Below are 72,089 nucleotides of genomic sequence, written 5' to 3'. Positions count from 1 at the left end.
CCATCTTGTCCAAAAATTCAAACAAAAAAATCGCAAAACAAATAAAAAAACACTTGACCGAAGATGTTGAGATCTATTTCTGAGTTCTCAACTCCATTCCATTGTTCAATGTGTCTCTCTTTATGCCAGTACCATGCTGTTTTTGCAATTCCAGCTATGTAATAAGTTTTAGAGTCTGGAAGGGAGAGTCCTCCAAATTTGTTCTTTTTAAAATATCATTTGTTTTTTTGGGGCCTCTTACCCTTCCAAATAAATTTGATAATTTGTTTTTCCTTTTCTGGAAAAAAGGCTCTGACTATTTTATATTTATTGTTTTGAATATGTAAATCAGTTTAGGCAGACTTGACATCTTAATGATATTCAGTCTTCCAATTGATTAACAGTGAAATTCCTTCCACTTATTTAATTCTTCTTCATTTTCTTTCAACAGTATTTTGTAGATTCCTGAATAAAGTTCCTTTATGTCTCTTGTTTAGTTTATTCCTAAATATTTGATTGATTTAGTTGCTATTAAAATAGAAGTATTTTTTTCTGATTTCCTTCTCAGATTGCACATTTTTAACATATAGAAAATCTCATGATTTTTGCATATTAATCTTCTATCTCACCAATTTTCTGAAGTGGCCTACTATATCTAAGACCTTTGTCGTGGATTTTTCAGGATATTCTCAATATATGATTATGTCATCAACAAATTATAAAGGTTTTACTTCTTCCTTTCCTATTTGGTTGTCTTTTATTTCTTCATCTGGCTCAATTGCCCTAGCTAGAAACGCTAGCACAATTATGAATTGCAATGGTGATATTGGGTATCCTTGTCTTCTTTCTGATCTCAGCAGGAAAGCTTTCAGTCTTTTACCATTGTGTTCAGTGCTGTTTTTATTATATATACACTTCACCATATTGAGAAAGCTTCCTTCTTTCCCTGTCTTTTGGAGCATTTTTATCAAGAAATGGTGCTGTATTTAATCAAATACCTTTTTGGCGTCAGTAGAAAGGATCATGTGATTTTTCTCCCTCAATTTATCAAAGCAGTATATTACACTGCATATCTGGGATAAAAAACACTTGATCATAGTGTATAAAATTTTAACGTGTTATTGGATTTAATTTTCAAGATTTTGTTGAGGATTTTCACATCTATATTCAATAGAGATATGGGTCTCTAGTTTTTTTTCTCACAGTATCTTTTTTCTTTTTGGAATCCTATCTTTTACTTATACTTTATTTTTTTATTTTTATTGTTATTAAATTGTCTTCTTTAAAGATACATAAAAGTTATATTGAAAATATGAGGTTCCCACATAGCCCCCAACTCCCTCACCCCACTCCTTCCACATCAACGACCTCTTTCATTATTGTGGCACATTCATTGAATTTGGGGAATACATTTTGGAGCACCGCTGAATCACATGCATAATAGTTTACACTGTAGTTTACACTCTCCCCCAGTACATTCAGTGGGTTATGGCAGTATATATAATGTCCAGCATCTGTCCCTGCAATATCATTTAGGACAATGCTGCTATGAACATTGGTTTGCATATATTGGTCCATGTCCTAGTTTTCAGTTCTTCTGGATATATAACCAGCAGTGGAATTTCTGCTTCAGATGGCAAATCTATAGCTAGTCTGGTTGGCTTAGACCCCAAAGAATTGCAGTTTGGATTCTCCTTTCATTGTGGTCGTGATGTGGGCAATGGGTGGGAAGTTCTTTGTCTCTTCAGAGGTAACCTTAACCTAAACTGTCTGTCCTAACTTGTAGGTGTGGAATGGTAAGAGGCTGCAGTCCTGCCCTTGGTGACCATGGCAATGACTCCAGTCCAATGACTCCAGTCCCAGGGAACAGTTTAACAATGCAAAGTCTATAAACTTTAAATATTCAGGGAAAATGCAAACCAAATGGGCTAAAAGCTTATCTAGAATGTATGAAGTCCATGCTAAAAGCTTACCTGGGATGTGGAAGATATATGCTAATTCAAGCCTATTGAGAACTGAAACAAAAGGACTATTTGGCCTTTCCTCTCTGTATAAAATGGATTCAAAAATCTTGTTCGGGGCTCGGGATTGAAACAGAAAACTCCCGAGTCTGGCCGGCCATCAATAAACCATCTTTCCTTCTCAAAATCATTCCCGAGTCCTGGCCTTTCTATACGCAAATAATTGAACCTCTCTCAAATTCTACAACAGTAGCCATACTCAATACTCTTTGGTGATTAAGTGCTGTTACTAGGCTTCTGCAATCCTGAGATCTGATCATCCCCATAGTAATTATGTATTCTAGTTCCATGACAGCAATTCCTACGGTAATATATGGACTACAGAGAAGAGCAACCACATTGCTCTTCAGGGAAGATGGTGTTAGTCTTATAAATATATTCCTCACAATCTTGGTTAAATGTATGTCCTTTGGATATTCTTGAGGTAGGTGGGAAGGTCTTAAGTGGTGAGTCCATTCTAGTATTCCAATTTTCTAAACCTTTGGATCCTGTCCTCTACAGTACATGAGGGTAAATCATGGATCCTAACCTCAGATATTCATTTGGTCTGTAGTTCAACCAGACACACAAACCATTAGAGCACTTTCTAACATGTTGAGTTGTGCTGGATTCTGTACTGAATCCAGAATATCTGCTTTGTGGACCCATGTGGCAGTTTGATATTGTTTGTGAATTCCAAAATTAGATACTGGGTTATGTTTGCAAACTAGTGTGTCCCTCGGCATATTAGATTATATTGGATACAGAGGTTTCATTTTTACTTGATTAAATAGTGATTAAGGCTTTGTTTACACCAAGTCAGTAGGATGTTGCATCCCCACCCCTTGGTGGGAGGGGACTCACAGAGAAAATGTCAAGGCACAAGAGTTAATTGGAGTTTAAATGCTGGAACTTGGGAAGAAAAACACAGAGGAGCAAAGAGAAGGCTCAATTAGACATGGCAGAGCCCCTGGGGAGAGACACAGAGAAGTTCACCTGATATTCTGCAGGTGGTCTTGTGCAAAAAGCAAAGCAGCTGGACCCAAAGAGTAATGAACCCCAGGAATAGAGTTACCCAGGAAATATGAACCCTGGCAGATGTCAGCAGCCATCTTCCTTCAACATGTAGCTATAGACTTTGGTAAGGACAGTCCTTATGGCCTAGTAACTGTAAGATGCTACCCCAAATAAATAACTTTTATAAAAACCAACTGATTTCTGGTATTTTACATCAGCACCCCTTTGGCTGGCTAATACAGTTCATATCAATAAATTCAGTGTTATCCAATTTTATATTCCTTCCAACATTATTCAATGCACTTAATATACATTCCCAAACATATTATCTAGATTTTTATCAACATAAATTGGAAAAGTCATGAAGTTCTTTTAGAGTATAGCATAATTCCTCATAGGTCACACTTTGCACTTCACCTTTGGCGACTTGTGATTTTAGTGAAGACTGGGGAGGTGGTGGGGGTTGGTAATAAGAAGGATTCAAAATGTTTTGCAAGCTAATCACTTCATGGCAATCTTTTGCATTTTCATCTAGAGAGACTGGATTAATCTCTTCAGACTGTGGTTGGATAGCAGACTCCTCAGGGCAAGGTGGAAGTTAAGCAGAATAGCCTGGAGTTTGGCTGCTACATACCTCAGGGTAAGGAGGAGATGCAGATTCCTTAGCACAGACTGGAAGCTTATTGATATAAACTTGCCATATGGTCTCCATAGGTCACATCATTAGAGGTTAAAATGGTAAAGTCTTAGCAGAATTCAGGGTTTCAACTGCAAACCCTTATGCCTCCATCCAAATTCTCATGGTTGCATAACTTTCCAATTGATTCCTTCACTTTTACAGTAAGAAACTGGCAAGGTTGAGATTTTAGATTCCATTGTAACTCTCATACTCATACAATGAGTCTCTGCATCTGTTTCCTGAGACCTCAATTCTGCGGATGATAAAAAAAGCCTTTTTTCAGAGCACACATAGTAACTTTAATATCATTCATGCAGCATTAAGGTTGTAAATTTCAATCCTTTAGCTCATATCTTTCTTTTGTAACTATTTCCAAAGAGTTTAAGAACAGCCAACCAATATCTTTGCATATTTTAACTCCACAAAACTCTGTTAGGAGTTAAAAACTCTCTCACCCAGATCCTTGCCTCTTATGAACATAAAAATTGCCATATTCAGTCGTGATATTTTGTTTATTTCTATTGCCAACTCATGCCATGGACTGTCAGAGGTCTCTTAATTATTGGAAAGAAAGTCAGTGCACTTGAATCTAAACAGATTTTGAGAGCTAATTGCAAAAATCAAAGAACAAATTGAAAAATCTCATTTTTAAGATTCTGTTTCCCATGAACTGATGGATGTAGGATGACTGAATACTCGAAAATAAGTTGTTTCTCTCGTTACTAGGATAGTAAGGAGAAAATTATGCATAAATTAACAGATAATGAGTTTCACCCCATTCTTGGTGCAATATTCCAGTTCTTGTGGTTAAGAATATCCTGTTGAAGCATTGAAGTATGAAAATCAGCTGCAATCAGTTGTCCAGACCTGCAGAGAAGAAGCCATTTGCTGTCCTAACTTCAACTTGCTTAATTAACACAGTAAAATTACCACCCAAGGGTGGAGTTATTTGCCCTTTTTTTGATCATGCAATGTATGTGCAAGTGTAATATCCTGGACATTCTAATGATAGAATTATATAAGTAGTTATGTATGTTCATCCATATGCATAAAAGCTAATTCATAATCAAAGCAACTGCTAAATGATAACTTATTTATTTAAGCAAGAGTAAAATTGCAGGATGGGGATTTGGGTCTAAGTCACTTTAGACTGATCTTGGTTCCTGTCTGCAGGCATAATAAATGTAGGTACTGCTCAATTCTCATGTTAAAGGTTTTTCTCTGTTTATCCTCAAAGGTGAAATTTGGGGCCTAACAAATTTGTGCCTCTTGCAGGACCAAGATAAATAAATAAAAATGGTAACTAGAGAACACTTCCAAGGTGAGCTGTGGAAGGGATTGTCTGCATCTGGGCATCCCTGACTCCAGCAGCTGCTCAGGATTTCCAGAGGACTTGGGAGTTACCAGGGGTGGGGTCCATTTACAGCCACTGATATAATTGACCCGTGAAGTTAGGAAAGAGAACCCATTTCTCTCCTTCTTGTGGGTGAGCTCATTTCTTTTCTTTTTTTAATACTAAATATTTTATTAACCAAATAGAAGCCAAGATAGAAGTATCAGAATTATAAAAATTAATGACAACAACTATAGAAATGATCCATGTAGGACGGGCTCCTGGGGAATATCTAAATGCTCATTCTGCCAGAGTGGGTGACACCATGGGGTAGAAACCCAAGTAGTGAGAGTGGGGGTGGACCCACATCCTGGGGAGGACTAATGCCATCAAATAGAGGGAACTGTATCCCTCGAAAGAAAGGGTGGCTCCCAGGGCATTGGGGCACTTGAGCAAGTTAGACCCTGAACACTATTCCATCTATATCTGGAAGTGGCTCCTCAGGAAACGGAGGCTGGCTGTCACTGTGGGCACCAAGGTGGAAGGGAAAATGGACGTTAAATGTGTGTAACCAAGGTAAATGGGGGGTAAGAGAGGAGTTTCGTGAGAGTACACAAGGATGGATATAAAACATGTAATATGACACCATAACATATAGGAGATGACAGACTGATAATGTAAACCATAATGTAAAACATAGGATAACTAAGAATGTAAAAAACTGTGTATCCTAAAGTATGCACCACAATGTAAGCACAAATGTCACCTTGTTTGAAAGCTATTGTCTCAGACTCTGTACATTACGTTAAGTAAATATGATGTGAATAGGGTGTAAGAGTATCGCTGTGGAAGGGAAAGGTTTTGTGGTGGATGTATGGGAGTGCTGTATACTATATATATGCATTGCTGTGGTCTAGGGCTCCTGTGAAGAGAAGTTCAATAATTGGGGGGGGGGGCGGGAAAATAGGATGTAGAATTTTTTCCAAGTCAACACGTATTCTTTATATAACCTTTAAACCCATCGCTATATGCCATTTCCTAGTAAGGGACCCTGACATTATATTGGGCTTCAAATTTCAGGGAGTTCTGGATCACAGAGTGGTTCAACAAAGGCAATGGAGGAATACTGGTATGGGATACCATTGACAGGGGATATATGGCTGACAGGGAGCTGTACAGAACATATGTCCAGGGTGCATGGCAATGTTTGGATATACTCATAGTGGCAACAATTAAAAACCACAGCAGGGGGTGTACTGGGTTCCTGGCCAGTGGTGCTCTGTTGTGGTCCCTAGGGGAGCAGCGACAGTCTCCCAGGTGCAGCGGTGGGGACCGGGAGGGAGTGAGGGTTCAACAGTGAGCCCATGACGCTAATGACTATGCTTGTGAGCTGATAAGCCTAAAATAAGAACAAGGCCTAGAGCAACATTGTGCCTGGGAATTTCCTCCTGTCAGCCTTCATGTTACTCAAATGTGGCCAGTCTCAAAGCCAAACTCAGCATGTAAATGCAATGCCTTCCCCCGAGCGTGGGACATGACACCCGGGGATGAGCCTCCCTGGCACCGAGGGACCACTATCAACTACCAACTGATGATGCAACTGGAAAATGACCTCATACGGAAGGTTCAACGCGGATCAGCAGAATATCCCTGTCTACATAAAAAAACATGACTTTAAAATGCTGTTTGACCTAATGTAAGGGGGAAATAGAAAGGAGAAATGAGTTTATATGGCTACGAGTCTCTAAAAAAGAGTCTGGAGGCGGTCAGAAGGATTGCCCTTATGCACAACTGAGCAGACTCTGAGAGACAGATAAAGCAGATACAACCCCCAGATATCGGTTCCTTTGAGGGCTAAAGAGACCCATGGGAGTTATGGTCATGGCCGATGGGGTTAACTACCAGGTCAGATGGCCCCTCTTTGGAACTGGTGTTTATGTGTGATGAATCTGGACTCAGATGGGATCTCTCTTCATAAGACTTTCATGCTAATGTCCTGGAGGTACAGTTAGTGTCAGGGTTTAAGATATATTTAGGGGATTTGAATCTCTGGACTGACAATGTGATAGCCAGGTCCTGAGCCTCAACAGACTCCAGCACCTACAATCTGACTTATTGGGCTCACCACACTCAGCTAAGATGGAGTTGAAGAAGGACAACCACCACACCATGGAGCCTAGAGTGATTACAACTGAAAGTGGGAGGATTGCATCCAGCATCCATGTGGAATCTGAGCCTCCTCTTGACATAGAGGTGCAATGGACACAACCAATCCAATGTCCACATTGAAAAGGTGGCATTGGACTGAGAAAAGTGGACATGATGGCTGATGGGTATGGGGAAAGGCAGGAAGAGATGAGAGGTGGAGGCGTCTTTGGGACATGGAGCTGCCCTGGATGGTGCTTCAGGGGCAATCACCGGACATTGTAAATCCTCACAGGGCCCACTGGATGGAATGGGGGAGAGTGTGGGCCATGGTGTGGACCGTTGACCATGGGGTGCGGGGGTGCCCAGAGATGTACTTGCCAAATGTAATGGATGTGTCATGATGATGGAAGGGAGTGTTGCTGGGGGGGGAGAGGTGGGGTTGGGGTGGTAGGGTTCAATGGGACCTCATATATATATATTTTTAATGTAATATTATTACAAAGTCAATTAAAAAAATTAATGACATAAATTGAAAATAGCACAATAATAATTATTATAAATGTAAATCCACATCACTTCAGATAAAGGTAGAGTAATTGGATCAATTAAAAATGAAGAGTCAGTTATATGCCTTGAAGAAACAAATGAAAATTAAAAGGATTTACAAATATATACCTTGTGAATATAAACATAGAACAATTTTAAACTATGGTGATAAGGTTGCACTATTAGTAAACTAAACTGTTATATTACAGAAATAAAAATGGAAGTATAAAAAAGAACTAGTCTATTTATAAGAAAAATATCAAAATCCTAAGAGCATTAAATAATGTATATCAAAATCTTACCAAATTAAATGCAGCTGTAGAAGGTTAAATGAATAATGACATTCAACAATTTACAGGAATAAAGTGCCAGTAATGTTGAAATCCAAAACAAAGATGCTAGGATTTCTTTCTATTTCTCACTCTTGATTTTCTCCCAAAAGTTTGTTACTGTTAGAGTTGATATTAATATATTGGAAGCTAAGCAATAAAAATTCAGATAATATGATTAGTCAAAAATTACTTTTAGATATTATTCTGCCCTCAAAAAGAATGACTTTTATTTATACTATTTATACTATTCAAAATTTCACTCAACGATTGTTAAAAAAAAATGATACCAATGCTGGGTAAAAACTACAATAAAAACAACAACAAACATTTCTTTTTTTATTACTTCTGTCTGCTTTTTTCTTCTGGTTTACCATGAGTTAGCATTTGGTTTAAGTTTTGTCATTTCTCTTTGGCTTTCGCTAACTGCAAGTGTTACTATTTGGTTTGCAAAGGTTGCTACTAAATTAGCAAAGGTTGTTGATAGTGGGAGAGGTTTCCAGGGTTTGAGTCCCACTTTATTGGAGTGAGCACTGCCTTTTTGCAATTGCTTTGGCTGTTCTCTCTCTATCTTTGTTTCTGCTGCCATGGGGATTGAGTGCTCATGAGTAGGATGCATCCTGAAAAATTGGTCTAAATTTGGTGAATCTGAGTTACAGAAGCATAAATTAATTTTAGTAATGAAATTTAATCTAGGTAAAAATTAAATCAAAAAAAAATTTGACCAAAAATTGGGTCTTTGAATTTTAACACTATTTTTCAATTAAACGTGCTTTGTTAACAGCAAGAAAAATGAAAAAGTCCCATGTGTTCAAATCTTATTTGAGTTGTGCAAAGATAAAGAAACTAAAAATGTGTGAGTCAACGCTGTGTGAGTCCCCTTTTGCCCCAGTCAAAAATCTTAAAAGTGATAAAATTTAAAAATGTGGAATGATGGAAAGCCTAGAAACAACCATACCTAAAGAGTAAGATGTATAAATCAAATTAGTAAAATTTCAATTTCTGTTGTGGTAGCTTAACTATTTTGTGACTGCTTGTTGAGTGCATATGTTCAAAGTTCTGGATGGTAATATTAACTTAAAAAATAGAAATCCTTAAGAGAGGTCTATTCCAATGGCAAAAAAATAAATAAACAAGCACTGATGTTAATTTACACAGCAGAAAATCTGTTTTATCAAAATGGCTTTTTGCAATTCATTCACCCCCCCCCCCCACCTTGTTGGCTTATTGCTTGTGGTCTGCTTTCTGTGTTCATTCACTGAATGTTCTTCTGTGTCTGTATTTTTTATTTGTATTCATCTATTTCCCTCCCTTATGGCTTGCTTGCTGTCTGCTCTCTGTGTCCATTTACTGCACATTCTTCTGTGTTTTTGCTTGTCTCCCTTTTGTTGTTGTTCTTGTGCCACCTTGCTGAGTAGGCTCTCCAAGGCCCTTGTGGGCTGGTGGAACTCCGTGGTGCTTGCAGGCTGGTGGCACTCCAAAGCATGTGTGTGGGCCTGCCTATACAAGGAGGCCCCAAAACACAAACCCAGGACATCCTATATGGCATATGGGAACCCAACTGATTGAGCCACAGCCACTTCCCTCCCTGTAATTCATTTTTTATTAGTTTTTATTGTCTTTTTAAAAAAGATAAATAGATCACATAAAATGTTACATTAAAAAACATAAGAGGTTCCCATATACCACACTCCACACCCCACTTATGCACTTCCCACATCAAAATCTCTTTTCATCAGTAAGGCACATTCATTTCATTTGGTGAATACACCCTGGAGCACTGCCATACTGCATGGGCCATAGTTTACATTGTACTTCATACTCTCCTCCAGTCCATCCAGTGGGTTATGGCAGGATACACAATGCCCTGCATCTGTCCCTGCAATATCATTCAGGGCAATGCCACATCCCAAAAATTCCCCATATCACACCTCTTCCTCCATCTCCCTGCCCACAGCAACTCCCATAGCCATGATATCTACATACAATTGTATGTATCCACATACAATTTCTTCTATTGCTAGAGTCACAACATTTCTATAGCAGAATACCAGCAAGCCCACTCCAAGCTCCAATCCATATTATATTACTCCATCCTGTGGACCCTGTGATGGCAATATCCACTCTACCTCTAAATTGAGACAGGGTTTAGAACTCACATGGATGATGGATGTGATTCTCCTGCCTGCAGTTGTAGACACTATCAGTTCCCTGATGTGGTGACTGACCATTCTTACCTCCCAGTCAAGTGACCTGGGTAAGTCCAATGAACCACAGAGAATGTGTTGCATCTCTGCTGAGGCTCAGGGCCCAGCTGGCACAGGGAAATTCCAGAGATTCAAGTCTTCTGAGCATACACTAACCCCAGTGCCAATCACAGTTTCAGCAAAATGACAGAAGAGGCATGTATAGAGAGGTGATATCTGAGTCCAACTCCATCATAATCAGGAGCACAAATTCCAAACTAGGGCCCACTGGCAAGTCATTGCCTTGTAATTCAGTTTTATCATGTCCTTAAACTCTAAAATAATTAATGGCCTTTTTGGGGTTGGGAAAATGGAAAATCTTCATCCCTCATTTAGGTCAAATATGTATGTGTTAGAAAAGGTTGTACATGGGAATGGAGGACCCCTAACTGACCATGTGAATTGGATGTAGCCTGCACAAATATTAACTTTGGGTGGGGTTTTTGGCAAAAGTAACATTCTAAGTAAATATTAATACCTCTTGGGCTTTAGTCTCAATTGTGGAATGGGGCCAAATTATGAAGTACCTCCTTGAAAAAGCAACCGTGTACAATATACCATGTCCCATTGCAAGTAGAGGGCTTAAACCAATAGTATCCAGTCACGCTGAAAGCTACCATCCTTATCCAGGGGTGAATTGTAAATACTAGAAACAAGACAGAAACAATGGACTGTCCTCCTCTTTGGAGGACAGATCTGTGGAAAGATACCTGAGACACCTGCCAGCAATGACAGGTAACTGTCTACCACATCCCCATCCACTCCTCTAACATCCTTCTCAGTTCAGGAATATTGAGGCAGATATCCTCACAAAGGTCTGAAACCATGCCTTTGAAACCTGAGAAGCAGCAGACCAGCTCTTCAGGAAAAATCAGACATGGCTACCAGGAACTGTGACAGAGTTTCCAGCTACCTGTTACTCACCAGAGCTCATGGACATCACCTAAGAATGTCCATCATGCTTACTCCAATGACTTCAACAATTACCTCACCAGATGGAACATATTGGCCAAGCACTGATTCTAGTAGCATGATGGCAGGTAGATTATATTGGTTCCCTTCTACTCTCAGAAGGACCAAGGTATGGTTTTGCTACCACAGACACTGCCACAGAACTCTTGCATCCAGCAAGCTATTTTAAAAGAAATTCCATTTACTGGTCACCCCACACAGTCTTAGACTATGAATCAGAATATTGTTTAAACTTTCCATCTGCCTATAATCCCTCTGATGCAGGTCTTATAGAAAAGATGAATAGCCTTTGAAAGGAGTAAATAGAAAGTAATAAGGTTTGCTCATTTCATACCAGACAAGTCATGTAGTATTTGTCCTTCAATGTCTGGCTTGCTTCACTCAACATAAGGTCTCAAGATTCATCCATGTTATCCCATGTGTTTGTACTTTATTTCTTCTTAAAGCTGAATAGTATTCCATTGTATGTATATACCACATTTTGTTTATCCATTCATCTGTTGATGGGCTTTTGGGTTGATTCCAGCTTTTGACATAACCCACTGAATGTACTGGGAGAGAGTGTAAACTACAATAAAAACTATAATCCATGTGGTGCAGCAGTGCTCCAAAATGTAGTCAACAAATGAAATGAATATGCCACAATGATGAAAGAGTTTATTGATGTGGGAGGAGTGGGATGGAATGTGGGGTATATGGGAAACACTTATATATTTTTATTTTAATATTTTTTGTGATGGTGATGTCTGCTTCACCACTATATCAAGAGGAGACTTAGATCCCACATGGATGATGGATGCAATTCTCTGCTTGTATTTTTAATGTAACATTTTATGTGATCTATGCATCTTTTTAAAAAAAGACAATAAAAATTGCTAAACAAATGGAAATAAACCCTTAACCTAGCTCTCCTTCAAGTCAGGGTGGCCCCTAGAAGAGGATTTGTATTAAGCCCTTTCTTTTTTTTTTTTAATTGATTTTGTAAAAATATTACATTAAAAAAACAATATGAGGTCCCATTCAACTCCACCACCCCCACCCCACCACTCCTCCCACACCCCCCCCCCCCCCAGAAAACTCAATCCCATCATCATGATACATCCATTGCATTTGGTAAGTACATCTCTGGGCATCTCTGCATCTCATGGTCAATGGTCCACATCATTGCCCATACTCTCCCACATTCCATCCAGTGGGCCCTGGGAGGATTTACAATGTCCAGTGATTGACCCTGCAGCACCATCCAGGGCAACTCTAAGTTCCAAAGGCGCCTCCACATCTCATCTCTTCCTGCTATTCCCCATACCCATATCAGCCTCCATGTCCACTTTTCCCACTCTACTCCAATGCCACCTTTTCTCTGTGGACCTTGGATTGGTTATGTCCGTGGCATCTCTATGTCAAGAGGAGGCTCAGATCCCACATGGATACTGGATGCAATCCTCCTGCTTTCTGTTGTAGGCACTCTAGGCTCCATGGTGTGGTGGTTGTCTTTCTTCAACTCCATCTTAGCTGAATGAGGTGAGTCCAATAAATCAGATTGTAGGAGCTGAAGTCTGTTGAGGCTCAGGGCCTGGCCATCATATTGTCAGTCCAGAGATTCAAATCCCCTAAATATATCTTAAACCCCAACACCAACTACAATTCCAGTAAGGTAGCATGAAAGTCTAATGGAAAGAGATTCCATCTGAATCCAGTTTCATCATGCAGAAACACCAGCTCCAAAGAAGGGCCATCTGACATGGCAGTGAACCCCATCTGCCATGACCATATAGCCCATGGGTCTCTTTAGCCCTCAAAGGAACCAATACCTGGGGTTGTATCTACTTTATCTGTCTCTTAGATTCTGCTCAGTTGTGCATAAGGGCAATCCTTCTGACAGCCTCCAGACTCTTTTTTAGAGACTCATAGCCATATAAACTCATTTCTCCTTTCCATTTCCCCCTTACATTAGGTCAAACAGCATTTTAGAATCATGTTATTATATGTAGACAGGGATATTCTGCTAGATCCGCATTGAACCTTCAATTCAAGGTCATTTTCCAGTTGCATCATCATTTGGCACTTGATAGCAATCCCTTGGTGCCAAGGAGGCTCATCCCCGGGTGTCATGTCCCACGCTGGGGGGAAGACATTGCATTTAGATGCTGAGTTAGGCTTCGAGACTGGCCACATTTGAGTAACATAAAGGCTGTCAGGAGGAAATTCCCAGGCACAGTGCTGCTCTAGGCCTTGTTCTTATTTCAGGCATATAGGCTCACAAGCATAGTCATTAGTATCATGCTCTCACTGTTGGACCCTCATTCCTTCCTGGTCCTTACCGTTGCACCTGGGGGACTGCCGCTGCTCCCCTAGGGACCACGACTGAGCACCCCCGGCCAGGGACCCAGTACCCCCCCCCCCCGCTGTAGTTTTTAATTGTTGCCACTATGAGTATATCCAAACATTACCATGCACCCTGGACATATGCCCTTTATAGCTCCCTGTCAGCCATATATCACCTGTCAATAGTATCCTATACCAGTATTCCTCCACTGCCATTGTTGAACCACTCTGTGATCCAAAACTTCCTGAAAATTGAAGCCCAATATAATGTAAGGTTCCCTTACTAGTAAGATGGCATATAGCAATGGGTTTAAAGGTTAGATATAGAATACGTGTTGACTTGGAAAAATTCTACATCCTATCTTTTTCTTTTTTCTTTTCCCTAATTATTGAACTTTTCTTCACAAGAGCCATAGACCACAGTAATTCATATATACAATATGCAGTACTCTCACACATCCACCATAAAACCTTTTCCCTTCCACAGTGATATTCTTATACCTTATTCATATCATATTTACTTACAGTGATGTAGAGACTCTGTGACAATAGCTTTCAAACAAGATGACATCTGTGCTTATATTGTGGTCCATACTTTAGGATATACAGTTTTCTAAATTTTTAGTTGTCCTATGTTTTACATTATGGTTTACATTATTAGTCTGTCATCCCCTATATGTTTATGGTGTAATAGTACATGTTTTATATCCATCCTTGTGTACGCTCGTGAAATTCCTCTCTTATCCCACATTTACTTTGGTTCCACACATTTAACATCCATTTTCCCATCCCCTTGGTGCCCACAGTGACATCCATCCTCCGTTTCCTGAGGACCCACGTCCAGAGATACTTGCAACAGTGTTCAGGGCTTAACTTGCTCAGCTGCCCCAATGCCCTGGGAGACACCCTTTCTCTCGAGAGATACAGTTCCCTCTATTTCATGGCATTAGTCCTCCCTAGGATGTGGGTCCACCCCTACTCTCACTACTTGGGTCTCTATCCAATGGTACCACCCACTCTGGCAAAATGAGCATTCAGACATTCCCCAGGAGCCCGTCCCACATCAGACCATCCCCTCCAAGCATCCTAAACAGGTAACCCTCTTAATTATATTTTGATATTATTATCTCAGCATTTTACTCTCAACCAACACCTGACACTCTCCTATGTTCGTATGCTACCCCTCCCTCCCCCTACTTTCTGGGCAAGATTACCCATCTGCCCGTCCCCATCCCCCCTCAAACCCGCAAAGCCCCCACCAAAGGCAACCCCTTGCCCCCATTTTATCTCTCCTTTATGCCCATACTTACCGCCAGCTCATCATAAATTCCACCCCTGCAGACGTCGGCACACGTCCTTCCTCCACCCCCCGATTACCTGTAAGCCTATCATTCAGTCTCAAGCTCTCTGAGGCAGCATTCTTATGTCATATCATTGAGGTCATGTAGTATTTGTCCTTTAATGCCTGGGTTGCTTCACTCACCATAAGGTTCTCAAGATTCATCCATGTTATCACGTGTGTTTGTAGTGTATTTGTTCTTACAGCCGAGTAGTATTCCATTGTGTGTATATACCACATTTTGTTGATCCACTCATCTGTTGATGGGCATTTGGGTTGATTCCAACTTTTGGTGATAGTGAACAATGCTGCTATGAACATTGGTGTACATATTTCGGTTTGTGTCCTTGTTTTCAGGTCTGCTGGGTATATACCCAGCAGTGGTATTGCTGGGTCATATGGAAAATCTGTTTAGTTTTTTGAGAAACCGCCAAACTGTCCTCCAGAATGGTTGGATCCTACTGCATTCCCACCAGCACTGGATGAGTGTTCCCCTTTCTTCACATCTTCTCCAGCATTTGTATTCTTCTGTTTTTTTTTTCATAGCTGCCAATCTTATGGGAGTAAGATGGTATGTCATTGCAGTTCTGATTTGCATTTCCCTGATAGCTAGAGATTTGGAGCATTTTCTCATGTGCTTTTTAGCCATTTGTATTTCTTCTTTGGAGAAGTGTCTGTTTAAATCTTTTTCCCATTTTTTAAATGGGTTGTTTATCTTTTTATTTTCAAGATATAGGAGTTCTTTATATATGCAAGTTATAAGTTTCTTATCAGATATATGGTTGCCAAATATTTTCTCCCACTGTGTGGGCTCCCTTTTTACTTTCTTGACAAACTCCTTTGAGGTGCAGAAGGCTTTAATTTTGAGGAAATCCCATTTATCTATCAGTTCTTCTGCTGCTCGTGCTTTTGGTGTGATATTCGTGAACCCATTTCCTATTACAAGGTCCTGTAGATGTTTCCCTACACTACTTTCCAAAGTTTTTATGGTCTTGGCTCTTATATTTAGGTCTTTGATCCATCTTGAGTTGATCTTTGTATAATGTGTGAGATGGTAATCCTCTTTCATTCTTCTACATATGACTATGCAGTTCTCCAGACACCATTTGTTGAATAGGCCACTCTCTCCCAGTTGAGAGGGTTTGGTGGCTTTATCGAATATTATATGGCTATATATGTGAGGTTCTATATCAGAGCTTTCAATTTGATTCCATTGGTCTGTGTGTCTCTCCTTATGCCAATACCATGCTGTTTTCACTACTGTGGCTTTGTAGTATGTTTTGAAGTCAGGTAGTGTGATTCCTCTGATTTCGTTTTTCTTTTTCAATATGTCTTTGGCTATTCGGGGCCTCTTTCCTTTCCAAGTAAATTTCATAGTAAGTTTTTCTAGTTCCTTAAAGAAGGCTGTGTTGATTTTTATTGGGATTGCATTGAATGAGTAGATCAGTTTTGGTAGGATAGACATCTTAATAATATTCAGTGTTCCTATCCATGAACAAGGAATATTCTTCCATTTATTTAGGTCTTCTTTGATTTCCGTGAACAGTCTTGTATAGTTCTCAGTGTATAAGTTTTTTACCTCTTTAGTTAAATTTATTCCTAAGTATTTGATTTTTTTCTTACTATTGTGAATGGTATTTGTTTCTTGATTTCCTCCTGGTCTTGCTCATTATTGGTGTACAGAAATGCTACTAATTTTTGCACATTGATCTTATAACCTGCGACTTTACTGAACTCATTTATGAGTTCTAGAAGCTTTGTTGTAGATCTCTCAGGGTTTTCTATGTATAGGATCATGTCATCTGCAAGTAATGAAATTTTGACTTCTTCCTTTCCAATTTGAATGCCTTTTATATCTGGTTCTTGCCTCAGTGCTCGAGCAAGTACTTCTAAGACAATGTGAAATAGGAGCGGAGACAATGGGCATCCTTGTCTTGTTCCTGAGTTTAGAGGGAAGGATTTTAGGATTTCTCCATTGTAAACAATGTTGGCTGTAGGTTTTTCATATATATTCTTTATCATGTTCAAAAAATTTCCTTGTATTCCGATCTTTTGGAGTGTTTTTATCAAGAAAGTGTGCTGTATTTTGTCAAATGCTTTTTCTGCATCTATGGATATAATCATGTGATTTTTTCCCCTTCAGTCTGTTTATATCGTGTATTACATTGATTGATTTTCTTATGTTGAACCATCCTTGCATACCTGGAATAAGTCCCCCTTGGTCGTGATGTATAATTCGTTTAATGTGTTGTTGAATATGATTAGCAAGTATTTTGTTAAGTATTTTTGCATCTAGGTTCATTAGAGAATTTGGTTCATTAGAGAATTTTCCTTTCTTGTGGTGTCTTTGTTTGGCCTTCAAACTTATGTACAGAAGACCCTTTCTAAACAACCTGAAGGAGAAACCCAATTCCCCAATAGCATCAGAGGGAGACCTCCATAGGTGACCATTTAAGTTAAGAGAGCTCCTCACCGCCATGCACTCATGTGCAAATATGCACCTAAAATACCTGACTGACAACCCTCAAAACTCTTTCTCAGTCAGGGAACAGGTTCTTTTAAAAGTTTGGAGAAACAAACACCCTGAAAGTCAACTTAAATCTAAATGAGAGGGAAGTTACACAGTTCTATTAAATTCTCATTCTTTTCCGAAGTTATAGGGAATCAAGTCCTAGGGCATTCCAGAGTAAAACCTTACTACTTATCAGATCTGGCAAATAAAAGAATTCCTAAACCAGAGACCATACTTGAAGTGAAATATGAAATGTAGCCAACTGGGAACATATGTTTCCTATTCAGAAAGGAAAAAAAAAAAATCTACCAAATACCAATTCTGTCCTTTCATTTAAAGAACCTACCAATAACTATCCCTGTGGGAATATACTAATCATATCTCACACCTGTTTTGCAAATCATTTAAAACCTCTACAATAGAACCAAGCACTGGTACTGGCGACCCAGCAGTGGCAATTCCTGAAGGCTTTGCTGCACTGGGGAGTTCCCAAGGCCTGAGAAGGCTGTTTTGGGGACTTGCAGGGCAGGAGGTGTCTGGAAGTCAAATTGGTGAGACAGTGATGGAGATTATTGCGAGAGGTGGAATTTTGTGTTTCTGTCACGGGGTCAGAAGTTCTGGGTGGAGCCCCTCCCCCTAGGGCTGGTAACTGGGCAGCAGCGATCCCTGGGATCTTTGTTGTGTGGGGTGTCCCCAAACCTTGAGAGGGTGTTTCGGGTGCTTGCAGGGCAGTAAGTGTCTGGATGTCAATTTGGTGAGAGAGTGACAGAAGAGATATTTGTGAGAGGTGGAATTTTGGGTTTCTGAATGGAGGTCAGATGTTTCAGCCAGGATCCCTCCCTCTAGGGCTGGCACCTATCTGTGAAGATCCCTGAAGGCTGTGTTGTGCTGCAGTGCTTCCAGGCCCCCTGTTAACTGGATGTGTGGTTCCCAAGTCTGTGTCCCATAAACCCTGGTGGCCCATGCTCCAGAGACACACACACCTTGAGTCTGCAATGTCACAGACTCCCCATCCCTGAATCCACCGTGCCCTGAGGTTCATCTGAGGTTCTTGATTACACTAGCCCTTGGTGTTAGTGTTTTTTGTTGTTGCTGTTGTTTTGTTTTTTGTCTTGGTTGCTAATATTACATTGTCTCCTGGTGTTTTCTCCCATTTATCACCCAAGATCCTTTTTCATTTATTTAGCTTTTTTCCCCTTTTTTCTTTTTCTTGCATGTTGCCCCCCTTTTCTTTGCCCACCCACTCTTTCTATTCTATTTTTTTTCCTTTTCTCTCCTTTTCTTCTTATTTTATTTTATTTTCTTTATATAATAGGTGCTACAGGGAGCCCTTCACACTTGCTGTTTCCTCATTCTCCATTTCCTCTGTTCTGTGTGAATTGATTTTGGCCATCTTTGCCCCACATCTTTCCATCCTCCATCATCTACTGTTACTCTTACATTCCACCTCCCTTTCTTTGGCCCCCAAATTGTCTGACATTTAATTTCTAATACATTTGTTCTGTATTCTGTCTTTTATCCACTCTTGATATTATTGTCTTTCTTTTCCCTTTCCCTCTCTCAGGAAAACACTGCCTTTCTAATTCATACTATATTCCTCCCCATATTTAGTTGACTTTCTCATTATAGGTATCATACTTACTGCTATAACTCTATGCAAATTACATGAGTCTAATATCCATGCTCCCAGATCTCACATTTTTGCTCTGTTAACATTTATTACCAATACTACTTTATACATTATCTTCTCTTACTCATTTTGCTTTCCCTGGCCCTAATATTTTCCTTCAAAGTGAATTTAGCCAGCAACAAGAAATTAGAGTAAGAAGAACAAAGTGACAAAGAGAAGACATACCACTTACATACGAACAACTAATTAATCCCCAAGACTAGACAAAAAAGCTAAGGAACTGATTAAACACGTCAAGATAAAATGATGACCAGACAGCAACAAAAAACTACAAACCAAACCAATAATCAGGAAAACATGGCTGAATCCTGTGAACAAACTAAAAACCAGGAAGGGGAGCAGAACATCAGACAAGTAATTAAAGATCTCAAACATATATTAGAGACCAACTTAGTGAAGTAAAGGAAGAGATTAACAATATGAAGAAAACACTTCGAAAGGAAATTGCAGACATATGTAAAAAGATAACAGAAATGATAGGAATGAACACCACAGTTCAAGAAATCAAAAATACACTCTCAGCAAATAGCAGCAGATTAGAAGAAGCAGAGTAGAGAATTAGCGATGTGGAAGACAGTACATCTGAAATCAAACAGATAGTAGAACTGATTGATAAAAAGATTTAAAAAAAATCCAGCTAGGACTTAGGGAACTGAATGACAATGCAAAACCCACAAACATATGTTTTATAGGCATCCCAGAAGGAGAAGAGAAGGGAAAGGGGACAGAAGGGGTTTTAGAGGAAATAATGGCTGAAAACTTTCCAAATCTACTGAGAGAGAGAGAGATGTACATGTCCAAGAAGCACAATGCACCCCAAACATCATAAATCCCAATAGGCCCACCCCAAGACATATACTGGCCAAATTTTCCAATGCTCAAGACAAAGAGAAAATTCTAAAAGCAACAAGAGAAAAGAAAACCATCATCTACAAGGGAGGTCCATAAGATTAAATTTCTAATGGACTTATTCTGTTCCAAAAGGCTTCATTAGCTCCAACTCTCCTTCCTCTTATGGGCATTCTTGCCTTCAAGAAACACATGAAAAGATGCTTAACATCAAGCCTCATCAGAGGATAGAAATTAGAATAGCAGAGGGAAATTACGTATACATCTGCTATATAATACAGCCATTCTATCCCTATGATTTTATACAATTATAAAAGAGCATGTGTCCATTCAAAGACTTATACAGGGAGGATGGGCAAGATGGCATCAGAATAAGTGCACCCACATCATCTCTCCTACAAAAAAATGCCTGAGTGTGGGCAAATTCCTGCCTGAGTAAGGTGTTTTGGAGGCCACAAGGCAGGAGGTTTCAAGGAATCGATCTGGAGAGAATGAAACAAAAATAATGATTGCTCAAGGTAAAATTGTGAGCTTCCCACAGGTGAGAGCCATGGGATGGTGAAACCCCTCCCACAGGGAAGGAAGCTGCAGAAATCCCTGACACTTGTGGGTCATCCAGCTGGAGATGACTAATTCCACCATTGGGATGGTTCTGGTGAATGGTGGAGAAGGGTCCCACAAGAGCAAGTTCAATGGTCTGGCCCCCTTTTTTGAACTTTGAGGAGCATACCCACTGGCTTGAGGAGAAAACAGGAAGAGGGAAGAGATGAACATGCTGAGGCAGACTTATTTATCTAACCTCTATGGGATAGGGAAAATTGGTCAGGAAGAAAGTGGAGTCAGGCAATTAACTAGTCCTGTGCAACTCAATAAGGAAGGAGGACAGTAGGAAGTGTTTAGTAAACTTCCAAGAGCATATTTATATTTCCTGGCAAGGTATCCGAGGTCTCCCTAAAAGAAGCTGAAAGTCATTTTTTTTTTCTGTAGTCAGTTAAGTCCTGAGCGTCCTATTTGATTTTTCAAAAGGGAACTCTTAGACAGGCTATTACTTCCTGCTGTGCTGGGAGAGAAAGCAGTTAGAAAAAAAGGGGGGAATCAGCAGCTTATCCAATGGCAAAGAGTCAATCCCGCCCTAGGGAAAGAGACTTTTTCTGAAGAGCTAATCAACACAAGAAAGTTCAGCTCAGTGGAGGAGTTCTAGCCTTTAACGTATAAGGTCTCTAGTTTGATTCTAGGCGCTTCTTAGGGTAGTGACCCACTTGGATATTAAACATCCGATACTTTAGGACTGGGAAAACATAAACAGTATCCTTGTTCCATTGGGTCTCTTACTTTTCCTAAAAAATTGTTTCTTTTGTTATATAATTTAACTTACTCACTAAAACCCACTTAAAAATCTGCAGTGAGAAAGTTGCAGAGTAATTGATAAAACACCAGGAGCATGACAAACTCTACAGGGACTTAAGAGGAGAATTTGTTTTTTCTTTGTGTTTTGTTGAATCCTTGCTTGCGGGTTTGTCTGTTTTTTTTTTGTTTTTGTTTTTGTTTTCTTCTCTTCCTCTTTATATCCTCCTTTTTTTTCCATTTTTTGAAAATTAGGTGCTGCTAATATGTCTCTTATTTGCTGAGTTTCTACTTCCCTAATTTCTTATTTTATATTTGTACTCATTTTGGCTACCATTGCTATCTCTTTTCCTTCCTACATCTTTCTATCTTCTGCCTTCTGTTATTTTGCCTCTCTTTATTTAGCCCACAATATTTCTGGCTTTTCACTTCTAACTTGTCTATTCTGTTTTCAATCTTTATTGTATCTTTCTGTTTTTGTCCATTTTTTTTCTCTTTCCCTTTACCGTCATCAAACTGGCCTTTTAAATTAATACCACACTCTTCTCCATATTCAATTTCCCATTTCATAGTAGGTACACCACTTTTATATTCCTATAACTCTACGCTGATTACATGAGATTACTATTCATTCTCCTAGGTCTTATACAGTTCTTCTGCTAAATTTTGCTCTCAATATTACTATTATATATTATAATTTAATTATTTTATTATTTTTAAAAATACATAGATGAAGAAAATGTTACGTTTAAAAAATATAAGGGAAGGCAGGGCAAGATGGCATCTGAGTGAGTGCACCTCATAATCTCTCCTGCAAAGAAACAGCTGGGTGGGAATGGAGTCCTGCCAAAGCAGGTTGTTTTGGGGTCTTGCAGGGAAGAAAGTGTCTGGACATCAATTTGGAGAGACAGTGACAGAAGTGGTGCTTGCTAGAGGTAGAATTTTGGGGTTTCTGACACTGAGGTGAGAAGTTGTAGATGGGACCCTTCCCCTTAGGGCTGGCGGCCACACTTTCCCCGAAAACTATTGGCAATATAGTGGCATTTCCAAGCCCCGTGTTTCCCAGATGTGTGGTTCCAGGGTCCATGTCCCCTAAGACCCCATAGCCCCCATTCCACAGATGCACATTCTGTGAGTCTGCAATATCACAATCTTCCCTTTCCCAAATCCAGTGCTACCGGAGGACCAAGATTACACTAGCCTTCTTGTATTGGACTGACTCTATGAGTGGGAGGGATTTGGTGGGAGGTGCAGAGGTGCCAAAGGGGTGCAGGTTCAATTTTCTGGTTCCCTCCAACTTTTTTTTCCTTTCCTTTCCTTTCCTTTCCTTTCCTTTCCTTTCCTTTCCTTTCCTTTCCTTTCCTTTCCTTTTCCTTTCCTTTCCTTTCCTTTCCTTTCCTTTCCTTTCCTTCCCTTCCCTTCCCTTCCCTTCCCTTCCCTTCCCTTCCCTTCCCTTTCCCTTCCCTTTCTTTTCCTTTCCTTTCCTTTCCTTTCCTTTTCCTTTCCTTTCCCTTTCCTTTCCTTTCCTTTCCTTTCCTTTCCTTTCCTTTTCCTTTCCTTTCCTTTCCTTTCCTTCTTTTTTTTTCTTTTCTTTCTTTTCTTTTCCTTTTTTGAGCTTGGAGGAGCATACCAGCTGGCTTGGGGAGAGCCTGGGAAGAAAGGAGAGGTGAATCTGCTGATCTGCTGAGAAAGCCCAATTTAACTAAATGCCCTGGGATAGGAAACTTGGTCTGGGAGAAGGTGGAGTCAGAAAATCAACTAGCCCTCCTGTAGCACACCTAAGGGAGAGGGACTGTAGGACGTGCTTTCCAAGCTTCCAATAGCATATATGTGGTTCGTGAAGTGTGCGTGCTCTCGCTCTGGAAATTAAGAGTCATTGTTTTCTGTGCTGGGCTTGTTCACCAAGGGCACACTTAAATCTCCTACCAGATGGCTCATGCAGCTTTCTATTGTCCTGGAAGAGAAAGAAGTGAGGAAAGGAGAAAGGGGGAGCTCAGAATCCTAAGCTTTTTATTTAAATGCAAAAAGGATTCCTTGCTTGAGATTTTGTCTGTCCTTTTCTGTTGGTTTCTTTACTTGTTTTACCTTCCTTTTTATTCCCCAAGGTCCCTTCTTTCTTTTCATATTTTTCCTTTTTTCTTTTTCTTTCTTACTTCCCCCCCTCCATTTTTATGCCTTTTTATTCCCTTTCATTCTCTACTTCTTAATTTTTTAAAAAAAATATTACGTGCTGCAAGGAGTGCTTCTAATTTGCTGTCTTTCCTCATCCTCCATTTCCTCTTTTCTGTGTGTATTGATTTTCACCACCAACACTATTCCCTGTACTCTACCTCTTTCTATCCTACATCAATTATTGCTTCTTTTATATTCCACCTCTCTTTGTTTGGCCCACAATATTTCTGATTTTTATTTCTAAAACCTTCGTTTTCTTTTCTGTTTTTAATTCACTCTTTATATTATTGTCCTTTCTTTTCTCTTTTTCTATCCTGATCACACTGGCCTTTCAATTCATACTATATTACTCCCCATATTCAGTTTACTCTCTCAGTAGAGGTACTCCCCTTTACTTACCATTATAACTCTACACAGCTTATATGAATCTAATATCTATTCGCCCAGATCTCACATGGTTCCTCTGTTAACTTTTACTATCAATACTACTATTATAAATTTTCTTTTCCTACACCTTTTGCTTTCACTGTCCCTAATATTTTCCTTCAAATAATCTTAGCCAACAACAAGGGAAAAGAATAAGAAGAACAAAGTAACAAAGAGAACACTTAACATGCACACACATTAAAAAACAACTAAATAAACCTCAATACTAGAGAAAGAAGTTGAGCAACTGGTTAAACCTGTCAAGATAAAATGATGACCAGAAAGTAAAAAACAAACAAACAACAAACAAAACAAAAACTACAAACCAAACCAATAATCAGGAAAATGTGGTCCAATCCAATGAAAAAACTAAAAACCAAGAAGAGGAGCAGAATATAGAACAAGTAAAGCTCACAAAACATATATTAAGGACCAATTTAATGAAGTGAAGGAAGAGATTAAAAATATGAAGAAAACACATGGAGTACAGAAGAAATTTCAATCTTACACAAAAAGATAACAGATATGATGATGAACAGCACAATTCCAGAAATCAAAAATACATTCTCAGCAAATAAGGGCAGATTTGAAGAGGCAGAGGAAGGAATTAGTGATGTGCAAGACAATATATTTGAAATCAAACAGACAGTAAAACTGATAAATAAAAAGGGAGAAAAAATTCATCAGAGACTTAGGTACTAGAATGACAATTCAAAAGGCACAAATATACAGATTATAGGCATCCCATAAAAAAAGAAGGGAAAAGGGACAGAAGGGGTGTTGGAGTAAATAATGGCTGAAAAGTTCCCAAACCTATAGAGGGAGATGGATGTACAAGTCCAGGAAGCACAACACACCCCCAAAGAGCAGAAATCACAAAAGTCCTTCCCCAGGACATATACTTGTCAAATTATTCCAATGCTCAGGATGAAGGGAAATTACTAAAAGCAGCAAGAGAAAAGAGAACCATCATATACAAAGGAGGCTCCATAAGATTAATTCCTGATTTCTCACTTGAAAGCACAGGGGCAAGAATGCAGTGGTATGACACTGTCAAGGTAATAAAAGAAATAATTTTTAGCCAGGAATACTCTGTACAGCTAAACTGTCATTCAAAAATGATGGAGAGTTCAAAATATTCACAGATAAACATAAATGAAGAGAGTATGCCCACAAGAATCCTGCCCTTCAAGAAATACTAAAGAAAGTTCTGAAGGAGAAAGAAAAACCAGGAGTGACAGAGTTGGAGGAGATTGTAAGAGCAACTAAAAAGACAAAAAGAGGAAAAAAAATATAACAAACACAAATCCAAAAAAAGTCTAAAATAAGTAATTCCTTCAATGTAATAATGCAGAAAGACAATGGATTAAACTCCCCTGTCAAGAGACTCAGATTGGAAGATTGAATAAGAAAATATGAAACATCTGTATGCTGTATACAAGAAAAAATCTTAGACGTAGGGATTCAAAGAGGTTGAAAGTGAAATGCTGGAAAACAATCTTACCAGAAAACAGTAACCAAAAAAGGGCAGGAGTAGCTATATTAATATCAGACAAAATAAGACTTTTAATGCAAAACTATTGTGAGAGTCAAAGATGGACTCTACATATTAGAGAAAGGGATAATCTTTCATGAAGGAAGAAAAATCATAAACATCTGTGCTCTTAACAAGAGTGCCTCCAGGGAAACGGACTTGGCCCAGAGGTTAGGGCGTCCGTCTACCACATGGGAGGTCCGCGGTTCAAACCCCGGGCCTCCTTGACCCGTGTGGAGCTGGCCCGGAGTGCCGCACCACGCAGGGGTGTCCCCCGCGTAGGGGAGACCCACGCGCAAGGAGTGCACCCATAAGGAGAGCCGCCCAGCATGAAAGAAAGTGCAGCCTGCTCAGGAATGGTGCCGCCCACACTTCCCGTGCCGCTGACGACAACAGAAGCAGACAAAGAAACAAGATGCAGCAAATAGACACAGAGAACAGACAACCGGGGGGGGGGGGGGATTAAATAATTAAATAAATCTTTTTTTTAATTAAAATTATTTATTTTTACAAATTACATTCAAAAAATACGAGGTCCCAATCAACCCCACCGCCCGCACCCCCCACTCCCCCCACAGCAACACTCTCTCCCATCATCGTGAGACATCCATTGCACCCAGTAAGTACATCTCTGAACATCACTGCACCGCGCAGTCAATGGTCCACATCATAGCCCACACTCTCCCCCATTCCATCCAGTGAGCCCTGGGAGGATCTACAATGTCCGGTGATTGACCCTGAAGCACCATCCAGGGCAACTCCAAGTCGCAAAGGCGCCTCCACATCTCATCTCTTCCTGCCATTCCCCATACCCATCAGTCACCATGTCCACTTTTCCCACTCCAATGCCACCTTTTCTCTGTGGAACTTGGATTGGTTGTGTCCGTTGCACCTCTATGTCAAGAGGAGGCTCAGATTCCACATGGTTACTAGATGCAATCTCCTGCTTTCAGTTGTAGGCACTCTGGGCTCCATGGTGTGGTGGTTGTCCTACTTCAACTCCATCTTAGCTGAGTGAGGTGAGTCCAATAAATCAGATTGTAGGAGCTGGAGTCTGTTGAGGCTCAGGGCCTGGCTATCATATTGTCAGTAAAAAGATTCGATCCCCTAAATGTATCTTAAACCCCAATACCAACTACAATTCCAGTAAAGTAGCATGATAGTCTTATGAAAAGAGATCCCCTCTGGGTCCAGTTTCACCAGGCAGAAACACCAGCTCCAAAGAAGGGCCATCTGACATGGCAGTGAACCCTATCTGCCATGACCATAGAACCCGTGGGTCCCTTTAGCCCTCAAAGGAACCAATACCTGGGGATTGTATCTACTGTCTCTTAGACTCTGCTCAGTTGTGCATAAGGGCATAAGGGCAATCCTTCTGACAGCCTCCAGACTCTCTTTTTTTTAGAGACTCATAGCCATATAAACTCATTTCTCCTTTCTATTTCCCCCTTACATTAGGTCAAACAGCATTTTAAAGTCATATTTTTCTATGTAGACAGGGATATTCTGATCCGCATTGAACCTTCAATTCAAGGTCATTTTCCAGTTGCATTATCAGTTGTTACTTGATAGTGATCCCTTGGTGCCAGGGAGGCTCATCCCCGGGTGTCATGTCCCATGCTGGGGGGAAGGCATTACATTTAGATGCTGAGTTAGGCTTCGAGACTGGCCACATTTGAGTAACAGGAAGGCTGTCAGGAGGAAATTCCCAGGCACAGTGCTGCTCTAGGCCTTGTTCTTATTTCAGGCATATAGGCTCACAAGCATAGTCATTAGTATCTGGGGCTCACTGTTGGACCCTCATTCCTTCTCGGTCCTTGCCGCTGCACTTGGGGGACTGCTGCTGCTCGCCTAGGGACCACGGCACAGCACCCCCGGCCAGGGACCCAGTACCCCCACAGCTGTGGTTTTTAATTGTTGCCACTATGAGTATATCCAAACATTACCATGCACCCTGGTCATATGCCCTGTATAGCTCCCTGTCAGCCATATATCCCCTGTCAATAGTATCCTATACCAGTATTCATCCGCTGCCATTGATGGACCACTCTGGGATCCAGAACTTCCTGAATATTGAAGCCCCAATATAATGTCAGGATCTCTAACTAGCAAAATGGGATATAGCGATGGGTTTAAAGGTTAGATATAGAATACGTGCTGACTTGGAAAAATTCTACATCCTATCTTTTTCTTTTCCTTTTTTTTCCCTAATTATTGAACTTCTCTTCACAAGAGCCCTAGACCACAGCAATTCATGTATACAATATACAGACTCCCACACATCCACCACAAAACCTTTTCCCTTCCACAGCGATACTCTTACAACCTATTCACAACATATTTACTTAAAGTGATGTACAGAGTCTGAGACAATAGCTTTCAAACCAGGTGACATCTGTGCTAACATTGTGGTGCATACATTAGGACATGCAGTTTTCTAACATTTTTAGTTATCCTATGTTTTACATTATGGTTTACATTATCATTCTGTCATCCCCTATATGTTTATGATGTAATATTACATATTTTATATCCATCATTGTGTACTCTCACGAAAATCCTCTCTTACCCCACATTTACCTTGGAATCACACATTTAACATCCATTTTCCCATCCCTTTGGTGCCCACAGTGACAGCCAACCTCCGTTTCCCAAGGAGCCACGTCCAGAGATACTTGCAACAGTGTTCAGGTCTTAACTTGCTCAGCTGCCCCAATGCTCTGGGAGCCACCCTTTCTCTCGAGAGATACAGTTCCCTCTATTTGATGGCATTAGTCCTCCCCAGGATGTGGGTCCACCCTCACTCTCACTACTTGGGTCTCTACACAATGGTATCACCCACTCTGGCAAAATGAGCATTCACACATTCCCCAGGAGCCCGTCCCGCATCAGACCATCCCTTCCTAGCATCCTAAACAGGTAACCCTCTTAATTATATTTTAATACGATTTTCTCAGCATTTTACTCTCAACCAACAACTGACACTCTCCTGTGTTCGTATGGTACCCCTCGCTCTCCCCACTTTATGGGCAATATTACCCATCCGCCCATCCCCAGCCCCCCTCAAACCTGCAAAGCCCCTCCAAAAGGCAACCCCTTGCCCCCATTTTATCTCTTCTTTGTGTTCATACTTACCGCCAGCTCATCATAAATTCCACCCCTGCAGACATCAGCTCACATCCTTCCTCCACCCCCCGATTTCCTGTAAGCCTATCGTTCAGTCTCTAGCTCTCTGAGGCAGCTTGTTTATTTCATATCATTGAGGTCATGTAGTATTTGTCCTTCAATGCCTGGGTTGCTTCACTCAACATAAGGTTCTCAAGATTCATCCATGATATCACGTGTGTTTGTAGTGTATTTGTTCTTACAGACGAGTAGTATTCCATTGTGTGTATATACCACATTTTATTGATCCACTCATCTGTTGATGGGCATTTGGGTTGATTCCAACTTTTGGCGATAGTGAACAATGCTGCTATGAACATTGGTGTACATATATCGGTTTGTGTCCTTGTTTTCAGTTCTGCTGGGTATATACCCAGCAGTGGTATTGCTGGGTCATATGGAAAATCTATGTTTAGTTTTTTGAGAAACCGCCAAACTGTCCTCCAGAATGGTCGGATCCTTCTGCATTCCCACCAGCAGTGGATGAGTGTTCCCCTTTCTTCACATCCTCTCCAGCATTTGTATTCTTCTGTTTTTTTTCATAGCTGCCAATCTTATGGGGGTAAGATGGTATCTCATTGTAGTTTTGATTTGCATTTCCCTGATAGCTAGAGATTTGGAGCATTTTCTCATGTGCTTTTTAGCCATTTGTATTTCTTCTTTGGAGAAGTGTCTGTTTAAATCTTTTTCCCATTTTTTAAATGGGTTGTTTATCTTTTGATTTTCAAGATATATGAGTTCTTTATATATGCAAGTTATAAGTCTATTATCAGATATATGGTTGCCAAATATTTTCTCCCATTGTGTGGGTTCCCTTTTTACTTTCTTGACAAACTCCTTTGAGGTGCAGAAGGCTTTAATTTTGAGGAAATCTCATTTATCTATCAGTTCTTCTGCTGCTCGTGCTTTTGGTGTGATATTCATGAACCCATTTCCTATTACAAGGTCCTGTAGATGTTTCCCTACACTACTTTCCAAAGTTTTTATGGTCTTGGCTCTTATATTTAGGTCTTTGATCCATCTTGAGTTGATCTTTGTATAAGGTGTGAGATGGTAATCCTCTTTCATTCTTCTACATATGACTATCCAGTTCTCCAGACACCATTTGTTGAATAGGCCACTCTCTCCTAGTTGAGAGGGTTTGGTGGCTTTATCGAATATTATATGGCTATATATGTGAGGTTCTATATCAGAGCTTTCAATTCGATTTCATTGGTCTGTGTGTCTCTCCTTATGCCAATACCATGCTGTTTTCACTACTGTAGCTTTGTAGTATGTTTTGAAGTCAGGAAGTGTGATTCCTCCTATTTCGTTTTTCTTTTTCAGTATGTCTTTGGCTATTCAGGGTCTCTTTCCTTTCCAAATAAATTTCATAGTTAGTTTTTCTAGTTCCTTAAAGAAGGCTGTGTTCATTTTTATTGGGATTGCATTGAATGTGTAGATCAGTTTTCGTAGGATAGACATCTTGATAATATTCAGTCTTCCTATCCATGAACAAGGAATATTCTTCCATTTATTTAGGTCTTCTTTAGTTTCCTTGAACAGTCTTGTATAGTTCTCAGTGTATAAGTTTTTTCCCTCTTTAGTTAAATTTATTCCTAAGTATTTGATTTTTTTATTTTCTATTGTGAATGGTATTTGTTTCTTGATTTCCTCCTGATCTTGCTCATTATTGGTGTACAGAAATGCTACTGATTTTTCCACATTGATCTTATAACCTGCGACTTTACTAAACTGATTTGAGTTCTAGAAGCTTTGTTGTAGATCTCTCAGGGTTTTCTATGTATAGGATCATGTCATATGCAAATAATGAAATTTTGACTTCTTCCTTTCCAATTTGAATGCCTTTTATTTCTGGTTTTTGCCTCAGTGCTCGAGCAAGTACTTCTAAGACAATTTTAAATAGGAGCGGAGACAATGGGCATCCTTGTCTTGTTCCTGAGTTTAGAGGGAAGGATTTTAGGATTTCTCCATTGTAAACAATGTTGGCTGTAGGTTTCTCGTATATACTCTTTATCATGTTCAAAAAATTTCCTTGTATTCCAATCTTTTGGAGGGTTTTTATCAAGAAACAGTGCTGTATTTTGTCAAATGCTTTTTCTGCATCAATAGATATAATCATGTGATTTTTTTCCTTCAATCTGTTTATATGGTGTATTACGTTGATTGATTTTCTTATGTTGAACCATCCTTGCATACCTGGGGTGAATCCCACTTGGTCGTGGTGTATAATTCATTTAATGTGTTGTTGAATACAATTAGCAAGTATTTTGTTAAGTATTTTTGTGTCTAGGTTCATTAGAGAAATTGGTCTGTAATTTTCCTTTTTTGTGGTGTCTTTGTTTGGCTTTGGTACTAGGGTAATGTTGGTGTCATAGAAGGAGTTCTGCAATGTTCCATCTGTTTCGATTTTTTGGAATAGTTTCAGCAGGATTGGTGTTAGTTCTTTCCGGAATGTTTTGTAGAATTCACCTGTGAAGTCGTCTGGCCCTGGGCTCTTCTTAGTTGGGAGATTTTTAATGACTGATTCTATCTCTCTGCTTGTGACTGGTTTGTTAAGATCATCAATTTCTTCTTTCGTCAATATGGTTGCTTTTGTGTTTCTAGGAATTTGTCCATTTCCTCTAAATTGTCATTTTTGTTGGAATATAGTTTTTCAAAATATCCTCTTATGATAGTCTTTATTTCTGTGGCATCAGTGGTGATATCGCCTTTCTCATTTCTTATTTTGTGTATTTGCATCTTCTCTCTTTTTTCTTTGTTAGTCTTGCTAAATGTTTGTCAATTTTGTTGATCTTCTCAAAAAACCAGCTCTTGGTCCTGTTTATCTTTTCAAGTGCTTTCTTATTTTCTATTTCATTTAGTTCTGCTCTTATCTTTGTTATATCCTTTCTTTTTCTTCCTGTTGGGTCACTTTGTTGTTGTTTTTCTAATTCCTTCAAATGTGCAGTTAATTCTTCAATTTTTGCTCTTTCTTCTTTTTTGATATATGAATTTATGGCTATAAATTTCGCTCTCAGTACTGCTTTTGCTGTATCCCATAAATTTTGGTATGTTGTGTTATTGTTATCATTTGTTTCAAGGTAGTCATTGATTTCTTTTGAGATTTCCTCGTTGCCCCACTGTTTTTCTAAGAGTGTGCTGTTTAATTTCCAAATCGTGGTTTGAAACCTGGGTCTCTGTCCCTTGCAAATTTCCAGCTTGACTCCACTGTGGTCAGAGATATTGTTTTGTATGATTTCAATCTTTCTGAATTCATTCAGCCTTTCTTTGTGGCCTAGCATATGGTCTATCTTGGAGAATGATCCATGTGCGCTTGAGAAGAATGTATATCCTGCTGTGTTTGGGTGTAATGATCTATATATGTCTATTAGTTCCAGCTCCTCTAATATACTGTTCAAATGTTTTGTTTCTTTAGTGATTCTCTTTTGAGATGTTCTGTCCAAGGTAGATAGTGGTATATTAAAATCCCCCACTATGATTTTAGATGCATCTATTGTTTCACTTAGTTTTTCCAGCATTTGTCTCACGTACTTAGAGGCACCCTTGTTAGGAGCATAAATATTTATGACTGTTCGAACTTCTTGACAGATTTTCCCTTTCACTAAAATGTAGTATCCTTCTTTGTCTCTCACAATTGTTTCACATTTAAAGTCTATTTTGTCTGATATTAATATAGCTACTCCTGCCTTTTTTTGGTTATTGTTTGCTTGTATGATTGTTTTCCAGCCATTCACTTTCAGTCTCCATGCGTCTCTGGGTCTAAGATGTGTCTCTTGTAGACAGCATACAGATGGGTCATATTTCCTTTTCCAATGTCCCAGTCTGAATCTTTTGATAGGTGAGTTTAATCCATTGACATTCAGTGTTATTACTTTCAAGGAAGTATTTGTGTTAGCCATATTTTTATTGGATTTCTGTTTGTCATATTTTGTTTGTATTTTTTTCCCTTCTAGTTTGTCTTTTTTTGTTGCTCTTATACTCTCCTCCAACTCTGCCTATCCAGTTTTTTCCTTTCTTCCTGCAGAACTCCCTTTAGAACTTCTTGAAGGGGAGGTTTCTTGTTGGTATACTCTTTCAGTTTCTGCTTATCTGTGAATATTTTGAACTCTCCATCATGTTTGAATGTTAGTTTAGCTGGATAGAGTATTCTTGGTTGGAAATTTTTTTCCTTTAGTACCTTAACTATATCATACCACTGCCTCCTTGCCTCCATGGTTTCAGATGAGAAATCAGCACTTAATCTTATGGAGCTTCCCTTGTATGTGATGGTTTTCTTTTCTCTTGCTGCTTTTAGGATTTTCTCTTTGTGTTGAGTATTGGATAATTTGATGAGTATATGTCTTGGGGTGGGCCTGTTTTATGACCAGTGGAGTGTGCTGTGCTTCTTGGATATGTACATCTGTCTCTTTCAGTAGATTTGGGAAGTTTTCAGACATTATTTCCTGCAACACTCCTTCTGACCCTTTTCCCTTCTCTTCTCCTTTTGGAATACCTATAATACGTATATTTGAGCGTTTTGCATTGTCATTCAGGTCCCTAAGTCCTAGCAGTATTTTTTCTATCTTTTTATCGACCCCTTCTACTATCTGTTTGATTTCTGATGTACTGTCTTCCACATCACTAATTCTCTGCTCTGCCTCTTCTAGTCTGTTGATATTTGCTGCAAGTGTATTTTTGATTTCTTGAACTGTGGTGTTCATTCCCATTATGTCTGTTATGTTTTTGCGTATGTCTGCAATTTCCCCTCCCAGTGTTGTCTTCATGTTGTTAACCTCTTTCATTACTTCATCAAATTTGTTGGTGATAAATGTTCTGAGATCTTTCATTGCTCGTGCGAAGTTCTGCTCTCCTTCCTGATTTTTAGTTTGTTAATTGGATTCAGCCATGTTTTCCTGATTACTGATTTGGTTTGTCGATTTTTGTTGCTTTCTGGTCATCCTTTTATCTTGATGGGTTTAATCAGTTCCTTAGCTTCTTTGTCTAATCTTGGAGATTAATTAGCTGTTATTTTTGCATAAGTGTTATATCTTCTTTTTGTCACTTTGTTCTTCTTATTCTAATTTCTTGTTGCTGGTTAAGTTCAATTTAAAGGAAAGTATTAGTGCTGGGGAAAGGCAATTGTGTAAGCAAGGAAAAAGTGTAGAGTTGTATTGGTGATATATGTTAACAAAGCAAGATTATGAGATCTGGGAGGATGGAGGTTAGATTCATGTAAATTGTGTAGAGTTATAGCTGTAGGTAGAGTACCTATTATGAGGTAGATGACTGAATATGGGAGGAATATGGTATGAGCTATAAAGCTATTGTTTTCGTGAGAGAGGGAAAAAGAAAAGAAAGGTAATAGTTTCAAGACTGGATATCAGACAGAAAACAAAACAAAAGTATTAGAAATTAAGAGTTAGACACTTTGTGGATCAAAGAAAGGGAGGTCCGGTGTGGAATATAGGAGAGACAGTAGATGATAGCGGATATCAAGATGCAGGGGAAGGGGCATAGTGTAGGTAGCCTAAATCAGTTCACACAGAAATGAGGCAGTGGAGGATGGGAAAACCCAGCAAATGTCAGGTGTTCCCTGTAGCACCTATTGTATACTTGAATTAAAATAAAATAAGTGGAAAATGAGGGACAAGAGGGAGAGAGAAAACAGAAAAAGAAAAAATAATAATAATAAAGAAAAAATAGAAAGACGAGAAGAAAGGAAGAAAGAAAAAGAGGGTGGGCAAACGGTGGGGAACAGGTAGGGGGAAGAGAAATACAGGTATACATGAACCACAATTGCAACACTATCTACAACAACAACGAAAAAACCCCTAAATAACTGTATAAAAAAAGGACTTTGGGGGACACGCTAGGAGAAAAGACTAGGGGATAATGCAATATTAGCAATCAGGGCATCATAAAAAAGGATAGGATGTGGAATTTTTTCAAGTCAACATTCTTTATCTAAGTTCTTTGTCTAACTTTATCCAAGTTCTTTATCTATCCTTTAAACCCATTGCTATATGCCATTCCCTAGTAAGGGACCATGACATTATATTGGGCTTCAAATTTCGGGGAGTTCTGGATCACAGAGTGTTTCAACAATGGCAATGGAGGGATACTGGTATGGGATACCAATGACAGGTGATATATAGCTGACAGAACATATGTCCAGGGTGCATGGTAATGATTGGATATACTCATAGTGGCAACAATTAAAAACCCAGCAGGGGGGGTACTGGGTTCCTGGCCAGTGGTGCTCTGTCGTGGTCCCTAGGGGAGCAGCGATAGTCTCCCAGGTACAGCAGCGGGGACCGGGAGGGAGTGAGGGTTCAACAGTGAGCCCCTGATGCTAATGACTATGCTTGTGAGCTGATAAACCTAAAATAAGAACAAGGCCTAGAGCAACATTGTGCCTGGGAATTTCCTCCTGTCAGCCTTCATGTTACTCAAATGTGGCCAGTCTCGAAGCCAAACTCAGCATGTAAATACAATGCCTTCCCTCCAGCATGGGACATGAAACCCCGGGATGAGCCTCCCTGGCAACGAGGGACCACTATCAAATACCAACTGATGATGCAACTGGAAAAGGACCTTATATGGAAGGTTCAATGCGGATCAGCAGAATATCCATGTCTACATAAAATAACATGACTTTAAAATGCTGTTTGACCTAAAGTAAGGGGGAAATGGAAAGGAGAAATGAGTTTATATGGCTACGAGTTTCTAAAAAAGAGTCTGGAGGCTGGCAGAAGGATTGCCCTCATGCACAACTGAGCAGAGTCAGAGAGACAGATAAAGCAGATACAACCCCCAGATATTGGTTCCTATGAAGGCTAAAGAGACCCATGAGAGTTATGGTCATGGCCGATGGGGTTTACTACCAGGGCAGATGGCCCTTCTCTGGAAATGGTGTTTATGTGTGATGAATCTGGACTCAGATGGGATCTCCCTTCATAAGACTTTCATACTAATCTGCTGGAGGTGCAGTTAACGTTGGGGTTTAAGATATAGTTAGGGGATTTGAATCTCTGGACTGATAATGTGATAGCCAGGCCCTGAGCCTCAACAGACTCCAACACCTACAATCTGATTTATTGGACTTACCACACTCAGCTAAGATGGAGTTGAAGAAGGACAATCACCACACCATGGAGCCTAGAGTGATTACAACTGAAAATGGGAGGATGGCAGCCAGCATCCATGTGGAATCTGAGCCTCCTCTTGACATAGAGGTGCAATGGACACAACCAATCCAATGTCCACATAGAAGAGGTGGCATTGGATTGGGAAAAGTGGACATGGTGGACGATGTGTATGGGGAGGGGCAGGAAGAGATGAGAGGTGGGGGCGTATTTGGGACGTGGAGCTGCCCTGGATGGTGCCTCGGGGGTGATCACCGGACATCGTGGATCCTCACAGGGCCCACTGGATGGAATGGAGGAGAGTATGGGCCATGATGTGGACCATTGTCTATGAGGTGCAGAGGTGCCCAAAGATATACTTACCAAATCCAATGGATGTGTCATGATGATGGGAACGAGTGTTGTTGGGGGGGGAGAGGGGGGTGGGGGGGTGGGGTTGAATGGGACCTCACATATATATTTTTAATGTAATATTATTACAAAGTCAATAAAAAAAAAGAGTAAAAAATAAGATAAAATGAAAATAAAAACAAAACGATATGAACCAATAAAGATAAAACGCAAACGTTAAAGTCCACGGCACTCAAGGACCCCAGGTAGACCCCAGGGCGTGATGGATTCAGGGGTGGAAAGTCTGAGACACTGAAGACTCAAGAGGTGTGAGTCTGGGGTGTGGACCACCAGAGTCCAGGGGACCCAGACCTGGCAACCTCAAATCTGGTCAACAGGAAGCTTAGGAGCCCCGCAGTGCAACACAGCCCTCAGGGATCCCCGTAGCTGGGTGCCAACCCCATGGGGGAAGCCAGATCCGCAAACTCTATATTTAATGTCTGAACCCTGCAATTCACCTACTCCTCAGGATTTCTTTATGTGGGTGTATCGTCAATTCAGCCTTTGGACAGCTCCCACCCTGTGCTCCCACGCAACGGCCACTTGAGGGCGCCTCTACACCACAGCCAGTTCAATGACCCAGATCCCAAGCCCCGCCGGGTGGGCTGGGCTTCAGCTGGAAACGCCAAAAACAGACTCCAAAACTGGAACTCCCAAACTTCGCAAAATATTCCCCAATCGGCTTCCAGACGTGTCCCCCTCCCTCACTGCACCCTGCAACAATCTCCCAATTGTGTCCCCTTATTGCCAAAAATCCAATTCCATTGCAGATCGGCAGTGGGACCTGTGGGGATGGGGCTCCAGGTGGAAGCGCTACCACCCCTGTCCGCAACCAAAAATTCCCCGCTTCACAACAAAACACCGTCTGTCTCCCCAAATCGATCTGCAAAGGAGTCCTGTCCCACCAACCCCTCACCAGCCCACCAGGGACGCATGAATTCCTCAGCACCACAGAGCCTCCAAAAAAAGGGAAAAAAAACCCTGGCCGCGGCTGCTCCCCGAGCTGCAGCTGCGCCCGATACCGCAGCTCCGCCCACCCAAGGAGGGAACTTTCCGTGCCCAGCTGGGACCTCCGTTTATATATTATAGACGTATCCTCTCTGTTACCTTCCCACCAAATCGATGTCCAGACATCTTCCAAACAGCAAAAATCCCCAAAATAGTGCGGTCCCAAAGAGCCTTCAACACTGCCCAGCCGCCCCCTGCAGAGACACTACCAGGCAAGTTCACTCAGCCACCATCTTGCCCCAAATCTGTTTATTTTTTCCTATGAACCCTTCATCATGTTGAGGAAATTTCCTTCTATTCCTACCTTTTGATTTTTTTTAATAAGGAAAGGGCAGTGTATTTTATCAAATGCTTTTTCTGCATTTATAAAGATAATCATCTGATTTTCTTTTCTTTCAATCAGCTTATGTGGTGTATTATATATATATATATTATTATTTGTAATATTATTATTGGTAGAAATTCATGCCAAGGTATTGGGGAAGCAGCATAAACCAAGAAAAATCCTATTAGATGCAGATCTACACCATTCCCTTGGCTTTTTTCCCTTGTTTTGCTTCCATTCTGAGTGCTTTCATTGGTTTGCAATCCAGAGGCTCAAATCACCCAAATAAGCCATTCTTTCAAAAAAAAAAAGCCAAATGCGGAGGGCGACATGCCATCAAATTTGGCTAATACAAGCCCTGTAGTACAAAGACTTTCCTTGCTTGTTTATCTGCAGTTGAAAGAACAATTGAGTTACATAGTAATTGGATAAATTGTAGGATCTGTCTATGGGCTAATGTTGGAGCTCCACCTCAGTCACAGGTATTCTAATTACTAACCAACCTGATTTTTTTTTTATATTGGACCTTCTTCTAAATAAGGAATGAAACTCACTTGATCACAGCTTATAATTCATTTGACATGTTGTTGTATGTGATTAGCAAGTATTTTGTTCAGGATTTTAAAATCTACATTCATTAAAGACCTTCATCTATAATTTACCTTTCTTGTGGTGTCTCTGGCATTGATAATAGGGTGATGTCGGCATCTTTGAATGAATTAGGTAATGTTCCCTCCACTTCTATTTATTGGAAGAATTTAGGCTGAATTGTTGTTAGTTTTTTCCATAAGGTTTGGTAGAATTCACCTGTGAAGTCATCTGGTCCTGGGCTCACCTTAGTTGGGAGATTGTTATGACTAATTTTATTTTGTTCCTTGTGACTGGTCTGTTGAGTTCATCAATCTCTTCTTTTGACAATGTAGGCCGCTTGTGTTTTTCTAGGAATTTGCCATTTCCTCTAAATTATCCATCTTCCTGACATATAATTTTTCAAAGTATCCTCTTATGATAATCTTTATTTCTGAGGTGCCATTGGTGATATCCCCTTCCTTGTTTCTTACTTTACATATTTGCTTCTTCTCTCATTATTTCTTTGTTCATCTATGTAAGGTTTTGGGGCAATTTTATTCATCTCAAAGAACCAGCTTTTGTGTTTGTTTGTTTTGTCTTTATTTATTTTTTTAATGTTACATTAAAAAAATATGAGGTCCCCATATACCCCCCACCTCCCTCACCCCACTCCTTGTCCCATAACAACAACCTCCTCCATCATCATGAAACATTCATTGCACCTGGTGAATACATCTCTGCGTACTGCTGGACCTCATGGTCAATGGTCCAAACCACAGCCCACACTCTCTCACAGTCCTTCCAGGGTGCCATTTATAAACTATAAATGGGATTGTGCCATTTATAAACTATTCGGGTTATTAATTCTCACTATGTGTTATCATCAGCTCTATCCATTTCCACAATTTTTCAGGCAAGCTATAGTTCTAGGTAGAAACCCTAGCAGTATATTGAATTACAGGGGTGACAGTGGGCATCAGTGTCTTATTCTGGAACTCAACAGGAATTTTTCAGATTTTCAGAATTGAGTATGCCAGTTGTGGGTTTTTCATTTATGCCTTTTATTAGGTTGATAAAAGTTCCATTACTTCAGAGTGTTTTTATCAGAAAGAATGCTGGAATTTGTCAAATGCCTTTTATGCATCAATCGAGATTATCCTGGAATTTTTTTCTTCAATTTATTAAAGTGATGTATTACAATGATTCATTTTTTTGTGTCTATCCACCCTTACATGCCTGGGGCAAAACTCACTTGATCACCATGAATAATTCTACTAATTTATTGTTGTATTTTATTGGCTTATTTTATTTAGTGGAGGATTTTTGCATTAATATTCTTTAGGGAAATGCATTTGTAATTTACTTTTTTTCATATTATCTGACTTTGCTGTTAGGGTGATGCTGGTGTCATAGAATGAGTTTGGTAGTGTTTCCAATTAACTATTTTGGAAGAGTTTGAATAAAACTTGTATTATTCTTCTTTGAATGCTTCGGCATTTCAATTTCTCAATTATTTACTTTTAGTTTTTAAAGAAGCTTTTGATTACATAAGTAGTACATACAAGATATAAGGGGTTCATATATGCCTCACTCCTTCCCCATCCCACATTTCCCCACATCAAGAATATCCCTCATTCGCATGCTACTTTTGTTAAAATAGATGAACTCATATTGAAGCACTGCTACTAACTACAGATTACAGTTTGCATTATAGTTTATAGAGTCCCACATAATTCTTTAGGTTATGACAAAATATACAATGACCTCTCTCTTTCACTTTAGTGTCATGCAGGACAAATCCAATGCTTGCAAAATGCCACCATATTATACTTATTCTTCCCTCTCTCATCACTCAGAAACACTTATGGCCATTGACTTTACATCAATGAGAAGAGTTCTTCCACTTCTAAAGTAATAAACCTATAGTAGAAAAATAAAGTCTACTTTAGTCCATTGTTCATTTCCTAATCCTGAGGATTTGGGGATGATGATGCTCACTTTGCTTCTAATTGAGAAGGAGCTTATGTCCCATGGAGGTGATGGATGGAACTTTCATGCTTGCAGTTGCCGACACTCTGTTTCTTGGGATAAGCATTGTTCATCATCTCCTTGTTCGTGGTCCTCAGTGACTCAAATGACCTGGGCAGTAGGTGTTGCAACTACTGAAATTCAGACCTCAACTGGCACATGGATAGATCAAATATTTAAGTCTCTGGGACATATACTTATCAAGTATTGAGCTAATTATAGGGTCAAAGAAAAGGTGCAGAAGAGTCATAGCAATGTTACTAAAAAAACATCTTTTGGTTATCTAAACTCTCTTTTTTCTCTCAAATTCATTTATTTTTTTCTACCACTTCTATTTCCTTTTTAAAATATATATATATAACACAAAATGTTACATTAAAAAATATGAGGTTCCCATATAACCCATTCTCATACCTCCACTCCTCCCATATTAACAGCTTCATTCATTAGTGTGGTAAATTCATTGCATTGGATGAATACAATTTGGAACACGGCTACACAGCCTGGATTGTACTTTATGTTGTAGTTTACACTGTCACCATTCCATTCAGTGGGTTATGGCAAGATATAAAATGTCCTGCATCTGTCCCTGCAGTATCACTGAGGGCAGTTCCAAGTCCCAAAATTACCCTACTATCACACCCCTTTTTTCATCTCCCTGCCTTCAACAACTCCTGTGCCCACTGTCTCCACATCAATGATATCATTTCTTCCATTGCTAGAGTCAAAATAATTCCATGGTAGAGTACCAGTAAGTCCATTCTAATTCATATTTTATTCCTTCATCCTGAGGCCCCAGGAATGGTGATGCCCACACCACCTCTAAATCAAGAGGGCACTTAGATTCCACAAGGCTGATGGATGGGATTCACTTTTTTGCAACTGTGGACTCTCTTGGATCCTTGGTGTGATGATTGATGATCCACACCTCCTTGTTGCCTAACCTTGTTAAGTCCAATGAAATTGAGTGTGGGTGTTGAAACTCTGCTGAGGCTCAGGGCCCAACTGGCACATGTAATGACCAAACATTTGAGTATCCTGAGTGTACATCAACACCAACATCAACCACAGTTTCAATAAAAGTGGCAGAAGAGGCATGCATAGAGAAGTCACATCTGAGTCCAACTTGATCACATTCAGGATCACAAATTCCAAAGTAGGGCCCACTGGCAAGGTACTGAACTCCTGAGCCATCTTCCATGACAGTAGGAAATGGGTGTCTCTGCAGGCCTCAGGAGCACTACTACCTACATAATTGTCTACTTTGGGTGTTTCAGAGACTCTGCGGAGATTTGCATTAAGCACGGTACCTCTGATGACCTTCTGACCCATTTTGAATTCTCTTTTCCATATAAACTAATTTATCTTTACCATTTCCCCTTTTATTCAAGGTACTTTCCCAGTTACATCACCAGCTGGTGATTGGTAGTAATCCCTCATGGTCAGGAAGTCTCATCCCTGGGAGGCACGTCCCATGCTGGGGGAAAACTAAAATATTTACATGATGAGTTTGTCTTAGAGAGTGGCCACATTTCAGCAACATTCAGGCTCTCAGGAGGTACACTTAGGCCTACTGGAGCTCTAGACCTAGTTGAAATTTCAAGCACTCAGCCTCCTAAGAATATGCATCAGGATCAAGGACCCATCATTGGGCCATTCTTCTTCACTGGTCTTTGCCCTTGCTCTTGGGGGATTGTTACTGTTCCATTGAGGAATACGACAGAACTTAAATATGTTCAGATAGCCATTGGGTATTGTCATAGTAGGTAAACTGACATGCAAAAACTGAAGAATATTATATTATTCCTGCTAACCACAGTCCAAAGGTCAATCCAATTGTATTTTTCCCATGCTTCTCCACAATCCCACCACCCTGCAGTAGTGATGTACATTTGATCTAGTTCACAAAGTAAACTTTTGCGTCTGTACTATAAACCACAATTCTCATCCACCTTTTGGTTTACTCTGCTGTCTGTTCCTAGATTATTCTCTAGCATTCTGTCAGTTGGCATTTACATACCTAGACTACCATTTCTGCCATATCCCCATTTATGAATTGAATATTAGTATTTGCTACCATCCACTCTATTCATTTCCACATTTTTACAATAAAGGTATTTGAAACTACTACATACATTAAACATCAGTAATCCATCTCTCTCCTTCTCTTAAGAATTCACCAACTACCACCTGGTCTTGAAGATACTTTCTGACACTTTCTTCCTGAAGCTTTATGGATTTTTATTTTATTTTTAGGTTTTTGCTCCATTTTGAGTTAATTTTTGGATAAAGTGTGAAATAGGGGTCCTATTTCCTTCTTTTTGCTATGCATGTCCAGTTCTTTCAGCACCATTTTTTGAATGGACTGTTCTGCCCAAGCTGTGTGGGTTTGACAGTCTAGTCAAAAATCACTTGACATACATGTGGGTCTGTTTCTGAACTATCAATTTGCATCCATTTATCTAAGTGTCTGTCTTTATGCTGTTTTTACCACTAAAGATAAGTAATAAGATTTAAAGTCTGGATATGAGGATTCACTTTCTGTTTTTAGGATGTTTCTAGCTATTGAGGGCTACTTACTCTTCAAAATAAATTTGACAATCATGTTTTCAATTAAAAAACTGCCAGTAGTATTTTTATCAGGTTTGAAATGAATCTGTATATCAATTTAAGTAGAGTTGACATCCTAATGATATTTAGTCTTCTAATGCTTGAGTATGGAATATTTTTTCAGTTATTCATTTATTTAGGGTTTTTAAAAAATTCCTTTTAATGTAGAGTTGTAGTTTTCTGAAAACAAGTACCTTTCTTCATTGGTTAAGTTAATACCTGGCTATTTGAGTTTTATCTGTCATATTTTATTTTCACTACTCTTTTGACATTCTTAGTTCCATTTATTGATATAATCTTCATTTCCAGGCTCTCTTTCAGGCTCTGTCTCCTGTCTTTTCTTTTAAGACTTTAGCACACTGTTAGTATTTCCTGAAAATCTGGTCTCTGTTAGAAATTCTCTCAGTTCTGTTTATCTGTGAATACTCTAATCTTGCCCTCATTTTTGAAAAATAATCTTGCCAGATACAAGATATTTGGCTGGAAGGTTTTCTCTTGTAGTATCTTAAATATATCATGCCACTGTCTTCTTGCATCCATTGTTTCTGGTGAGAAATCAGCACTTAATCTTATTGGGTATCCCTTGTATGTTAAACATTGCTTTTCTCTTCCTGTTCTTAGAACTCTCTCTTTCTCTTTGGCATTTGACATTCTGATGAGTACGTGTCTCAGCATTGGTCTGTTCTTTTTTTGGATGTGAGCTCCTTGTGCTTCTTGGACATGGATATATATGTCCTTTAATAGGGTTGAAAATTTTTCTACCATTATTTCTTCAGATATTCCTTCTGCCCCTTTCCCTTCTCTTCTCCTTCTGGGACACCCATGACATGTATGTTTACACATCTTCTTCTGTCATTTAGTTCCCTGAGACCTTGCTGAATTTTTTTCTATTCTTTTCTTCATCTGTTCTTTTGTATTTTCACTTTCAGAGGTCATTTCTTCAAGCACACCAATCCTTTCTTCTGCCTCCTCATATCTGCTATTATATGATTCCTGTTTTTTAAAAATTCATTTATTACACTTTTCATTTACATAAGATCTATTATTTTTCTATGTATGCTTTCCACTTCTTTGTATTCACACAAGGTCTTCTTAATATCCTTAATCTCTTTAGCCATCTCTGAATTTATTAGGGAAATATGTTTGGACAGCTATGATTACTTTTCTCAACTCCTTTATATCATCTGTAGGCTTAATTTGTTCCTTTAACTGGGCCATAAATTCCTGTTTCTTGATGTAGATTGTAATTTATTGTTGGTGTCTTGGCATGTGGCTTACTTGAGTATTTACTCTGGTTGCAAATTTTCTCTTTAATATAGGGCTTCCTTTTATTTCTCCCATGCTGGTTGTGCAGTTGGAGCTGAGGATGTAGTTGGTGTTATAAGCTGTGAAGGCTCAAGCTTCCTGCATTGCCCCAGGGACCAATGAAGCTTCTCCCAATTTTCTCCTTTGTCAAAGAAAGGTACAGATTCACAGCTGTTTGGAATAATCCAAGTCATGCAGGTATAGACTGGAGTTGTCCAGAAGGACTGATAAAGTTTCAAGCCCCTTTCTCCCTTGACTGGTGTGGGGATGGAGCTGCAGGTGTGGGCAGCAATGTATGCAGTGTTGCCCCAAGATCAACACAGTTGCCCCAGTAGACTTCCAGTTATTCAATCTGTGCCAGCCAGAGGTAACTACAGTTACCTCGATAGCCTGTTGCTGCACCAACCAGCATTTTCCCTGCCAGAGTTGGGGCTGAACCCAGCCTAGGGCTGCAGGATGATCTCAGGATGATCTGGGTAAAAAAACTGGTTCCTACCATTAATGTGATTTTCAGTCTGCTGGTTTCCCCTCATTCTGTGGGTGGAGTGAAAATGGCAGTCACCAGCCTCTTTCCAACTTGGATAGAGTCACACCCTAGCTGTTCATGGGGTGATGCCTTAGCTAACTGAGTTTACCAATCAGCAGCCAAAATTGGTGGTCAACTGTCCACTCCTCCCCTGTTTTTGAGAAATGAGGCTTCCAATTCCAGTCACAGAATAGCTAATAAGGCAGCCTACACTGCCAAAGTAGGATAATCACTGGCCTCCACATCTTGGCCTGTAATTTCCCACTGAGGCTGGAGCAGGTCTCCCCAGTTTCCTCCCTGCTGGAGGTGGGGTTGGGACTTAGAATAGAATTGCAATCTGAGCTGGATGGAAAGAAGCCAGTCTCTACCAGCACTGTGATTTTCAGTCTGCCCTGCTTCCCCTCATGCCAGGCATGGAGTTAAGATTGTTGAAATTGGCCTCTTTCTGACTTGGACAGGTTCAAACTTTAGATCTTCTTAGAATTATGCTTTAGCCCACTGAATTTACTCATCAGTAACTGAAGTTGGTGTCCATCTGTCTGTTCCTTCCCCATTTTTGGGAAGTGGAGCTTTCAATTCCTGCCATGGAAAAACTCCCAAAGCAGCTTGTACCTCCAGTGGAGGATGGGAACTGCCCTTCATGGCTTGGAAGGCTCTACTCACAAATTTTCTCTGCAGATGTGCAATCTCCTCCTTCCATTCCTTCAAGGATGTTGCAGGATGCTCTTTTTTTCTCCTGGACCCTTCAGTCAGGTGCTTCAACTAGCTCCCAATAGCTCTGGGTGTTTCCTAACTGCCCTGTAGCTAGAGCTGTCTCTATTAGCTCCTTACTCTGCCACCATATTGGTTGGTTGTTTCCTGTAAATTTTGATATGTTGTTTTCTCCTTTTTTTCCATCTTGACATATTCACTGTATCCACTTGCAATTTCTTATTTGTCTCACTGATTACTGAGTGCATTGCTTAATGTCCATATATATGTGAATTTTCCTTTTTTCAGCCTCTTATTGAATCCCATTTTCATTGCATTATAATTATAAAAATTCCATTCTCTAATTTTGATTTTTTTTAAATCGATGATCTCTGTTTTTGCCTAAACCATGGCCTATTCTGAAGAAAAAACATGGGCTCTTGAGAAGAATGCATATCCTGTTGTTATAGGTTGCAGTGTTCTGTATATTCATATTAGGTTTAACTTATTTATAATGTTATTCAAGCTCTCTATTTCTTTTTTGATTCTCAGCCCAGATATTTTTTCCTATGATAAGAGTAGTGTATTGAATTCTGTATTATTATTTGCCTTATGTTTGGGGGGGGGGCACTGTGGTTAGTTGAATGCATATTTACAAATGTTATCTCTTTTGGGTGGATATCCCCTTTTATTAATATATAATGTCATTCTGCATCTCTTATAAGAGATTTTTCCTTAAAGTCTATTTTTCTGATATTAGTATAGCAAGCCTAGTTCTTGTGGCAAACCATGCTGCCTCTGTGACACCCTGATGGAAATTAAAGGAAAACTGAACACAGATGATTGTAAATGACCGTCGCCACTATGTCTCACTGTGGAACCTTGTAAGTTACATAATATCCATAGAAATTTGTTGAGCACATAAGGAGATGAAAGTTACCATGACGATCAGAACATAGCCTGCTTGAATCACACTATGAAACATTTAATCACGAGCTGTACTAGGTTAGATTTATGTAAAACCAAAAAAAAAATAGATACATGAGTTTTGATTCATTGTTAATTCTGCATCAAGGTGAGAAACAGGGAAATATATTCAGGGAGAAAAACTAATAGAAAAAGCTTCTTTGAGCATGCAACTGCCATGTATGCATGTGCTTTCTTCATATATCTGAGTCTTGCTAGACAAGACTCTTCCTACTTTTGAACTCCAACAACTGGTGCCCAAACAGGGAACTGATGCAGCAATGAGGACAAGGAGGAATATTGAGCAGTCATACATTCCTGGTAAGAGAAGCAGGACAATTAATATCCATGACTTGTAATTATGGGAGCTCATTTATCTAAGGAACAGTCTAAATTTCTTAAGGTTTTGCAGCAGCTACTCAAAGCTGCCAGAGCTAAGGTAGCACAGGTGCACTTGTGTCTTTTTTCCCAATGTCTCTTTGATTATCGTCCTTGGTTTCACAATGAGGGGAGCCTGGATTTGTAAGCCTGGAAGAAGATGAGTGAGAAATTGAACTATCATCATGAATGGGAGGACTGGTTACTGTTGAGCTTTCAGCCCTCTGAGGCTTAATTAAATGTATTTGAGCCAGTGCAATTGGATTCTGATGGTGCACCATGCCAGCCTTCTTTGGTGCCTTTGGCCACTGAGGCTTCCAAGGAATCACTTCCTAAAGCCTATGTACTTGAGAGAGGTATCTCTGAACATGGTCATAATTTTGTTCCACAAAAGCAAAAGTGTTTACAAGAAGCCTTAAAGGAAGGGGATATATCAGCCAGTTTGTATCTGGTGATATTAAATACTCAACAACAGCCTGTTCATTAACCCCTTCCTTGTAATGTTCTTAAAGAATTAAAAAGGAGTATGGGGAAGTGGACATGGCTCATTGGTTAGGGCATCCATCTACCACATGGGAGGTCCACGGTTCAAACCCCGGGCCTCCTTGATTCATGTGGAGCTGGCCCATGTGCAGTGCTGATTCACACAAGGAGTGCCATGCCATGCAGGGGTATCCCCCACTAGGGGAACCCCACGTGCAAGGAGTGCACCCCATAAGGACAGCCACCCAGCATGAAAGAAAGTGCAATCTGCCTAAGAATGGTGATGCCCACATGGAGAGCTGACACAACAAGATGATACAACAAAAAGAAACACAGATTCCTGTGCTGCTGATAACAGAAGCGGACAAAGGAGAAGATGCAGCAAATAGACACAGAGAACAGAAAACCGGGGCAGGCGGGAAGGGGAGAGAAATAAATAAAGTAAATAAATCTTAAAAAAAAAAGGAGTATGAATGACAATGGAATGCACTCCTCCTATGTGGAGGGACTCCTTGGAGACTGAGCAAATGCTAATACTGTTATACCAGTAGATTGGAAAACGTTAGTCCGTACTCTCACTACACCACCTCAATACAGCATTTGGTTAACTATATATCACAAACAGGCTGAGCATCAGCACACTCAAAATCTTAATCACCAAATTCCTGTTACTCTTGAAGCTCTTCTTAGTATAGGCCATTTTGCCAATCCTCAGGCTCAGGCTCAAACATATCAGAAGTTGTTTAGTCAGTGTTCTGAAATTGATCAAAAGGCATGGAAGGCTGTGTCAGAAGGTAAATGCCCTCAGAAATTTTTTGCCTCCATTAGACAGAGTGCCCATGAACGTTATATGGATTTCATATGTCAACTTAAATAGGGCACTGATTGACAGATAGACAATATTCAGGCTGCTGAGACATTACTTATGCAGCTAGTTTATGAGAATGCTAATGTTGATTGTCAGCAGGTTCTGTTACCTATCAAATCCATCACAGTTGCCATAGGAGATTTTCTGAAGGCTTGTCAAAACGTGGGTACTGAGATCCATAAAGCAAAAATTCTTCCTGCTCTTAATACCAATGTCACTGTGTGAAATGTGGAAGATGAGGATGTGTTCAGAGGAATTTTACTGTTAACAATTCTTCTCCCTCTAAATGCTAGCCCACTCAGCCCTGTCATAAATATGAAAAGGGAAAGCATTGGGTTAATCAATGCAAATCCCAGTTTGATAGACAAAGGTGATTGCTATTGGGAAAAACCCAGAGGAGTGGGGCTTGTCGCACTCAAAAAACTTACCAGAGAAAATTTCAGGTGTTTTTGGGAAATGCCTGGTCTTCTATCTCTGACCTTAAAGCAAGCAACCAAGGAAGTGCTGGATTTGACCTTTATTCCACCTAAGAAATAATTTTGGAGGAACAAAATAAGGTGGTGGACTTGGCCCAGTGGTTAGGGCATCCATCTAGCACATGGGAGGTCCACGGTTCAAACCCCGGGCTTCCTTGACCCATGTGGAGCTGGCCCATGTGCAATGCTGATGCACATGAGGAGTGCCCTGCCATGCAGGGGTGTCCCCCACATAGGAGAGTCCCACACACAAGGAGTGCACAACGTAAGGTGAGCCGCCCAGCATGAAATAAAGTACAGCCTGCCCAGGAATGGTGCCGCACACATGGACAGCTGACACAACAAGATGATGCAACAAAAAGAAACACAGATTACTGTGCTGCTTATAACAACAGAAGCAGACAAAGAAGACACAGCAAATAGACACAGAGAGCAGACAACTGGGGTGGGGGGGAAGGGGAGAGAAATAAATAAATAATCTTTTTTAAAAAAAATCGAATGAGTTACAACAGGCGTCTGGGGTCCTTGACCTAAAATTGCCTTTTGTCTTCTTGTAGGATGATCCAGTGCTACTATTCATGGGCTCACTGTTCACCCTGGTGTTATTGATAATGATTATACAGGAAAAATAAAAATTATGCTTAGCTCCAGTGTGTTTCAAATTGTTCCAAAGGGTCAGCATATTGTGTAACTTTTGCTGCTTCCTATGCCTCCTATCAAATCAAAATCTTAGGATTGAGCTGGGGGCTTTGCCAGTACCACTGTTCAACAATTCTGGATTCAAGCCCTACATCAGCATAAATCTATGGTAACAATATTTGTAAATGGAATAGAGTTTCCTGGACTGCTTCACATGGGAGCTGATATATTGGTTATTTCAGGGACCTTTAGGCCATCTTCCTGAGCTAAAGAATCCTGCTCCTTTCCTTTGAAAGGAATCAAAGTTTCAACAACTACACAGCACAGTTTTTTGCTGTTCCAGGTAACTGGGCCAGGGGGACAGCAAGACTTTCTCAATGTTATGTTGTCCTCATCCCTGTTAATTTGTGGGACAGAAGCTAACTATCCCAAAGGAGTGCCAAAGTCATCATTCTGCATTTTTAATAATGGTCACTGATCATTTAACTCTTCTGCCCCTTATATGGATCTCTAACAAACCTGTATGGGTTGATCAGTGGTTTTTATGGAAGGAGAAACTTTATCATGCAGATCAACTTGTGAAAGAACAGTTAGCCTTTGCTCACCTAGAGGTGTCCCAAAGTCCCTGGAAAACTCCTCTTTTTGTTATTCCAAAGAAATCTGGAAAATCTAGACTTATTCATGATCTTAAAGATATTAACAACATTATTCAATCTATTAGAGCCTTACAACCAGGTCTCCCTAACCCCCCTTTGATCCCTGACAATTGTCCTCTAATTATTTTAACTTGAAAGAATTGTTTCTTACTATTCCCCTAACTGTGCAAGATCGCGCTTGATTTACTTTTTCCTTGCCAGCTATTAACAGTGCTTCTCCCATGCAGAGCTATCAATGGACCATGTTTCTTCAAGGTATGGTTAATAGTCCTACCATTTGTCAATATCTACTTCATCAAATTTTAAACCTGTTCATGAAAAATATCAAAATGTTATTCTCTATCATTATATGAGTGATATTTTCTTGCAGCTGATACAGAAAAAAAGCTTACAGTTTCTTTTATATGAAGTCTTTCACACATCCAAATTAATGGGTTCCTAACTGCTCAGGAAAAAATTCAGACAGTTGAACCATGGTAGTATTTAGGTTATATTTTAGCCAATAGAAATGTATAGCCATCAGGCTTTATGTTAACTGTTCCTTCTGAACTTTCTTTGAATGATTTGCAGCATATTTTAGGAGTCATAAACTGGATAAGACCCACATTAGGTATTCCTACACATCAACTCCAACATCTTTTTAACATCCTTAAGGAAGATACAAATCTAACTTCCAAATATGTGCTAAATGAAGAAGCCAAAGCTGAATTGGGCTTGATGTCACAAGCCATCTCACAAATGTATTTATATTGTCTTAACCCTGACTTCCTGATACATTTTTTTCTGCCTTTTTACATGGCATTCTCCAACAAGATTAATAGGTAATTGGCTCCAGCACTTCATATTCTCGAGTAGGTTAATTTATCCCATACCCCAAAGAAATCACTTACTCCGTACAGTCACCTTCTTTCCTCTTTGATCATAATGGGGGAGAATCACTGCTTGCAGGTAAGTGGAAAACAACCATCATTATTCATTCCTTTTACCATCCCACAGTTTGACACATTGTTACATCATTCTCATGACTTTCAAATTGTATTAATAGATTTTTACAGAAATGTTAACTTCTTCCTTCCTGTTGATAAAGTCCTCCAAAACTTGCCTACCTTGCCCTATACTGTCCCTACGGTTCTTTATCATGAGTCCCTTCCCCACGCTCTCACTGTTTATGTCGATGGATCTGGAAAAATGGTGAAGCTGCTCTTACCTGGAAAACGACTGAAGGCAGGCAATCATTTACTCTTCAGGGCTATTCTTGCACTCAAAAGGCTGACCTTGCAGTGCACGTTGCATCTTTAGTATATTTTTCTTCACAACCTCTAAATATTGTTAGAGACTCTGCTATACATTCTACGTGGTTTGCCCTATTCTAACTGCACTTATTAAACCTTCAGAGAACAAAGTTTATACATGCTTTTTCTTACCCTCCAATCTCTTTTAGATGCTAGAAGTAACCCTGTTTATATTACTCACATCCATTCCCACACTTCTCTACCAGGACCATTGACAGAGGGGAATACCAAAGCTGACCACTTTGTCATGACTTCTACACTTGCTTTTAAACAGGCTCGTTTATTTCATGATTTTTTCACCAAAATGTCAGTGCTCTCATGAAAGTTTCAGGTGTCCCTGACTCAAGCTAAACAAATTGTCCACAACTCTGCTGATTGCCAAGCTGTTCCTTTACCACAACCTGCAATGGCTGTTAACTCACGTGGCTTACAGCCTAATGAGTTATGACAATTGGGCGTAACTCACTATCCCTCATTCGGTAGATCGAAGTATATTCAAGTTATATTGACTCATTCTCGCATTAGTTATTTGCTTCTTCAAACTCTGGAAAATGATCCTCTCATGTGCATTCACATTTTCTTCAGGCTTACTCCACCATGGGTCATCCCTGCACTTTGAAAATTGATAATGGTCACACTTATACTTCACAGGCTCTTCAACATTTCTTACAAGATTGGACTATTTAACATATTACTAGCATTCCTCATAATGCACAAGGACAATCTATTGTAGAACGTCACTCCATCTTTTAAAAACTTATAATAGGTGGCGGACTTGGCCCAGTGGGTAGGGCATCTGTCTACCACATAGGAGGTCCACGGTTCAAACCCCGGGCCTCCCTGACCCGTGTGCAGCTCGCCCATGTGCAGTGCTGATACCCACAAGGAGTGCCGTGCCACGCAGGGGTGTCCCCCACATAGGGGAGACCCACGTGCAAGGAGTGCGCCCCATAAGGAGAGCTGCCCAGTGTGAAAGAAAGTGCAGCCTGCCCAGGAATGGTGCCACACACACACAGAGCTGACACAACAAGATGACAGAACAAAAAGAAACACAGATTCCTGTGCCATTTACAACAACAGAAGTGGACAAAGAAGATGCAGCAAATAGACACAGAGAACAGACAGCTGGGGTGGGAAGGGGAGGGGAGAGAAATAAATAAATAAATAAGTCTTTAAAAAAAACATATATTAAAGAACAAATAAAGGGGAATATGGGTCTCCCCCCGTGGGATCAGTTACAAAAAGTCTTATATACCTTAAATGATTTGAGCTGTGATGTTCATTTCCATTCTGCTGTGGAAAGGCATTTTTCTAACCCTTCATGTCCTCATACACATCCCCTGGTTAGGTATAAAGATCCTAAGTTGGGTTTTAAACAACCGAAACCCACCTCTCTCATTTCCTAGGAACAGGAATATGCTTGTGTTTCCACTTCTACAGGAATTCAATGGCTACCCATCCAGAACATAAAACTGCATCATTGACCTCTCCAAAAAGGGTCTCCAACCTCCCACCTTCAAGCTGAAGAAGACCATGACACCAGATGAGTTGGACTTTCTCTGCTTGCTGTAGTTTTTGAAAAATTGTGAGTCAAACACTTCCTTGGCACATTAATAGCCACAAAAAATCTCCATTGTAGCCATGGATGCCCTAGCCACTACTACTGGTGTTTCTCTAACTGCTTCAATTCAAACGGCTTAAGAATTCAATTCAAACGGCTAATTCTTAATGGACAATGTGACAAATGAACTTTTAATACAAACAAATATAGATAGTGAAATAATGTCTAGATTAGGTGCTTTAGAAGCTGCCGTTTTGAGGATAGGACAATGCCAAGAAGCGTTAATTGTGAAATTTACATTGTCATGTGATTATAACATTTCTCATATTTGTGTAAGTCCCCTTTCACAAGACTTATGGAATGAAACCTAGCGTAATGTCCACCATAATCTTAATGCAACTTTCTCCCATAATGCATTGCAAGAGCTAGCATTATTACAAACCTGTTTGTCTCGTAATCGCCATGACCAAAGTCAAAGATATATTAATGTTATCATGTCCCTGTTACAATGCTTCTCCCCTTCTAATTGTCTTCTGCATCTTAATCTACACAATTGGATACAAAAATCTGTGTTCATTATATTATTGATTGCAACCATTCTTTACCTATGCTTCAAGTTTGTGGAGAAAAAAATCAAAAGATGATATATTTCTTATGTTTCTAACTCATCTAAAAAACAGAAAAGATTTATTCAGATGTGCATACTTTGTGCTTCTTGGAGGTCGATATTTATGCCCTTCCATACAGTTGGGTAATTTTCTACCATTATTGCCTCAAAGACTCCTTTTGCCCCATTTCTCTTTTCTTCTCTTTCTGGGGTATTCATTATATGTACGTTTGCAAAGCTCTTCTTCTTATTTCATTCCCTGATACCTTGCTTGATATTTTCCACTATTTTCTTTACCTGTTCTTCTCTATTTTCACTTTTTAAAACCTTATCTTCTAGCTTCCCAGTCGTTTCTTCTCCCTCTTTCAAATCTGTTGTTATATGGTTCTAATGTACTTTTTGTTCCTTTCTTTCTTTTTTCTCTATTTTTAAAAAAATGTTACATTAAAAAAATATGAGTTCCCCACCCACTGGCCACCACTTTCACCCTACTCCTCCCAAATCAACAACCTCTTTCATCATCATGGGACATTCATTGCAATTGGTGACCTGAATCTAATGTACCTTTTAAATTCATTTTTGTGTCTTTCATTTCCAAAAATTCTATTTTTATGTGTGTTTTCAAAGTCTTCTTTGTGTTCACCTAGAGTCTTTTTAATATCTTTAATATCATTAATCATGTAATTAAATTTATTAAGAAGTTTTTTTTGGAGCATCTGTAATTAACTGTCTGAACTCCTTACATCATCTGGGAGTTAAGTTTTTTTTTTCCTTTGAAAGAACCATATCCTCCTGTTTCTTGGTATTGGCTTGTAATTTTTTGTTGATTTCTGAATATCTGAGTTAATTAATGTTTTTATTCTGGGCTTGGTTTCTTTCTTTACTCTAAGATTTTCTATTTGACTGGCTTGTACTACAGAAGTTTTTTGGTACTTGTCTCAACATTTTTGTACTTTAGAATGCTTTTTGTTCAGGTGCACTAGTTTTTAAACTTTTTCATCCATTTATTTCCATTTCTCCCTTCCTGGTGTCAGATTATGAAGCCAAGGTTATGATTGGCATTGAAAGTCATGGGGGCTGAACCTGCCCATGTTGCCCCAGGAACCAAGGTATCTTATCCCACCTTTCTCCTCTTCCAGGGGCAAGGATGAAACTTTGGCCCATTGCAGGAATTCAAAATTTTCAGGCAAGAATGCCTGCAGTTGCCCATCAAGACACACAAATGCCTCAATCTCACCTGCCTGTCATGGAGATAAAGCCACAGGTCTGGGCAGTAAACTACATCATGAAGGGCAAAACTGATTCCAGTTGCCACTGAGATAGATGAAACAGCAGCTTCCCTCCTCTCCTGAAGGGGACAGGGATGAAGACAGATGTGTGCACAAAAAGATCTCATTGTATAGTTAAAAGTGACCTAATTTGCCTGTTTGAGGGAGCCTTGTACCTAATCTTGCCCCTTCTGAGGAGGCAGTGGAACTAAATATACTGCCATCAATCTTGTCAGTGTAGGATGAAAGAGGCTGCAGTTGCCCAGACAAGCTGAGTGGTCACTCTCCATTCTCATGTTCTGTCAGGTTCAGAGTTTGAGCCTTTTGTGAGCCCCAAAAATAAGAACTGTGTGGGTTTAAAGATTTTGCTGTTTTCCAAAGAAGCTGAGAATGCTCTATCTATGTAGCCACAGGTGTGCCAAACCATCTATTCCATGTGGGTCAAAAGTGACTGCAGTTGCCCAGAGAGTCTAAGGAAGCACTGATTGTCCTCCATTCATTCCAGGGGCAGGAATGGCACTAGAGGTGTGTCCAACAGTCTAGTCTTTTTGTCAGAATAGGCTGAAGTTGCTTGGAGAGGAAGAGGGTGCTCTGTCTGTCTTCCAGCTCTGTCAGGGTCAGGCTTGGAGCCACAAGTTTGTACAACAAACTTGAGAGTGTAGGTCTGATATGCTTTCATTTGTCCTGGAATGTTGCATAAACACTGATCCCTTCTATACAACTGTGCATAGTGATGTATCCACTTGTGTGCCCAACAATCTAGTCCATGCAATCCTAAAGCAACTGCGGTTGCCTGAAGAGGCTGAGGAAGCATTAGCCCTTATCCTTACCTGTTGAAGGCAGGGATGGCATCACAGGTATGCCCAACAGTCTAGTATGTGTGGGCTGAAAGTGCCTCCTGCTGCCCAGAGAGGCTGAGGGAACAGAGTACCTCATCTTGCCCTGTCAGTGGTGTGGATGGAGTTACTGTGTGTACAACAATCTTGTCTATGTGGGACAGAAGAGTGTGTATTTTCCCAGGGAAGCTTGAGAATCCCTGTCAGGGATGGGTATGTAGACACTGGAATGCACAAAAATGTGGTCCAAAAAGGACTAAATTGACCACAGTTGCTCAGAAAGACTGAGGAAACCTTATCTCTCCTCCTGCAATGTCATGGGTGGTGATGGAATCATAGGTTGCACAACAACCTTGGACAAAGGGCCCTGCAATTACCCAAATAAATTAAGGAAACACTTCCTCACTCCTGTCATAATGGTTGTTGGAATGGAGCCACAACATTGCTCAAAAATCTAGCCCATGCATGCAGAAAGTGACTGTATTTTTTTTGGAGAGACCAAGGGAATACTTTCACTCCTTCCCAGTGAGGGCAACAGATGGACTTAAATGTCTGTATTACATTCTAGTACATGGAAGCATAAAATGTGTGCATTTGCCTTGAGAGGCTGAGAAATCACTCTCGTCCTGTCAGGGGCCAGGATGAAGCCATAGATATGCACAGCAATGCTGTCTGTATGGGAAAAATCCCTGGAGTTGCCTGGAGATGTCAGTGCAATTTCCATCACCATTCTCCTTGCTGCAGGTGGGTGTGAAGCCCAGGATAGGGCACTAATCTGATAAAGGTGGAAAGAAAGAGGTCCTGACCATCACTTTATTTTTCAATCAGCCCCAATTCCTCACATGCTGGAGGCAGTTATAATAAAGTCTACGTCTCTCTTTCTGACTTGAAGATTTCAATCATTAGCTGTACTTAAAAGGTGGACTTTAGACATCTAAATTCACTAATCTGTAGCTGAAGTCGGTGCCCAACTGTCTCTTTCTCCTCCATTTTTGGGAAATGAAGCTTCCAAATCTAGCCAGGGAATAGCTCCTGTGGCATCTTGCCCCACCAAAAGGGGCTTGGCACTGTCTATGGCAAAGTGGAGTGCTCTACTCATGAATCGTCACTGCAGATGAGCAGTCTTCTCCTTCTGTTCTTCCAAGGATGTTGCAGCATGCCCTTCTTATCTTCTGGTGCCCACAAATAGGTGAGTTATGTAGCTCCGGCTGCTTATGAAAACATGGTATGATGAGCTGACTCTTAGAGATCCCTAGTCTGCCATAGTTTTGTCCCTCCCTTATCCAACAATATTTTGATGCATAACATCTGTGATGGCTAACTTCAGTTGTCACCTTGACTAGGTTTTGATGTCCAGTTGTTTTATCAAACAATAACTGCCAAATTTTTTTCAGGATATTTCATGAATTTAAACCAGAAGTAGGTTGATTGCATCTGTGGATGACTACATCTCTAATCAACTGATGAGTTTGCCTTCAACAATGAGAGGAGTCTCTTCTAATGCCTTAACAAGAGAATTAATGACTTCTGCTGAAAGATGATAGAATTTCCAACTAAATCTGTCAACCAGCTTCTTCTGAAGGATTCATTGAAAACTTCCATTGGAGTTGCCAGCTTTTGTCCTGACCAAAATACTCAGATTTGCCCATGTCCACAGTCACATCAGACAATTCATATAATATATAATATATCTCTTGCCAGTAGTGTTTCCCTAGAGAACCTTGACTAAACAGGTTTGACACAAGAAGGTAAGTGTTGTTGAGAGACACAATTTTAAGTATCAGATTTCTGAGTTGTTTTGCTATTTTGGGAATTGTTTCCTTAATCTCATTATATACAAAATCAATAATGACTATATTTCCAATAATATGTATGGTAATGTTAGTCCATGGTGTGAATTGGCAATAGAATATATAAATTTTAACCACTGGATATGCCTTCTAAAGTGCTTAGAAGAGACATGGTTGTTGGTGAGAGTGCATTTGAAAGCTTAACAGAGATTTGTGGAGTAAAAAGCTTAATAACATTGACTAGATGTTCCCAAATGTGCAAGATCCAGTTGTAAAAGGAAAGTGTGAGCTCAAAATCATCCCTGCTTCATGTACTTCAAGAATTACATAAAATTTTCTATGTATTCTCTCAAAGAAAATCCTATGTCATGTAGTTGCATACTTGAAATTTCTGAAAACCTGACCCAGAGTCTCACTGTGTGACTGACTGAGTTACAATGTAAATTGAATTGCTGGCTCTCTCTGCCTAGAGGGTCCCACACCAAATCTGGGTGTGTATTTCCATCTTTCTATCCCATTTCTTAACAATCTCTGTTCTTTCAGCCATTTCCCAAATAATTCTGTTTACTGGCCTAAAAAAATGAATTCCTAATCTTGTAAAGTATCTTTTGTTAAAGTGCGGTCATTAAATGTAGATTAATGGGGTCCTGAAAATTGGAATGAGGGCATATTAGTTGATATCAATGTTTGTCCTAGATTTTGAATCCTAGATTTTGCTGAGTCTTTGGCATATAAACCTATAATTATCTGCCGTGAGGAATCAGTCACCAAATCTCCGATCTGCACCATGGAGTCAGCCATATAGCTTCCACCTGGAGATTAACATGTCTTTGCCTGATAAAACTAAAACCACTTAAACAGCTCTCACAAATCTGTCTGAAGAGACTAATCATGTTTCAGGAGATGGAAACTGCAATGACATCCCCTGAGGTAGCTGGTTTTCAAGACAATTCTCTTTTTTTTCATGGCCCAACCTCACCACTCCTATTTTCTTCCAGACATATAATTAAAATGAAGTCCTAACAGTTCCCAAATGGTGATGTGCAAAGTGTGACTAATGAAGATGTGCTCTACATTCCAAAAGAACTGCATGATTTTCCAATTTATATAGATATCAAACAGGGAAATACTAGTGGGAATGGAAAATAAGGTTGGATCAGTTTCAATTATTTGATATGGATCCACTAAACAGAGACTCTGGATTCAATGTTGTAGCTCAAATGGTTAGAAAGGGATCAAATACTGTTCTGGTGGTTGGCTGAAGCATGAACAAAAAGGTGTCCAACACCGCCTGAAATTGAAGTGTCAAAACTACCCTGGTAAAATGTACATGAGGACATCCAAAGGTTTACACAAATTGCAAAGTTAGAGTAGATCTATCATGTAACACTTGCTCACCAACCCCAGGAATTTCTGGAGGACATATATCTCAGCTCCAGCGTGGGGATAAAAAAAATTGAGAGAATGAGTCTGCGCCACCTGAAGAGCTCTGTGGTTGCTCTTCTTTGTAAGTCAGATACTATTGTGCTAACTGCTGACTCTAAATTGTGATCCTAAAACCCAATGGAGATGATCGTATCCTGGGTTGGCAGAAGTCAAGTGGTGGCATTTAATTGTCAAAATATAGTCAGTGTGGCTACTATGCTGGACCACAGATTCAAAGCAGTTATCAGAATAGTCCAACTTGCAGAGATATGGTATTGTCTGGTAGATTATGCATTCCCTAGAAGTAATATAGATAGACAGCATACTAAATGCTTACTCAGTCTGCATAAACTGAAAAGACTAGATAAACTGAACAAAATTCTAACTTGAATTACAAAAACAGAGAGTAACAGCCCATTAACCAAATCTTGGTTTTGAAACAGTTTATAGATGGAGAACCACTTGAATGAAGGGAAGGCCTTGCCCCCTTAGGGAAGAACACTGTTACACTGTCAAAAAAATTCTACTGCTAACCTTCCTCCCATCTTCTATAAAAGGGACCTAGGTCTTTTCATCTTTGTAACTGCTCATGGGAGAAAATGAAATAAACAAGTAGTTTGGGGATTGTTAGACACTGATTCTGAAGTGACATTAGTTCCAGAAGAAACACTTTGCCCCAATCAGTATAAGGATTTAAAGAGTTCCATCTGACAGTGGGTCTGTTGAGTTCCTGGAACATTTCTGTGCTTATTTCCTTGGTTTCAGAATGCGAAATCGGAATTCATGTACTCAGCTCCTGGCAATATCTCCACCTTGTTTCCTTGACTTATAGAGTGAAGACTATAATGGTAATAATGCCAAATTGAAGCCAGAAGAACTGCCTATACTTGGCAAATGAGTAGAGCAGAAATAATGCTGCAATCCTGGAAGGATTGCAGAGATTAATACCACCCAAAAGGATTTCAAGGAAGCTTAACTGATGCTTCCCTCTACATCTCCATTCAGTTTTCCTATTTGTCTTGTGCAGAAAAGAGGTGAATTTTGGAGGATGACAGTGAATTACCACAAAATTAAAAAGGTGAAGGCAGCAGTTGCTCTTTCAGATGTAAGATACTGTTCCTTGAGCAAATTAACAAATCCCCATGTACCCCATATGCAGCTATTGATCTGGCAACTTGTTTTATTCTCAATTGTTGTTAGTAAACACCTCCAGAAAGTGTTGGCCTTCAGCTGGCAAGAAGAGCAGTACACTTTCACTCACTTGCCTCAAGGCATTATGAACTCTTTAGCCTTAAATCTTAAACTAGATGTAAGTGACATTTATCATCATTCTGTTTCACAAGCATCAAACTGACCCATTATTCTGATGTAATGTTGATTGGACATAGTCAACAAAAAGTAGCAACTGCTCTAGAGTTATTGGTAAGGCAATTCTGTGTCAGAGGGTGGGATATAAATTCAATAATATTTCATGGTCCTTCCATGTCAGTTAAATTTCTAGGCATCCACAGTTGTGGGGCATGTTGAGATATCTCTTCTAAGGTGATGGATATGCTGATGAGCCAGATCCCACTTGCAGCCATAAAAGAGGCACAATGCCTTTTAAAAACATTTGGATTTGGACATAAAATATTATTCCCATAACAAGGATTTATGGGTCGAGGAATAAAAATGTTAAAATGGTAGTGGCACCATTCTCTGCTACCCCTAGTGATCCACTAGAAAAAAAAAATTGCTTCCTGCTCCTGCAAACTTAAGCTCTGCTGGCCTACAGTTTTAGTTCCAGGGAGGAATGCTTCCAGCAGGAGACACAACAATAATTCCATTGAACTGAAAGTTAGGTCTTTAATTCAGCCACTTTGGACTCCTCATGGCCCAGAATCAAAACTGATATTCTATCAGTGTATTTTTTAAAAATACAATTTAAAAAAAAGGAAAAATATGGGGAAAAGAAAAATCCACATAGACACATATAGGCTGCCAGCAGGAATAGGGAACCCTGGATTATTAATATAAAGTTTTTACTGGGAAAAAATGGGTATTCTACTATAGAATTATTGTGACTCTAACAATTAAATAAATTATATCGCTGATATGGAGACAGTGGCCGCTGGAGTTGCTGAATACAGGGAAAGGGAAAGGAAGATGTGATATGGGGCATTTTCAGGACTTGGAGTTGCCCTACATGATATTATAGGTACATATGCAGGACATTATATATCCTGCCATAACCCACTAAATGGACTGGGAGAGAGTGAAACTACAATGCAAACTGTAATCCATGCTGTGTAGCAGTGCTCCAAAATGTATTCATCAAATGCAATAAATGCTCCGCATTAATAAAAAAAAATAAAGGTAAAGAAGGGAATTACTGTTCTGGATGAGGATATAATCCTATCAAAGGGAACTAGGACTGCAACTACATATTGGAGTTTTGTTTTGTTTTTTTAAAGATTTAGCTTTTATTTTTTCTCTTCCCTTCCCACTCCTCCCCCCAGTTGTCTGCTTTCTGTGTCCATTCGCTGTTTGATCTTCTGTGTCCACTTGTATTCTTGTCAGTGGCACCCAGAATCTTCATCTCGTTTTGTTGTGTCATCTTGCCGCATCAGCTCTGTGTGTGTGTGGTGCCATTCTTGGGCAGGCTGCACTTTTTTGTGTGGGGTGGCTCTCCTTATGGGGCACAATCCTTGTGCATGGGGCTCCCCTACATGGCATACATCCCTGTGTGGCACGGCACTCCTTGTGGGCATCAGCACTGCATGTGGGCCAGCTCACCACATGGGTCAGGAGGCCCTGGGTTTGAACTTTGGACCTCCCACGTGGTAGGTGGATACCCTATCCATTGGGCCAAATCCACTTCCCTACACATTGGAGATTAATGTGATTTTTCCTGGAAGAGAGGAGATCCCCTACATCATCTCTTTGATATGATTAAAGTCAATGGGAAATTGCAATTAAAATCAATCCAGGCACAACAAACAATGGCCCAGAATCTTCAGGAATTAAGATTTGGTTCACATCACCAGGCAAAGAACCACAGATTTCAAGGTGCTTGCTGAGGATAAAGGAGCCATGGAATGCATAATGGAAGAAGGTAGTGATTAATATGAACTTCAATCATGTGATCACTTACAGAAATGAGAACTGTAATGGTCATGAATATTTCTTATTTGTTATGTTTTGAATATGTTTGAATATGTACCCAAAATGTAATATTTTTTGTCTTCCTCCTTATCCTCTCCCCTTATTATATGAAATAAATTGTGTTAGTTATGTTGCAGTATTTCAGAATGTCAAGTTTAAACGTGAATATTCCCCCAGGACTTGCACTCTATTCTTGGAAGGTTAATATGTTTCTGGTAGAAAACAGGACTGTTGAGTGTTTTTAGGTGAAAATGTGACTATTATTGTTTTCATACAGAGATTGAATATGGTTTAAAGAGATGTTTATGTGTGCCAAGTTCACAAGTGACAGACTGTGATGGTTAAGTTCATGTGTCAACTTTGGTAAGATATGGTGAGCATTTGTTTGTTCAAGCAAGTCCTGGCCTGCTTATTTTTGTTGAGATATTTCATGGATTTATATCATCAGTTGGTTGATTGCACCTATGGATGAATACATTTATAATCAATGGAGATTTTTTTTAACAATAAGAGAAGTCTCTTCCAATCAATTGAAGACCTTAAAATGAAAACTGGAGAAGCAGATGTGGCTCAACTGATATAGAGAATCCACCTACCATATAGGAGGAAAAGGGTTCAAACCCAGGGAAACCTGGCCCATGTAGTGAGCTAGTCCATGCACAATACTTCTGCACACAAGTAGTGCTGTGCCATGCAGGGCTGTCCCCCATGTAGGGGAGACCCACATGCCAGGTGTGCACTGCACAAGGAGAGCTGCTCCATGTAAAAATAGCACAGCCCACCCAGGAGTTGTGCTGCACAAACAGAGAGCTGATTCAGCAAGATGATTCAACAAAAAGAGACATAGTGTTCCTGAGTGTGATGGAGTTCGACTCAGATGTGACCTTTCTATACATGCCTTTTATGTCACTTGTACTGAAACTGTGGTTGGTGCTGGGGTTGTTGCATACTCAGTTGGCTCAAAACTCTGGACTGTCCTGTGTCGGCTGGGCCCTGAGCCTCAGCAGAATTACAGGTCCTACCTCAGCTTTGTTGGACTTACCCAGGTCATCTAACAGGGAGGTAAATGTGGTCAACCTCCACACCAGGGAACCAAGAGTGCTTAAAACTTCAAGCAGTAGAATTGTATCCATGTGGAATCTAAAACCCCTCTCAATATAGAGGTGGAGTGGACATCTTCTCCCAGGATCCACAGGATGGAGGAATAAAATATGGATTAGAGTGGACTTACTGATATTCTACTATGGAAATACTGTGACTAGTAATGGAAGAAATTTTAACAGTGATGTGGAGAAATTGGCCAAGGTAGTTGCTGAGGGCAGGGAGAGGAAAGAAGAGATGGGATGTGGGGGCATTCTTGGAGTTGTCCTAAATGATATTGCAGGGACAGATGCAGGATATTATATACCCTACCATAACCCACTGAATGGACTGGGGAAAAGTGTAATCTACTATGTAAACTATTACACGTGTCGTGCAGCAGTGCTTCAATATATATGCTCCAAATGCAAAGAACATGCCACAATGATGAAAGAGGTTGTTGATTTGGGAGGAGGGGGATGAAGGGGTGAGAGGTATATGGGAGCCTCAAATTTTTTGAATGTAACATTAAGAAAATAAATAAAGGAAAAAAAAGAGACACAGATTCCTGGTGCCACCAACAATGCAAGCAGACACAGAAGAACACACATTGAATGGACACAAGAGAGCAGACAATAATGGGGGAAGGGAAAGAAATGAATAAAATGAATCTTTAAAAAAATGAAAACTGATTATCTAAGCAGTCAGAAGGGAGAATTTTAAACTCTACTTTAGCCAGCAATCTTCTCCTGGGGAATTAATCACAATCCATCATTGAAATTCCCAGCTTGTGGCCTGCCCTATGGAATTTGGACTTGCCCATTCCCACTGTCACATGAAAAACTTCCTATAACATATAATGTAGCCCTTGTTGGTTCTGTTTCCCTATAGAATCCTGTCTAATGGAACATCTTTATTAAAAACTTGTTACAATAAAATTCATGACTAACTCTCTGAAAATGCATACTACATGGTGCTTATTTAAATGTACAAATTATCATTCAGTGTCAGAAATATTAAGATGCTTTGGAAGTTTTGACATCTGTCTTTATCTTCCGATTTTCTCTACTCTCTAATAATTAATAAGTACCATAGTTAATCTCAGTTACATAAGTGAAATATTTTCCTGGCTATTCATATTTTTTTTGGTGTTCCCATTCTGATAACCAGGGACCTATAAATATTGCTAAGAATGAGTACAGTCATCAAAATATACAGGAGAAGATAAAAAATTTTGGCAATATATAATTTAGTGGTTCTGGAGTTATATATATATGTATGATAAGCCCTGAATAAGAAGAATGTTTCAGGTAGGTTACCTTATCCCTTCATAGATGGTATTTTCAATGAAGATCAGAATAATATAGAAAATCACTTTAATGCTCCTTTCACTAAGCTGTGAGCACTCAGTTGCACACACACTCAAGCATTTATTCCAGTTAGACGTGAACATCTCAATGATGTGGTACCTTGAGCCTGCTGAAAGGACATAAATTACCACTTAGTGTAAAACAACAAAATTTTATTAGCAAGAGTTTATTCACTCCCCTTTTTGGGGCTGTCAAGAACTGCAAAAGTTCTGAGATGTTACCCTGCTAACAAGCCAGCCTGCAGAAGTTACATAGGTGCTTGGCAAAAGTAATTTTGGTTAGAAATGGAGTATTTTGCCCACAACACAGCATGTTGGATGTACTTCATACTTGCATGCCTTTATGCCACATAGATTGATGAAGAGTAGTTCAGGTAGAAGGTCTACGTACAGTGGAATTGTGTCACAAATGAGGAAGCCAAAGTTCAGGAAATTGCCAGTCTTATAAATAGGCTGTTTGAAAACTTAGTCAACCTCTCTCCTTGTGGGGAATATTATGTATATTATACTGGGTAAGAAAGAAATCTACCCTCTAATATGGAGTGAGAAAATATGTCTAGCTTGAAAATTTTTCATTATAAAAATATAATGTGACAATATAATTCAAATCAAAACATGTCATTATCTCTTAACAAGACAATTAGAAACAACATTGAAAATTATTTCAAAGTAATCATACATTAGCTAGCATAAATTATATCCATTCTTTAAAAAGTTTGAGATTTAAACACAAAACCTCGTTAGTTTGATATCTAATCTCATTTTTACTATCTGAGAAAGTCAGAATTAGCATACATAAGAATAGTAAAGAATATTTTATCAAACAATTAGATATTCCTAACGATAACTATAGAGTACATTAACTACATTGTTTTAGCTGACAAATAGACAATAAATCCTAAATGTTTGTTATTCAATTATTCTGCTCTGAAAAATGAAAGTTACATAAAATTCATTAAGATCAAGTTAGCAGGGTCCAGGACGCGGCGGCGAGAGGCGGACGCCGGAGCCGGGCCAGGCTGCTGTAGCGAGCGGAGCCGGGTGTAGCCGGGCCGGGCTGCGACGGCGTACAGAGCCGGGCGGGGCCGGTGCAGGCCGAGGCGGCGAGAGGCGGATGCCGGAGCTGGGCCGGGCCGCTGTAGCGAGCGGAGCCAGGCGGAGCCAGGTCAGGCTGCGGCGGCGTACGGAGCCGGGCGGGGCCGATCCAGGCCGCGGCGGCGGGAGGTGGACGCGGGAGCCGGCTGGGCCGCTGTAGCGAGTGGAGCGGGGCGGAGCCAGGCCAGGCCGCGGCGGTGTAAGGAGCCGGGCAGAGCCGGTCCAGGCCTCCGCGGCGGGCAGCGGCGGGCGGAGCCGGGCCTGCGGAGGGGTTTCTGTTATTTGTTTTTTTTTTGTTTGTTTTTTTTGGTTTTTTTTTTTGGAGCATCTGCAGTACTGGGGAGTTCGTGGGCCCTGGGCGGCCTGTTGGGGGTTTGTGGGAAGGGAGGTGCTTGCAGACCCATTTGGGAAGACAGACGGGGGGTTTTAGGTCAAAGCGGGGGGAAGTTGTTGTTTTAGATAGTGTTGCAATTGTGACACGTGTATACCTGTAATTCTCTTCCGCCTATCCGTTCTCCACCGTTTGCCCATCCTCTTTTTCTTTCTTCCTTTCTTCTTGTCTTTCTTTTTTTCTTTATTATAATTAGTTTTTTTGTTTTTCGGTTTTCTCTTTCCCTCTTGTCCCTCATCTTCCACTTATTTTATTTTAATTCAAGTATACAATAGGTGCTACAGGGAACACCTCACAATTGCTGGGGTTTTCCCATCCTCCACTGTCTCATTTCTGTGTGAACTGATTTAGGCTACCTACACTATCCCCCTTCCCCTGCATCTTGATATCCACTATCATCTACTGTCTCTCCTATATTCCACCCCCCACCTGTCGTTCTTTGATCCACAAAGTGTCTAACTCTTAATTTCTAATACCTTTGTTCTGTTTTCTGTCTGTTATCCACTCTTGAAACTATTACCTTTCTTTTCTTTTTCCCTCTATCATGAAAACAATAGCTTTGTAGTTCATACCATATTCCTCCCATATTCAGTCATCTACTTCATAAAAGGTACTCTACCTACAGCTATAACTCTATACAATCTACACGAATCTAACCTCCATCCTCCCAGATCTCATATTCTTGCTTTGTTAACATACATCACCAATACTACTTTACACTTTTCCCTTGCTTACACAATTGCCTTTCCCCAACACTAATACTTTCCTCTAAAGTGAGCTTAACCAACAACAAGTAACTAGAATAAGAAGAAAAAAGTGACAAAGAGAAGAGATAACACCTATGCAAAAATAACAACTAATTAACCTCCAAGAGCAGACAAAGAAGCTAAGGAACTGAGTAAATTCGTCAAAATAAAGAGATGACCAGAAAGCAACAAAAATCTACAAACCAAACCAATAATCAGGAAAACATGACTGAATCCAATCAACAAACCAATAATCACGAAGGGGAGCAAAACTTGGCACAAGCAATGAAAGATCTCAGAACATTTATCACCGACAAATTTGATGCAGTAATGAAAGAGGTTAACAACATGAAGACATCACTTGGAGGGGAAATTGCAGACATACGAAAAAACATAACAGATATGATGGGAATGAACACCACAGTTCAAGAAATCAAAAATACACTTGCAGCAAATATCAGCAGACTAGAAGAGACAGAGCAGAGAATTAGTGATGTGGAAGACAGTACATCAGAAATCAAACAGATAGTAGAAGGGGTTAATAAGAAGATTGAAAAAATCCAATTAGGATTTAGGGACATGAATGACAATGCAAAATGCTCAAACATACGTATTATAGGCATTCCAGAAGGTGAAGAGAAGGGAAAGGGGTCAGAAGGAGTGTTGCAGGAAATAATGGCTGAAAACTTCCCAAATCTACTGAAAGAGACAGATGTACATATCCAAGAAACACAGCGCACTCCACAAGTCATAAACCCCAACAGGCCCACCCCAAGACATATACTTGTCAAATTATCCAATGCTCAAGACAAAGAGAAAATCCTAAAAACAGCAAGAGAAAAGAAAACCATCACATACAAGGGAAGCTCAATTAGATTAAGTGCTGATTTCTCTTCTGAAACCATGGAGGCAAGAAGACAGTGGTATGATATAGTCAAGGTAGTAAAGGAAAAAAATTTCCAACCAAGAATACTCTATCCAGCTAAACTAGCATTCAAACATGATGGAGAGTTCAAAATATTCACAGACAAACAGAAAGTGAAAGAGTATACCAACAAGAAACCTCCCCTTCAAGAAATTCTAAAGGGAGTTCTGCAGGAAGAAAGGAAAAAACAGGAAAGGCAAAGTTGGAGGAGAGTATAAGACCAACAACAACAAAAAAAAGACAAACAAAATATACAAACAAAATATGACAAACACAAATCCAATCAAAATATGGCTAACACAAATAATTCCTTGATTGTAATAACACTGAATGTCAACGGATTAAGCTCACCTATCAAAAGATTCAGACTGGGACATTGGATAAGGAAATATGACCCATCCATATGCTGTCTATAAGAGACACATCTTAGACCCAGAGACGCATGGAGATTGAAAGTGAATGGCTGGAAAACAATCATACAAGCTAACAATAACCAAAAAAAGGCAGGAGTAGCTATATTAATATCAGACAAAATAGACTTTAAATGTGAAACAATTGTGAGAGACAAAGAAGGATACTACATTTTAGTGAAAGGGAAAATCTGTCAAGAAGATCGAACAATCATAAATATCTATGCCCCTAACAAGGGTGCCTCTAAATACGTCAGGCAAACGCTGGAAAAACTAAGTGAAAGAATAGATACATCTACAATTATAGTGGGGGATTTTAATACACCAGTATCAACTCTGGACAGAACATCTCAAAAGAGAATCACCAAAGAAACAAAACATCTGAATAGTATATTAGAGGAGCTCGATCTAATAGACATATACAGATCGCTACACCCAAACACAGCAGGATATACATTTTTCTCAAGCGCACATGGATCATTCTCCAAGATTGATCATATGCTAGGCCACAAAGAAAGGCTGAACGAATTCAGAAAGATTGAAATCATACAAAACATTATCTCTGACCACAGTGGAGACAAGGTGGAGATTTGCAAGGGACAGAAGCCCAGATTTCACACCACGATTTGGAAATTAAACAGCACACTCTTAGAAAAACAATGGGTCAAAGAGGAAATCTCAAAAGAAATCAATGACTATCTTGAAACAAATGATAATGATAACACAACATACCAAAATTTATGGGATGCAGCAAAAGCAGTACTGAGAGGGAAGTTTATAGCCATAAATTCATATATCAAAAAAGAAGAAAGAGCAAAAATTGAAGAACTAACTGCACATTTGAAGGAATTAGAAAAACAACAACAAAGTAACCCAACAGGAAGAAGAAGGAAGGAAATAACAAAGATAAGAGCAGAACTAAATGAAATAGAAAATAAGAAAGCACTTGAACAGATAAACAAGACCAAGAGCTGGTTTTTTGAGAAGATTAACAAAATAGACAAACCTTTAGCCACACTAACAAAGAAAAAAAGAGAGAAGATGCAAATACACAAAATAAGAAATGAGAAAGGCGATATCACCACTGACCACACAGAAATAAAGACTATTATAAGAGGATATTTTGAAAAACTATATTCCAACAAAAAGGACAATCTAGAGGAAATGGACAAATTCCTAGAAACACATAAGCAGCCCATATTGACAAAAGAAGAAATTAATGATCTTAACAAACCAATCACAAGCAGAGAGATAGAATCAGTTATTAAAATTCTCCCAACTAAGAAGAGCCCAGGGCCAGATGGCTTCACAGGTGAATTCTACAAAACATTCTGGAAAGAACTGACACCAATCCTGCTGAAACTATTCCAAAACATCAAAACAGAAAGAACATTACCCAACTCCTTCTATGATGCCAACATTACCCTAGTACCAAAGCCAAACAAAGACATCACAAGAAAGGAAAATTACAGACCAATTTCTCTAATGAACCTAGACGCAAAAATACTTAACAAAATATTTGCTAATCGTATTCAACAACACATTAAATGAATTATACACCACGACCAAGTGGGATTCATCCCAGGTATGCAAGGATGGTTCAACATAAGAAAATCAATCAACGTAATACACCATATAAACAGATTGAAGGAAAAAAATCACATGATTATATCTATTGATGCAGAAAAAGCATTTGACAAAATACAGCACCCTTTCTTGATAAAAACACTCCAAAAGATTGGAATACAAGGAAATTTTTTGAACATGATAAAGAGTATATATGAAAAAACTAAAGCCAATATTGTTTACAATGGAGAAATCCTAGACTCCTTCCCTCTAAACTCAGGAACAAGACAAGGATGCCCACTGTCTCCTCTCCTATTTAACATTGTCTTAGAAGTACTTGCTCGAGCACTGAGGCAAGAACCAGAAATAAAAGGCATTCAAATTGGAAAGGAAGAAGTCAAAATTTCATTATTTGCAGATGACATGATCCTATACATAGAAAACCCTGAGAAATCTACAACGAAGATTCTAGAACTCATAAATGAGTTCAGTAAAGTCGCAGGTTATAAGATCAATGCGCAAAAATCAGTAGCATTTCTGTACACCAACAATGAGCAAGATCAGGAGGAAATCAAGAAACAAATACCATTCACAATAGTAAATAAAAAAAATCAAATACTTAGGAATAAATTTAACTAAAGAGGTAAAGAACTTATACACCGAGAACTATACAAGATTGTTCAAGGATATCAAAGAAGACCTAAATAAATGGAAGACTATTCCTTGTTCATGGATAGGAAGACTGAACATTATTAAGATGTCTATCCTACCAAAACTGATCTACACATTCAATGCAATCCCAATAAAAATCAATGCAGCCTTCTTTAAGGAACTAGAAAAACTAACTATGAAATTTATTTGGAAAGGAAAGAGACCCCGAATAGCCAAAGACATACTGAAAAAGAAAAACGAAATTGGAGGAATCACACTACCTGACTTCAAAACATACTATAAAGCTACGGTGGTGAAAACAGCATGGTATTGGCATAAGGAGAGACACATAGACCAATGGAATCGAATTGAAAGCTCTGATATAGAACCTCTATATACAACCACATAATATTCGAGAAAGCCACCAAACCCTCTCAACTGGGAGAGAGTGGCCTATTCAACAAATGGTGTCTGGAGAACTGGATAGCCATATGTAGAAGAATGAAAGAGGATTACCATCAGCAGTGTAGGGAAACATCTACAGGACCTTGTAATAGGAAATGGATTTATGAATATCTCACCAAAAGCACGAGCAGCAAAAGAACTAATAGATAAATGGGACTTCCTCAAAATTAAAGCCTTCTACACCTCAAAGGAGTTTGTCAAGAAAGTAAAAAGGGAGCCCACACAGTGGGAGAAAATATTTGGCAATCATATATCTGATAAGAAACTTATAACTTGCATATATAAAGAACTCCTATATCTTGAAAATAAAAAGATAAACAACCCATTTAAAAAATGGGAAAAAGACTTAAACAGACACTTCTCCGAAGAAGAAATACAAATGGCAAGAAAGCACATGAAAAAAGGTTCCAAATCTCTAGCTATCAGGGAAATGCAAATCAAAACTACAATGAGATACCATCTTACACCCATAAGATTGGCAGCTATGAAAAAAACAGTAGAATACAAGTGCTGGAGAGGATGTGAAGGAAGGGGAACACTCATCCACTGCTGGTGGGAATGCAGAAGGATCCAACCATTCTGGAGGACAGTATGGCGGTTTCTCAAAAAACTAGCCATAGATTTGCCATATGACCCAGCAATACCACTGCTGGGTATATACCTAGCAGAACTGAAAACAAGGACACAAACCGATATATGTACACAAATGTTCATAGCAGCATTGTTCACTATTGCCAAAAGTTGGAATCAACCCAAATGCCCATCAACAGATGAGTGGACCAATAAAATGTGGTATATACACACAATGGAATACTACTCGGCTGTAAGAACAAACACACTACAAACACATGTGATAACATGGATGAATCTTGAGAACCTTATGTTGAGTGAAGCAACCCAGACATTGAAGGACAAATACTACATGACCTCAATGATATGAAATAAACAAGCTGCCTTAGATAGCAAGAGACTGAACGATAGGCTTACAGGAAATCGGAGGGTGGAGGAAGGATATGAGCCGATGTCTGCAGGGGTGGAATTTAAGATGAGATGGTGGTAAGTATGAACACAAAGAAGAGATAAAAGGGGGGCAAGGGGGTGCCTTGGTTGGGGCTTTGCGGGTTTGATGGTGGCTGGGGAGGGACGGATGGGTAACGTTGCCCAAAAGTGGGGGGAGGGAGGGGTAGCATACGAACACAGGAGAGGGTCAGGTGTTGGTGGAGAGTAAAATGCCGAGAAAATCATATCAAAATATAATAAAGAGGGTTACCTGTTTAGAATGCTCGGAGGGGAGGGTCTGATGCAGGACGGGCTCCTGGGGAATGTCTAAATGCTCATTCTGCCAGAGTGGGTGACACCATGGGGTAGAAACCCAAGTAATGAGAGTGGGGGTGGACCCACATCCTTGGGAGGACTAATGCCATCAAATAGAGGGAACTGTATCCCTCGAGAGAAAGGGTGGCTCCCAGGGCATTGGGGCAGTTGAGCAAGTTAGGCCCTGAACACTATTCCATCTATCTCTGGAAGTGGTTCCTCAGGAAATGGAGGTTGGCTGTCACTGTGGGCACCAAGGTGGAAGGGAAAATGGACGTTAAATGTGTGGAACCAAAGTAAATGGGGGGTAAGAGAGGAGTTTCTTGAGAGTACACAAGGATGGATATAAAACATGCAATATTACACCATAACATATAGGAGATGACAGACTGATAATGTAAACCATAATGTAAAACATAGGATAACTAAAAATGTAAAGAACTGTGTATCCTAAAGTATGCACCATAATGTAAGCTCAGATGTCACCTTGTTAGAAAGCTAATG

Source organism: Dasypus novemcinctus, chromosome X (assembly GCF_030445035.2).
Source record: "Dasypus novemcinctus isolate mDasNov1 chromosome X, mDasNov1.1.hap2, whole genome shotgun sequence".
NCBI lineage: Eukaryota > Metazoa > Chordata > Mammalia > Cingulata > Dasypodidae > Dasypus > Dasypus novemcinctus.
This window is presented reverse-complemented; position numbering follows the sequence as displayed.